At 44.9% G+C, this 72,089-nt stretch overlaps 2 protein-coding genes and 1 long non-coding RNA gene across 3 annotated transcripts; 1 reads left to right on the top strand and 2 right to left on the bottom strand.

Moving 5' to 3' along the window:
* Window positions 1-29,921: 29,921 nt before the first annotated feature.
* Window positions 29,922-38,351, bottom strand: LOC133887972 (uncharacterized). Its single transcript, XR_009903681.1, has 2 exons — window positions 37,919-38,351; window positions 29,922-35,825 (listed from the first exon to the last, which is right to left on the bottom strand). It is a non-coding gene; the product is annotated as an uncharacterized LOC133887972 (long non-coding RNA).
* Window positions 38,352-40,752: 2,401 nt separating this feature from the next.
* LOC133889225 (heavy metal-associated isoprenylated plant protein 27-like) lies at window positions 40,753-41,768 on the top strand. The gene is made up of 2 exons (XM_062329717.1): window positions 40,753-41,001; window positions 41,127-41,768. Exons 1-2 carry the CDS (start codon window positions 40,921-40,923, stop codon window positions 41,511-41,513), a joined length of 468 nt encoding a protein of 155 aa, XP_062185701.1. The 5' UTR covers window positions 40,753-40,920; the 3' UTR covers window positions 41,514-41,768.
* Window positions 41,769-43,551: 1,783 nt separating this feature from the next.
* On the bottom strand, window positions 43,552-56,999 carry LOC133888490 (uncharacterized). The gene is made up of 6 exons (XM_062328762.1): window positions 56,608-56,999; window positions 47,195-47,329; window positions 47,024-47,099; window positions 46,178-46,272; window positions 44,100-44,267; window positions 43,552-43,984 (listed from the first exon to the last, which is right to left on the bottom strand). Exons 1-6 carry the CDS (start codon window positions 56,915-56,917, stop codon window positions 43,824-43,826), a joined length of 945 nt encoding a protein of 314 aa, XP_062184746.1. The 5' UTR covers window positions 56,918-56,999; the 3' UTR covers window positions 43,552-43,823.
* Between the last annotated feature and the right edge of the window lie 15,090 nt (window positions 57,000-72,089).

The raw sequence follows: 72,089 nt of genomic DNA, 5'->3' as shown, positions 1-72,089 counted from the left end.
AAGTCCCTCAAGGATGTTGCTGGTTACAAGAATATTTATCTATCTTAGAGCCTGGGGCTCTTTGTTCTTCGGCCTGTGATCTTCTCTTCTCTGCTTATGAGCAATTGTTTCCTCTTTCGAAGCTTGTCTTTTTTCTCTCACACTTTTTTTCTCTTCGCTGTCGGCTGCTTTAAATACCCGCTGCCAGCAGCGTGCCCCAAACGGGAGGGGGAGCACGAGTTCCGAGACACCATAAATGGAAAGGGCGTCATCATTTCCTCTGGACGAAGTGACCGGGGTTGGAAAATGCGTCCCACGCCCGGTCGTCCGTCACCATAAATGCACTGGCAACGGGCGCCGTGGAGAGGGCCCACCGGGCAGCCGCAGAGCGGCCCGGCGTGCCCGCTCTGTCTTGTTCCCCTGCCACAGCAGCACGGCAGACGGAATGCCTCGGCCCTTACGACGTTATCTCGAGACGGGCCGGATGGCACGGGATGAGACCTGTGCATTCAATGACCACACGCCCTTTTGCCAGAACGTGGCAGGAACTGACACTGAGCGCGGCGGGAGCAGTTGGAGGTGACAGGCCATGCACGCTCTTTAAAATGTGGCCTTGGGCCTTTGACTGGCTGACACCTCATCGGTAGGCCCCTCGGGGGCCACTGTCAGGGGGCTCTCTGGGTCGTCGGGGAACCGAGTGCTCGGGGGGTCACTGTTCATTTCCCCGAGCACTCTCTCCCGAGAATGCCCTTTCTTGTCCTCGGGGAACCGAGTGCTCAGGGGGTACTGTTCACCTCCCCGAGCGCTCTCTCCCAGGCACACTTGTATGGCTCCTCGGGGACTGAGTGCTCGGGGGCTGCTGCACGCAACCCCGGGCACTCTCTCCCGGAACTTCCTTCGGTGGGTCCTCGGGATACTTGGGTGTCCAGGGGGCCACCGCTAGCGGTCCCAGGCACGTTTCTCCCGGTACTTAGCTTTCCTGGTCGTCGGGGGACTTGGGTGCTCGGAGGTCGCCGCACACCTTCCCGAGCACTTTCTTCCCGGCACTTAGACTTCGTGGATCATCGGGGAACTGGGATACTCCGGGACCACCGACTGTGGCCCCGAGCGCCCTCTCTCGGGACTTGATCTTTTTCACCTTGCGGGGGAGATTTCACGGGATGGCGCCATGTGGCGGATTGCTGGCCTGGTCTCGGGATTCGGGGACCCCCGGTTCCTGATACACCGACAGCAGCCCCCGGGCCCATGGGCAGGCAATGGCCTAGAGACTGCGGATGGGCCCTTCGTCGTCAACGAGGCCGAAGCCGGTATTGATGCCACGTGGTGAGCTTTTAGACGGTGGTCCTTCCGGTCCGGGCCTTTGGTACGACCCAACGGGGAGCCGAACGGACCCGCGTCCAACCGACTCCCGAGGCGTGTGATAACGGGACGGGCGGCACGTGATAACGAGGCAGGTGGCACGCATGGCAACCGCGCAAATCGAGGAAAATATGTCTGGCAACTGCTGACACCGCATGACCTATGGGAGATTCGCCTAGCGGTTGCGTTAGCCGAGGAAACCGTCCCGCTGAGCACGCCACGGCAGGCGACGTTTGAATTTCCCTGGGGTATAAAAGGAGGGGAGCGAACCGCCCCCTCTTAACGAGGCGGCCGGCGAGGAGGTCACAAGCGATCCGGCGCAGACCGGTGGCCCGGGCGTCGCAGGCGGCGAGCCGCATGCCAGCGGTGGGGCTGCTGCGGGCAGCAGCCGCCAAGCCGGGGAAGGAGGCGCCGACGACAGTGGGGCGACAATAGCGCCGGGGGACAGAGGGAAGCACCCCCGGACTTTCGTTCCTACGCCGGCGTCCCCGCCGTCGCTGTCGCCTGGCGAGGAGGGAGGCCGGGGCGGTCAGTCGTCCAGCGCGGGGCCGTCGGCGGGGGCGGCATCTGCGGTTCTAGAACCATACTTTGATCTTCTTGGGCCCCAGAGACTGCACGGCGGCCCCGTAGAGCCCCCTGCGAAAGAGGAGGAGGGAGGACTCCGGGCCAACGCCATCGGGCTCGGGGTACAGGATCCCGGCATCAAGGTGGTAATACCAAGGACCCAAATCTGCGTAAGTTCCCCCCCCCCCCTTTTTGTGAGCATACCTCGCCCGGAGCAGCTTTGGAGACTAACCTTCATTTTTCTTCTGCTGGCCGCCAGCGGGCGCCGCCGGAGACCAAGGACGGCCGGAGTCACCGAGGCAGGCTCCAGCCCCCGAGCCTAGCGTGCCTGAGCCAAGCACACCGGTCGAGCCGAAGCCGCCGAGCGCGCCGGCCGAGACGGAAACACAGGCGCCACCCAGCCCCGAGCGGGTGGCAGCGGCCGTGCCCGAGCAGCCGGTGCTGGCTGAGTCCGCCCAGAGCGCGTCAAGCGTGGGGCAGTCGACCTTGTCATGGGCGGTGCCTGCATGGCAATTTTTGGGGACCCCGAGCCCCTCGAAAGAGGCTCGCAGGGGACCCAGCGCTCAGTCGTCGCCCAGCCAGCCCGCCAACCCCCTCCCTGTCGTGCTGGGAAGCGCCCGGGAGGTGATCGGGCGGCTGGAGGCGGTCGTGGCCGGGGAGATGACGCAGCTTGAGGCGAACCGCGCCGCCCTTGCTGCGGAGAGGGAGCGGCTTGTCGCGGGCTGCCGCCTTTTTGAGGCCCATGTCACCGTGGCGCGCACCGCTAACGAGGGCGAGCGGCGCGCTCTGGAGGAGGAGCGGAAGGCCCTAGAGGGCACCCGAGCGGAGGCCGCGTGGGAACAGGAAGAAGTGGCCCCCCTGGCCGAGGCATCGCAGCAGCAGGCTGCGGAGGCCCTCGCCAGGGAGAGGCAGGCGCAGGCGAGGGAGGAGGCGGTCCTACCCCGCGAGAGGGCAACGGAAGCCTCCCAGGCTAAATTGGCCTGCCTGAAAGGCGAGGCTGACCAGGTCCGCGCCGAACTCCAACACCGGGAGGAGGAGCTCCAAAGCCGGGAGGAGGGCGTCGCGATCATGGAGACCGACGTCAGAATCACGACGGCGGACCTGGAAGCCCGGGAGGAACTGCTGATCCTCCGGGAGACGGAGGCTGCAGAGGCGATGCTGGCCTCGGCCGCTCAGGAGGAGCGGGCCGCCAAGTGGGAGTCCGAGCTGACCACCCGCGAGCAGGCCCTCTCCGCCCTTGCAGAGCGGGTGAAGCAGGCTGAAGCCCAGGCGTCCGGCGCGGCCGGGGGACAGAGCCTTGAGGAATGGCTGCGTAGCGCGACGGAGGAGCTCGAGGTCGCCAAGACCGAACAGGCCGGCATGAAGTGGATGATGGAAGACATCCTCCGGCAGACGCAGAGGTCCGTGAGGGTGGCTGGGCTCGGGCGAGTCCACGTGGAGGTGAAGGGGACGGGCCTCGGCCGGGTTGCCCTCGGCTTTCAGAGGATCAGCCAGCGCCTCGAGGCGCTGCCCCAAGCCGTCCAGGAGCTCGCCGCCCGGGAAGGTCGTGGTTTGGCCCAGGCAGTGGCCGAACATGTCCTGGCCTGCTACTGAAGCCGGGACCCGAACTTCCCGCTGGAACCAGCTCGGGAAGGGGTGGTCGAAGCCGAAGAGGAGGCCGCCCGGGAGGCAGTTCGGGGCGCCACCGCCAAGGTGGCGGCCTGCTTTGCGCGAGAGGCGCAGCCGACTCCAGACCCGGGGAGTAGCGGCGAGGGCTCCGACTTAGAGTAGGCTTTTGTAGTTTTCCTTTTCTTTGTCTTGATGTAAATATGGGAGTGATCCCTCAGAATAGCTGTCCTTTTTGTGAATATAATGGAAGCCTTTCTTTGGGGTCCCAACTCCAGTATTCTTCTGAGTGCTTGATGAAGTTTCTGCTGTTTTCACTTGATACTCCGAGGAGTACTCAGTCGGCCCGAGCCCGACCTTTCCTTCCCTGAGAAAGAAATTGCCCCGACCACTCGTCGCCCGAGCGGTGAGGCCTTCTCGGCGCGTTCAGCCCCCGATCCCTCGCGAGTCCACAACGGCTAAGTCAAAAGACAAAGGCACGAACTTCCTTGCTCGGGAGATAGATCGATCCAGCACGGAGCACGCCACGACCAGTGAACACTTTCCCGCTCTGCGACCACTCAAACAAGTAGGCTGGAGACACGTATGGGCAGGAATGCGACCAAGAGTCCCCACGGTTTGGTGGTGCCCGGGCTAAGACCGACCGGACCGAGCACCGACAGCCCGCCCCCAGGGTCTAGGCTCCCGACCGCTCGAGCAACTCGAGCCGTGAGAAAACCCGAGAACCCCAGAGGCTCGGTAGTGCCCGGGGCCTTTTAAGCAGACCGAACACCACGACCACCATGAAAGATTTCGGTCAGACATTGCCGTACGTACGGTACACCTTCCCACTGTCTGTTCTGTCGTTCTAGCAAAAAGTGGACACGTGGCAGGGTTTTGTGCGCGAGGAGACCATCTCGCCGAACAGATTAGAATACGAGGGCCCCCGAGAACGACTCGGGAACAATATACTACTGAATGTAAATTTGTCTGAATTTAACCACTCACCGGACAGCTGTCAGCCTTCCGACCAACCGATCCAGGAGGGGCATGCGCTCCGGGCTCGGGGTGCCCAAGAAGCATGGTTCCCACGGCTGGGGCGCCCGAGCAGTGGGGGCGCAAGGTGGCCCGGATCAGGTGATCCCGACCACTCATACCTGAGCAGTAGGACCACCCGAGGACCCTTATGGCCGAGCAGTGACCTGGGCACCGAGGCCCTCGCGGTCGAGCTGCTTTGGCTTTTGATTGTCGATCTGTGACTTGAGAAAAATAGAGAAATTCTTTGCTTGGTGTGCTCTGTTAGTGTGGTACTTATTATGGACTGCTCTCGTTTTTGACCCGAGACCTCTTGAATGCCTAGACCGGCGGATAAGAGCAGGCAGAGGCATAACCCAGAGGTCCTATGGTTCGGTGGCGCCCGGGTGTGACAGACCAGACTGAGCACCGACAGCCCACCACTGGGGCCCAGGCTCCGGACTACTCGAGCGGCTCGAGCAATAGGATTACCCGAGAACCCCAGGGGATCGGTAGTGCCCGGGAGACTGTCACGACACCGAACACCACAGCCTACCACAACAGACGTAAGTCAGCGGCAACTGCCCGCGCGGATTCCGATCGGGATTCTTTTATCAACAGGGAAAAAGAGAGAGCGAATTTTTCTCGCATAATCGAGCATCTCACCAGACAGATTAAACATATGGAATCCAGAAAAAATGAAATTTGACATAAGGATTGCACATTGATATACATATTGTATTGACAATTTTTTTACAAGGTTGGGTGACTTACCCAGTTAGTGGTATCCCCCGGTCAACTTGGGCGGGGGGAAGCCCCCGGCCTGGTTGACCTGAGCCTACAAACATGACCATCTACGGGAAGAACTTGCACAGGTGCTCGATGTTCCACGGGTTGGGGAGCGGTTGCCCATCTTCTGCAGCCAACCAGAATGAGCCTTCTCGCGGGACACCGATCACGGTAAAGGGGCCTTCCCACATAGGGAACAGTTTATTCCTTCCTTCGCGTGATTGGACGCGTCGGAGAACTACATCCCCCACCTTGAGAGACCGGGCCCGGACGTGATGCTGATGGTAGCGCCGCAAGCTTTGCTGGTAATGGGCTGCCCGGACGGCTGTACGCCGCCGGCGCTCTCCCAAATAGTCGACATCGTCGCGCCTTTGCTGCTCCTGTTCGCCGTCAGAGTAGGAATGCACCCGAGGGGAGCCTAGAGTGAGCTCGGAGGGGAGGACCGCCTCAGCACCATACACAAGGAAGAAAGGAGTCTCCCCGGTAGCGCGACTTGGCGTGGTTCGGTTGACCCATAGCACGGCAAGCAGCTCGTCGATTCACCAGTTCCCATGCTTTGCGAGCACGTTGTAGGTCCGGGTTTTGAGCCCCTTCAGTATCTCCGTGTTGGCGCGCTCGACCTGCCTATTGCTCCAAGGATGAGCGACAGAGGCGAAGCAGAGCTTGATGCTGAGGTCTTCGCAGTAGTCCCCGTACAGGGCATTTGTGAACTGAGTGCCATTGTCGGTGATGATCCGGTTCGGGACACCAAAGCGACTGGTGATACCGCGGATAAACTGGAGCGCCGTGTTCTTGGTCACCTTGACGACTGGAACCGCCTCCGGCCACTTGGTGAATTTGTCGATGGCGACGTAGAGGTACTCATAGCCCCCGATTGCTCGGGGGAATGGACCCAAAATGTCCAGCCCCCAGACCGCGAAAGGCCATGACAGGGGGATGGTTTGAAGAGCCTGAGCTGGCTGGTGAATCTGTTTTGCGTGGAACTGGCATGCTCTGCAGCGCCGAACCAGCTCGAAAGCATCCTGGAGGGTTGTAGGCCAGTAGAAACCTTGCCGGAAGGCCTTCCCGACCAACGTGTGGAACGATGCATGGCCATCGCACTCGCCCTCGTGGATCTCAGCGAGAAGCTCACCGCCTTCTGCCCGAGTGATGCATTTCAGGAGGATGCCACCTGCGCTACTCCGGTAGGGATCCCCATCTACTATGGCATAGCATTTGGACTGCCGAGCAACTCTTTCAGCAGAAGCCTCATCCCCGGGGAGGAATTTTTCCTTCAAGTACCCTCGGATCTCGTCCATCCACGAGGCATCTTGAGAACAATCAGCAAGCGCAGCGCACTCGCCGGACAGCGGCACCCTGTTGGGGCTTCCCACTAAGGGCGCCGCCGGGGTCCCCTGAATTGAGCTCGAGGTTTCCCCTTCATCCTGTTCGACAGGCAGGACGGAAGGCCGTGTGAGTCTTTCTTCAAAGACTCCAGTAGGGACGCGCGCACGGGAGGAAGCCAGACGGGAGAGGTCGTCGGCCAGAGCGTTGTCTCGGCGAGGGATGTACCGTAGCTCCAGGCCGTCGAAGCGCTTCTCCAGCTTCCTGACTGCCGCTACGTACACCGCCATTTGAGGATCTATGCACTAGTACTCTTTCGATACCTGGACCACCAGCTGGGAGTCTCCTTTGACCAGGAGGCGACGGATCCCGAGGCCCGCCGTGGCTCGAAGGCCGGCAATGAGGCCCTCATATTCCGTCATGTTGTTGGATGCGCGGAACTGCAGCTGCACGACGTACCGGAGTTCTTCACCCGTTGGGGAGGTGAGAACCACTCCGGCCCCCGCACCTTTCAGCGTGAGAGAACCGTCGAAATGCATAATCCAGTACCCGGGCGCATCATGCCCGGGATATGTGGAGATTTCTTCTTGGACGACCTTAGGGACGGGCGTCCACTCTGCCACGAAGTCAAAGAGCGCCTGGCTTTTGATCGCCTGGCGGCTGACAAAGTGCAGGTCGAACTCCGCCAGTTCCACCGCCCACTTGACTACACGCCCGGTGCCTTCTCGGTTCCGGAGGATGGGCCCCAGTGGGTACGTGGTAACCACCGAGACCTTGTGCGCCTGGAAGTAGTGGTGCGGCTTCCGAGAAGCGATGAGCACGGCGTAGAGCAGCTTCTGAGCCTGAGGGTGCCTTGTCTTGGCCTCCCGGAGGACTTCACTGACGAAGTACACTGGTCGCTGTACCCGGCAGGCCCGGATTGCGGCTTCACCCGAGGGCCTGCTACAGCCTCCAGGTTCGGCGACGTGGTCGGGGCTGACCGGGTGTTCGAGCTCTACTCCCTGGTCGGGAGGAGCCAAGTACTCGGGCTCGACCCCCTGCTCGGGGGGAGCCAAGTGCTCGAGCTCGACCTCCTGCTCGGGGGGAGCCGCGAGGACGGGGGAGTGCTCGGGGGTGACTGGGAGCTGGGACCCAGCACCTGACCCCGTGCACTCATCGCGCTCCACCACCAGCACCATGCTCACGACCTGAGGAGTGGCCGACACATAGAGTAGCAGTGGCTCGCCTTCGGACGGAGCCACCTGCACGGGTGGTGAGGTGAGATACTTCTTCAGATCGCGGAAGGCCTGCTCGGCCTCCGGCGTCCAGTCGAAACGACCGGTCTTCTTCAGAAGCTTGAAGAGGGGGAGTCCTCGCTCCCCAAGTTTGGAGATGAAGCGCCCGAGGGCCGCCATGCAGCCGGCGAGACGCTGAACCTCCTTGAGTCGAGCCGGGGGTCGCATCTGCTCGATGGCCCGGATCTTCTCTGGATTGGCCTCGATCCCTCAGCTGGAAACCAAGAAACCGAGGAGCTTGCCCGCAGGTACCCCAAAGACGCATTTCTCAGGGTTGAGCTTCAGGCGGGTAGTGCGGAGACTATTGAAAGTCTCGGCAAGATCTTCGAGCAGGGTGGCACGGTCTCGGGACTTGACCACAAGATCGTTGATGTAGGCCTCGACGTTGCGGCCAACCTGCGAATCAAGGGTGATGCGGATAGCACGCTGGAAGGAAGACCCAGCGTTGCGCAAACCAAAAGGCGTCGACACATAGCAATAAGTCCCCACCGGAGTGGTAAAAGCAGTTTTTTCTTCATCCTCTACGGTCATGCGAATCTGGTGATAACCAGAGTTTGCATCTAAAAAACACAGAAGATCACATCCCGCGGTTGCATCTACAATTTGATCTATGCGGGGCAAAGGAAAAGGATCTTTGGGCAAGCCTTGTTTAGATCGGTATAGTCCACGCACATGCGGAGCTTGCCGTTGGCTTTCGGGACGATAACTGGGTTTGCCAGCCACTCGGGATGGAGGACCTCTGGGTAAATCCGGCGTCAAGGAGCTTGCTGACTTACTCCCGGATGAACTCCTGGTGCTCGGGCGCCTGCCGCCGGACCTTCTACTTCACCGGGCGTGCATCCGGGCGCACAACCAGGTGGTGCTCGATCACCTCCCTAGGGATCCCGGGCATATCGGACGGCTGCCATGCAAACACGTTGACGTTAGCCCGGAGGAAGGCGATGAGCACGCTTTCCAATTTGCCACCCAAGTCACCGCCGATTCGGATGACCTGGGAGGCGCATTCGCCCACCACCACCTCCTTCGTAGGAACGGAGGCGTCAGCAGCGAGCCAGGGTTTGGATGTAGAGGGTCCCGGGCCCCCTGGATGACCTTCGACCTCGGCTCGGGCTGAGACCAAGGCCGAGTATAACTGCTCGGCGCAGGAGACAACGCTGCTGGTCTCGGCGGACACGGAGATGGGGCCCGCTGGGCCTGGCATCTTGACCGTGAGGTACACGTAGTGCGTAACCACCATGAACCGAGCGAGCGCCGGGCACCCGAGGATGGCGTTGTAGGGGAGGGGGAGCTCCACGACGTCGAAGATAACGTTCTCCGTCCAGAAGTTATCCCGGCTCTCGAATGTCACGGGCAACTCGACCTGCCCGAGGGGTAGGGAGTGCCCGGGCGTCACCCCGTAAAACGGGAGCGACGGCTTTAGGCGCCTAGAGGGCACCTGCAGCTTTTCGAAAGCCTCCTTGGAGAGGAGGTTAAGGCCTGCTCCCCCGTCGATCAGCACCCTGCTGACCTTCACGTTGCAAATGGTGGGGGACACTACCAGGTGTAGTCGCCCCACGCCTGCAGTACTGGCGGGGTGGTCGGCCAAGCTGAATGTGATCGGTGCGCCCGACCACTTCAGAGGCCTCGTGGCCTCTTCACTCGGGGTCGCCGAGCACACCTCACGTCGCATGGTTTTGACACTGCGGCGGGAGGAGGGTGTGTACGCGCCTCCGTCGATGAAGGCGACGGTGTGCTCAGGCTCCTGGAAGCCGAGTTCTATGTTGTAGGGGGCAGCTTCATCGTCGCCACCCCCGCGGAGCTCGTCGCGGTCCCTTTGGCACTGCTCGACGAGGCCCTTGACCGTGCGGCATTTCTTGAGGTCATGCCATCTGGTCTGGTGGATCGAGCACCACTTCACTGGCTTGGGCCCCACAGGAGCGGGGGCCTTTGCCGGAGCGGGAGCCCTGGAGGGAGCCGGAGCCCTTGCGGGAGCCAGAGCCCTAGGAGGGGCTCGGGTCGGGGCTCTCGCGGGCGCAGGCCGTCTGTCGACAGCCGCCCGGCGTGCTTGCCAGCGGTCGGGCTCCTGGGCCGGCCCACGGGCGGGGCCCTGGGCTGGCTCGACAGGGACGGCCTCGCGCCTCCTTCTCTTTTTCTTTTCCCTCCTGTCGGAGCGGGAAGGACCTGGTTGATCGGCAGCGGGGTGCTCAGGGCGTGGAACGTGCCAAGCCCGAGCTTCCGCCGCCTTAGCACACTTGTCGGCCAGCGTGAAAAGTTCCGCGGTGGTCTCAACCTCGTGCGTGCCTAGCTTCTCGAGCATCCGCTCGTCGCGGACGCCCTGCCGGAAAGCGACAATGACAGCGTGGGGGGTTATCCACGGGATGGTGTTGCAGACCTGGCTGAAGCGCTGAATAAAGTGCCGCAACGTCTCCCCCTCCTGCTGCTTGACGGCATGGAGGTCGCACTCTAGGCCGGGGCGCGTGAATGTGCACTGAAAATTAGCCACGAACTGGTGACAAAGATCATCCCAGGAGCTGATAGATCCTAGGGGTAAGTTCATAAGCCAAGAGCAGGTAGAGCCCCTCAAGGCAACATGAAAGTAGTTAGCCATCACCTTTTCGCTGCCACCAGCCGCCTGGACAGCGGTGGTGTATATCTGGAGGAACTCGACGGGGTCGATGGACCCGTCGTACTTCTCTGGCAGCTCGGGGCGGAACTTGGTGGGCCATTTGACCCGACGGAGCTCACTGGCGAAGGCACGGCACCCGGTGCCGTACCCGGCGGCGCGGGCAGCACCCTTGGGCGGTGAACGCCGGCGAGCCTGGGAGCCCCGGCGATCATGGGCCGGCAAGGAGGAAGCCTGGTCCTCAGCTTCAGCCTCCTGCCGAGTCTCCCACGGGCGCTCGAGAGTGACGCGCGCGTCTTCGATGCCCCTCCGCTCATTGAGGTGTAAGCGAAGGTCCTGGGTTCCGGAAGCAGCCAGGGGGGCAGCGCTCCGCCTGGAGGCCCCCCGGCCAGTGCGAACGCCACCCGACGATGGGCCGGTTCCAGCGGCGCCACGCTGGGTGGTGGCGCGGGAACTCTCGGTCAGCACCTGGCGGCGGGCAGTGCCGACAAGGGCAACGACTTCCTGGAGCCAACGGCCCTCCAGGGTTTCCCCCGCCGCCTGGACTGGCGGATGCCTGAGGAGAGTGTGCGCTGCAAGCAGTGCGCTCCCGGGGCTGGCCTCGTCGAAAGCGAGCCTACGCCAGAGTGGCGCCCGGCGCTGTCCAGACGCGGACCTGGCAGCAGGAGTTTCGGCCACCGGCTGGGGGTCGGATGGTGCACCGGCGACGGCGGCGGTGACCCTGCTGGGCCCAGCGCCCTGGTCCCCTTGAGAGGGGAACGTCGCGCGTGCAGATCGCGGCTGCTGCTGAGACGCAGCAGCGACTGGGACCTCCTGTGCGAGGGGCTGCATTTCCCCGTTGGAGCTGGAGCCGGCACGCTGGAGGCGATGACCGCCGGCCATTTTTTCTGCAGAAGGAAACAAACAAACAAATCCAGGGATGCTTCCCCCCTACCTGGCGTGCCAGCTGTCGGAGGGTGAACTCCTGTCGCAGGGATCCTGGGGGACCCCTTTTTAGAGATTCGACCGGGGGATGATCCTGAATATGTTCGCCGGAGAAATAAATGGGTATGAATGCGATGGCCGGTGGTGTGGAGTGATCTAATGCGGAACGGAGTAAATGCGCTGGTGTGGAAAGGAGTAAATGCGCTGGTGTTTAGACAGGTTCGGGCCGCACGAGGGCGTAACACCCTACTCCTGTATGGATACTATATATGCCCTGAGAAAGTCCCTCAAGGATGTTGCTGGTTATAAGAATGTTTATCTACTTAGAGCCTGGGGCTCTTTGTTCTTCGGCCTGTGATCTTCTCTTCTCTGCTTATGAGCAATAGTTTCCTCTTTCGAAGCTTGTCTTTTTTCTCTCACACTTTTTTTCTCTTCGCTGCCGGCTGCTTTAAAAACCCGCCGCCAGCAGTGTGCCCCCGAACGGGAGGGGGAGCATGAGTTCCGAGACACCATAAATGGAAAGGGCGTCATCATTTCCTCTGGGCGAAGTGACCGAGGGTGGAAAATGCGTCCCACGCTCGGTCGTCCGTCACCATAAATGCACTGGCAACGGGCGCCGTGGAGAGGGCCCACCGGGCAGCCGCAGAGCGGCCCGGCATGCCCGTCCTGTCTTGTTCCCCTGCCATAGCAGCGAGGCAGACGGAATGCCTCGACCCTTACGACGTTATCCCGAGACGGGCCGGATGGCACGGGATGGGACCCGTGCATTCAATGACCCCACGCCCTTCTGCCAGAACGTGGCAGGAACTGACACCGAGCGCGGCGGGAGCAGTTCGAGGTGACAGGCCACACACGCTCTTTAAATGCGGCCTTGGGCCTTTGACTAGCTGACACCTCATCGGTGGGCCCCTCGGGGGCCACTGTCAGGGGGCTCTCTGGGTCGTCGGGGAACCGAGTGCTCGGGGGTCACTGTTCACCTCCCCAAGCACTCTCTCCCGAGAATGCCCTTTCTTGTCCTCGGGGAACCGAGTGCTCGGCGGTACTGTTCACCTCCCCGAGCGCTCTCTCCCGGGCACACTTGTACGGCTCCTCGGGGGACCGAGTGCTCGGGGGCTGCTGCACGCAACCCTGAGCACTCTCTCCCGGAACTTCCTTCAGTGGGTCCTCGGGATACTTGGGTGCCCAGGGGGCCACCGCTAGCGGCCCCGGGCACGTTTCTCCCGGTACTTAGCTTTCCTGGTCGTCGGGGGACTTGGGTGCTCGGAGGTCACCGCACACCTTCCCGAGCACTTTCTTCCCGGCACTTAGACTTCGTGGATCATCGGGGAACTGAGATACTCAGGGACCACCAACTGTGGCCCCGAGCGCCCTCTCCCGAGACTTGATCTTTTTCACCTTGCGGGGGAGATTCCGCGGGATGGCGCCATGTGGCGGATTGCTGGCCTGGCCTCGGGATTCGGGGACCCCCGGTTCCTGATACACTGACAACATGCTAATGTCTTTTGGAGCATCTTAATGACCTACTAGTGTCTTTTGGAGCATTTGTATGAGATATTGGGTCCATCTGCTAGTGTCTGATGACTAAGAACACTCAAACTTGTGATATTGGGTCCTTATGATGGTATATGTCATCTGACTTGTTCTGAATCAACTTGTGATTCATGCTTATTGTTGGTGTCTTGCATATTGAAAATTGTGAACCAGTGATGTTGTGATGCTATGGTGATGTAGTGATGATATGGTGTTTGCAATGAATCTGGTTGTTTTATTTGATACATGTCTCATATGTGTTTGCATTCCCATGGGTAATGTACATGGACCAAAGTAGGAGAAAAATCAAGCTGGTTATTAGATCTTGTGATTCATGCTATCAGTACGACAACTTGTACAGGTTGCTGCTGATTATGATGCTGTTTTGTACAGGTTTGAGTGTTCTGTGTATAGGTATGACTATTATGTGTGTTCCTGCTGATTTATATTCAACAATCTTGACAGATTATGCTTGCTACCATAGATTCTGTTCTTGCTGTAGTGAAAAGTTGAAGCTCATAGATGGAGTTCAGAGAGGCAAGTTCATTCATTTTGAGGAACTCCTGTTGTGAATGAACAAATGCTTTGACTAGTTTCTTGTTGTGCGTACAGTTGAAAGCAGGCAGAGAGGAGGCCACAAAGAGGTTTGAACACACAATTAGACAAACAGCTCATATTGGACTCGCGTTCCATGAATTTGCCAAAGGTCAGGATTAAAATCTGTTGCACATTTATAAATGTGATGTGTGTTCCCTCATGATGTTTCAGATAGTTGATGAGGACATCAATCATTTGGATACGTGTAACACTACTCCTCAAAACATTTAAGGATCGTGCATAACAAATAAATCACCAGGTGAACCCGTTCCTTGTTTTTCAAGCTTTCTTGATAAAAGATGGGATACTACTAAATTCTTGTGATGTTTTGTTACTTAGGGATATAGGAGAAGCACTACAAGCTCACCTGGATGTCACCTCTCGAAGGCCAAGTATACTCGGACTACAAGTCGATCTCAGCCTTTTAAATTCAGTTCGGAGTCTCAGGATAACACGTCAATAAAACAAACATAAGTTTCTTATATGGAGTCTAATTAAGATGTTATTTGACTTGCTGTAAAGCTTATGATGAGTCATTTTCAATGTATCTGATGATACACAAGCGGTCTCACACTTAAATTCCTTAGAAATTAATCAGAGTCGATAAAATAAGGTGATGCATCATCGTTTGGGTCATGTCAGGCCTTATAAGTGTGTTAGGTCCAAGTCCAGTTTGTGTACGCCCCTCCCCACGGCCGCACAACTCTAGGTCTATCTTCTCATGTCTTTTCTATATATATACAGTAGTCTTCATAGTTTAGAGTGGAGTTTTGCTTAAATTATTCTGTTTTAGATAGTTCACCACTTGTTCGATTTGTGAAATCTCAACTCGTGTTTTTTATTGGTAATTAGCAATATTCAGATTACATCTACCATGTTCTTCCCTGTGTTCTCAATTCACTTGTAGGAAAAGCCTTCTTTGCGAGGTTAATCGTGTTCGGCATGGTTGATAACTACGAGTAATGGTGTAGTGGTTACGAGTATTCTCAATCCGTTCTAGTCGGATCTTTGAATGATCAACGTCGAAACTCCACTAAATTGACTTATCACATTGCCTTTCGAAAGATTGAGCAATACTTCCATCAATAGTGGTTGGCACTTGGCGAGTTTTAGGATGTTTTTTCCTGACCTATTTTGATATTGGTTCTTGTATACTTGATGTTTGGAAATGATCTAGTTGTTAGATTCAGTCTACATCATTTCTTGCTGCGCGAGTATGTATAACCATCTTCTTTCTTTGACCAATTGACCTAGCTACTGGAATCTCTCAAGAGTTATCATGAAAAATGATAAACTGCTGGAACATGTTACTGTTTCCTGGAACTTTCTCAGAGTAATTTGTAACATCATTTTTTAAGTGCACTTGGGAGCTACTAGAATAACATGATTCAAATGGTTGTCAGTAGTTACAAAGAATTGCAACCCTGCATCATCTGCCCTTTACATTGTCAAACTCGCGCAATTTGAATAGATTTTTGGAGTTCCTGGAGGAGGCTTCTCATGATCCTGGGCTCTCCAGGTGGCTCCTTGTCCCTGATAGGATTGTTCTTGAGTGCTCAGAATGCATGGCGAGAGCCATCCGTGGCCGGAGAAACAATGCAGTCGATGTAGATCAGCGTCTGTGTCACGCCGTCCTCAATTGCAATGAACCCTAGTTTGATCCCACCCTCAACCTTGTCCACATGTGTTCTACACAAATAAATTGCCCATCAGGTGAAGAAAATTTGGAGCAAAAAATCATATCGGCAGCTCACTGAACTTGTCTTCCTTCAGAAGCACTGGATGCGGCAGGTTGCATCTTTTGCATACGGAGGTAACCTCACCACAGGAAGAGAGAGAGAGGGGTGATCTTATCTACATATATTCGTCCAACCAAACATACGCTTATACGAGGTCTTTCTATCCCATACAACTAACCAAATAGAAACATGTATCATCCTATATAACCAACCAAACATCTAAATTGTATCAGCCCATCTAGAATCATCCCATCCACCTGAACCATCCTATACAGGTATGAATTGATTCAAGCATCAAACACATCCTTAATTGTTACTACATTTCAAATGTTTTACTTAAATGTTGTTTTATACAAAAGAGTCATATTGCCATATTATTATCAAGCCTTCATATGTAGATTATATCCTCACAACTTACTGACTATGACATATGCTTACTCTTGCTATCACCAAATACTCAGTTGGAGAAGCTATTGAAGAGTTCACTGAGAATGTATCGTTCTAAGATGCTTTCTATGTCGGTTTTCCCCGTGGAGTCATCATGAAGGATTAGAGTCTATGTAGTTCCGTTGTAGTTTTATTTAGATCTTGGCTCTTGAAAATCACTTTTAACGTTTAATGACAATTAAATGTGATAATGTAATGATATTCATCTATGAACCCACTATGTCTCGAAATTGATTCCTAAGCTCAACACATAGATGATATTGGTCTTTTCCTTTGACATAGATGGTATCAAAGCCATATCAATCTACAAAGCGACCTTAGATAGCATGGGAAGCCATAAAAAGATAAAACCTGCAAAACCAAAAAACTATGCTCAAAGACCTCTCATCTTCCTCTCCTCCTTAATTGTTTACTCATCCCTCCCTATTCTAAAACCTACATATGGCATTAGATCTCAACGAAGTGCGTCACTCAAATAGATTGTGCCATGACATTCTACCAAGGATGCTTTGGTCTGTGTTCACTGATATGGGATACCAAAAGAAGCTACAATATGAGGGAACAACACAAGCCTACAGCACGGAGTGGAGTGTTACCATCTTCGTCTACGGAAGCCACGCTCACAAGGGAGAATTCAGAGTCACTCACACATACTCAACAGAGACAAGAAGGGCTAGCTTTGAAGAAGGCATATGTGATGCCGCACGCAAGCTCTTTATCGTGTGTGCTTAGACTATGAATCAACCATCAAGGACTCATTGTACTGCTATATCCCCATGCATCACCCCACAAGTCCGGAGACAGCCATATAATAATATTGCAATGAAGAAAACACCACACTCCAAATACAAGGTCAACTCACTGTTGCTTTTGATCGACTCCATGAGAACGCTATGTCCAATTTTAATGTTGTTCATCAATGCTTGGAAGATGCTAAAGAAGAGAATATGGGACTTTGATGTCACATGCGTGATGTTGTAAAACCAAGAATGGCGACTAGAGGGGGGTGAATAGGCGCCTTACCAATTTCTTACAAAACGGATGGCCCTCTCCTTTTTGTCACCCAACGCACCTTAAAAATCAATCACAAAAGAAAAACTAGGGAGAATCAAGTTACTATGGAAATCTCTAGAAAAATCCATAGCTCTCGTGGATATATATGAACCCTAGGTTTCATTGAAGCTCATCTCACGGGTCATCGTCACAAATGCTAGCAACTTGAGGAAACAATCATTTGAATCAAAGAAAAGATCACCGGTAGAAGAAACTTCCAAGTTGATAATCTAGAGGCAAAGAAATTCAAGACTCAATCGTATACATATGTATGTGAATTTTATACCTCTAGCAACATGAAGAACAACTTCCTAATGTGGAAAAATTTCAGCTCAACAACCGGAACAAAAAACATAACCGAAAAGAGAAAAACTCGCAACAGAGCAAGGGAGCTAATAGAAGGAGACTAGAAGGAGATGAATACAAGCAAAGCATCGGAAGAAAAAAAATCTCTTCATTTCTTGTGAAGGATAACCCTCTTTTTTTGCAGATTACAAGATATTTTTCTCACAAAAAGCTCTATGTTGCAAAGGCTAAACTCTCGTCTCCTCTCCTCTCCTTTAAAACTTATCTCTCAAGGCTCAAATGGTTGGCTCACCCTTCCCTCACAGTCGTACCCCTCTATTTATAGGCCTAGGGTGGTAACTTAGTTCTTAAGTTTTCTTATTCCCAAAATATTCATCCCTTCCAATAGCCTCCTACCTACCATCGAGGCATCTTGGTCCATTTTTTGCTCCATCCATCGAACGGTCGTGGCTCCTTCATGACTTAGCTTTACCTTGATGCAAGCTTTGCGATGATGCCACGTGCACTCCATACTTCTATAGTTTTGAGGCCAAAACACGAAACCACCTTGCACGCTTTTCAAATAATGACTCACCACCACTTGCTTACACCTTAAGAAAGCATCCTGATGTTGATGTGTGTACTCCGTCTTGCGATCTTGACCGCCGGTAAGTTCCTCTCGCTCTCGATTCCTCGGGTCGCCTTGTCACTTGCACTGGCATCCCTTTTGCTTGAATTTGTCAACACGTTATCTTTATCCACCTTCTCATGATTTGCTTAATCTCCATATGCACAGCTAGGACCACCCTTGACTCCGCCTAGTCTCCTTAATCGTCTGACACCAAGCACTCCACTTAGCCCCGATCATCTCACCGTCGGCCACCAAGTTGCATTCATCACCTGCACAACACATGACAAGCAAATACATATCTCCGAACCATCTCCAATCAATTCCAAAACTAAATCATCAACTTGAGACACATCCCAAAAAATTTGTGAACGTTAGATGATCCGGCATCCACATCTCCTGAACATCGAACTATCCGACATGTTCAACTCACCAGACCGGTTGTCTAAAATCCTCTCCACAAGGAATAGTCCAACGTACACAACTGCTTATCATTGAACCATCCCGTGTGTTCATCTCCACCATCTCCACCAGAAAGCCATTTTGCAATCTCTCTGCAACAAATGGTTCGATGTATTCTCCGGTGTTCACATCTTCCATCGTCGGACCATCTGACGCTTGTAAGTCCACTAGAGCCGATTTGTAACCTCTCTGCAAGAAATGCTCCAATGTTCACTATCTCATCGTCAGACCATCAGGTGTGTACTTTAATTTTTGCTTCTAAGTTAAAATACTCCGTCGTGTAGTCTTCCTAGGCTTTAGATCGTCCGACGTGTACAAAATCCCCAGCACCGATAGCATCCGGCTTGTATAATTTTTTTGACTCAAAGATAAAAATGACAACTACATTTTCTCTGCAACTTTGGTTACTCATGATCATAATTGTAGTACATAAACATGCTTATGCAATCCCACAAATTAACAAACCAAATCCACAACCTTGTCAAACACTCATCACACCAAGGTACATTTCAACTTGGTTTCTTAGATGCTACACCCACACCAGCCTCACCTACAAGCAAGAGATCGCGCTCTAAGCCTCTTTCTAATTCAAGATCAGACTAGCAGAACAATGACTCATAAGGAGAACTAGCAACCCCACATGTATTCCTGATTGGGAACCACCTATTAAGTTAGAAGAGCTTGATCAGTAGTATCGCTTTGGCCATTTTGGAGTTTTTGGTTTTTATGGATCTTATTGCTTGTGTGCCAGATATGAGTTGCAGGATTGCTTTTAGGTATCGTGTCTGCATCCACATCTTAGAAGTAGGGTATGAAGATATTAATTAATTAATATAAGAAGATTTTTTAAGTAAAATAAATCTCTATCAACCTAGACCTTCCTTAGAACCTTGTGCTATCCTCTTATCTATATCATGCCCTTGTCAGATGATCAACACCAGGAACAACCCTGGAAGCAGTGACAACCATTCAACATCCTCACCTCCTCCACCACCCCCGATGAAAATGAAGAAACTCACAGCTATGCAGACTCAGATCTTGCAAGGGATGACCCAAGCAATGGCCCAACATGCAACAAGCTTCACAGACTCAACCTTCATCACAACTAGTCCAAGTTGGAAGAGTTCACAAGAACTAAGCTACCCATGTTCTCCCACACCACTGAACCACTTGATGCTAATGATTGGCTGAAGACAATAAAAAATAAGCTATTGATCGCCTATGACATGACCATGAGAAAGTCTTGTATGATGCTCATAAACTCACTAAGCCTGCTGCTGACTGGTGGGATGCCTTCTGCAATGCACGTGAGGACCTTGAATCACTTGGGTGGAATTTAAGGGATATTTTCATCACCACCATGTACCTATTGGCACCATAACCATGATTAAGAAGGAGTTCCGCAACTTGAAGTAAGGCTCTATGTCAGTGAATGAGTATGTGAACAAGTTCACTCAACTGTCAAGGTATGCACTAAAGGATGTGGATACTGATGAGAAGAAGCGGGAACATTTCTTGGATGAGCTAGTCTATGGCATGCAAACCTCAGCTAAGCACCCATGTGTAGCAAACATGCCCTTGTGGAGATTGTAGCAGAACATCTTAGGTTATGTATGTGATTTTAGTGATTAATGACAACATAGTCAATGGGACTAACATATTTGTCAAGTATATATTTTAGTAGGTCTCATGGATGTAATGCATGAAGAAGCCACCACAGCTGGGACAAAGTTTGATTGAATTAGAGAAGTCCCAGGAGATTTGTCCTTACTGAATGGTCCGGTGTTCAGGGTGTTGAACTCACCGGAGTATTTTGTCCAAAGGCTAAGTGAAGGTTGATCGCTTCACCAAATAGTCCGGTGCCTTGCTGTTGAACTCACCAGAGCATTTGTGTAGCAGAGGCATTTTGGGGTAGAAAGAGATTCAACCCACCGAATTGTCTGGTATAGGTGCAAGAGAATATCGGGGCATTTTCTGCAAAGGCATTTCCAAATGCTGAAGAATGAAGAACAACAGACCAGATAGTCCTATGATCATATTGTGTACACCGGAGCCATATCACTGAAGCAATTCTTGCAGAGAAGATGTCAGCTATTGAAGTTTGAAGCTCAACCCACCAGATGTTTTAGTGTTAAGAAGAAGAGCACCATAGGCTTTCACCGGAGTGTTTCGCATAGAGAAGAAGTGGTGCAATCTAGCTCAAGACAACTCACTGAATACTCCAGTGATATAGTTGAAGAATACACCAGAGTATCTAGTGTTCAGGATGACTTTGAGTGGAATGCAGTGGCTAGTTTTTGATGGCGTACTCACCGGATTGTCTGGTGATTGTACTACTGCTGTCATCGGATAATCTAGTATTAACATCTTTTCTGAGTCATTGGGTTAACGGCTAGTGCGTAAGTTTGAGGCTATAAATACCCCTCCATAGTGATTTGAAAGTGTGGCTGTCCAAAGAAACCCATATACCCTTGAGAAGATATCCAAGCAACCAAAGTGCTTAAAGTGATCATCCAAGGCAATTAAACACAAGATTGAAGAGTGTTTAGTGCTTATAGGCCTAGAGTGAGTTGTAGCTAGGTGTTGCAGCTTAAAGAAGGGATCAAAGAGTGACCTTAGCTTGTACCAAGAGGTATGTCGGCGCCTTGGAGTCTTGGTGACTCGCCAACAACTTGCTCGACATGCCTGATGTCTAATTTCTGGATGTGTTCAGCTTGCGCACCGGATTTGCTTTTGCGTTCTCTGGCAATCCATAAGTCGTATGGATGTGCCATCTGCATCACTGCGTGTCCCATGAACTCTTCTATGTGACCCTAGGAGCCTTTCACCATTTATGCAACAACACAACCGGAACGTGGTTGCCAACCGTAGCATGTCACAGCCCCACCCATCTCATCTTTACTGATTGTTTTCATTGTTTTGCCACTACCTCGGATGACCCCTTCAAAAATCGACCATACCTTTGAGTTATCCTTTCCACGTTCTACACTATGCTTCCCTCGTTTCATTGAAACACCACTGAAACCCAACATCGATGTCAGTGAGCACGCGCTCGATTGCTGTCTTCGATGAAACTCAAGCCGCCACCACTACGTAGAGTCACCGACAGTATCCTTAACCCAGAAGAGCAACCTCCTGCCATTTGATCCATCATGGATGGTCAATACTAGACCTCAGTGCACCCCTTCTTTAATTCAAGATGATGCTTGCATAGCATGCCAAGTTAGCACCATATTATCCTCCTTAGTCTAGTCAGCGAAGTATAGTCAGCTCTATACTTCTTGAACCTTGTGCAATGATGATGTCAAGCCTAACACAATGATTGCACGGTAAAGCATTTTCCTATCGGAAAATAACTCTAGTAAACCAGTCTTTTCTTCTCAATCTAATCCGCCTTTCAAAAGCCTATCTTACTTCATCGTGATTCCGATTTAGTTGATTCTTGTGCCTAAATTCTTCTTAAATCATGATCTATCCATCCATGCCAGTTTTAGGTATCAATTCTCACATCTCTAAAGTAGTTATCCCTTATTAACATCTAGATCCCTGCAACATGAAGATATTATTTTGATTAGTAAATTTATGGTTGTCTCAACGACATATAGGTCCTGGCCAGATCTACATGTCATTGTACCACAAACATGACTTTATGATATTAAATAATATATAAATTTGTAGATCGCATATGATAATACTTCAAACAATCTTTTCTATTATTTCATATAAAGTCTTTTCTATCATTTCAAGTGAAACTCTAGTTCCTATTGTTTTATCTTTCTTCAAAAGAAGTCCAACCAATTCCGTTCTTCTTGTCTAGCTCAACCAAGATCCCAGTCCATCGTTTTGTTCCTGTTATTTTTACAATTTAGAGTTTATCTGGTGTTTATTCGATATTGCCTTTATTTGTCGATAGAATACAGGATTAGTTGATAACGCTTCGGATCTATTAGAGAAACTTCAAGACCATGGTTTCAACAACACTGAGCAATATTGGATAAAAGGCAAGTGTACTTCTGGATCATATTGCTCCTATATTTAAAATTATTCTGTTTTATAAAATTGCATGCAGTGTCAATTTGATGGGAAGTCACCTATGTTAGGATTTACCTAGATATTCCCTTATCATTCTTTGAAGCCTAAGTGGTTTATGGTTAGATGTCTTTCATGGGTAGAATTGCTTAGCCATACTATCGAGAATGTTGGGAAGTGTCTTATACTTGATTAATGAACTTATGCAACAATGATGGTTAATTGAATAATGGCATAGCAATATAGAATCTTAGGCCTCGAGCAAGAGGTGTTGATGACGATCGTAGTTATGTTGTTGGTTTAGTATTTTCTCAAGTAACCTAAGTAAGGACCAGTTCGTGGAGCGACAACCTAAAAAGTATTATACCAACCACGAGCTCTTATGGGGGGCCTGGCTTATTAATTAGTAGATTCTATGTGAGGAAGGCCTTTTAAGTCAGAATCATTTGGTTAGTAGTAAGGGATGTATAGTGGAAGGGAAGAGTAATTCTTTCTGGAGCTATAAGGCGCAAGAGGGGACTTCTGAGTGGTGTGACGGTGGTGAAACCTCAGGGGACATGCACACTCTGGAGGAAACTTTGTAACGACCTTGTAGTGATCTCCTGGCCACACACCTCGGAAGTGTGTAAGCATCTAGCTAACACGGGCATAATGGAGGATTTAGTCACTTGCTTGCAGGTGATGAAATCATGTCTTATGGGGAAAGCTAGTCAACCTCTGCAGGGTATAAAATCTGATATATATATATATATATATGTCGTGCTCACGGTCATGAGAGACTTGGATCCTTACATGATTAGTTGGTGGTGGAATAGTTTTGGTTATGGTGATAGAATGGTTTTGGCTATGGTTTGTGGTGTTGGATGGTACGTCTGGTGAAGGTTTTGATCAAGGTGTTGACCTTAATGGTGATATTGGTGGGAAGTTGGGTTAATCTTCACTTAATTTAATGCTTTTACATAACCATCTTTTATTACTCACATTTATGCAAATAAACCTATCTGTTAGCCTGTCATTGCTATAAGACTGCATATCGTTATTTTCCTGTACGCTTGCTGAGCGTGTCATGTGCTCACACTTGCTATTTTCCCTATGCCATATGACATGTGTGGTACTACTCGGTGAGTAAAGATCTTGAAGACTATCAAGACGAGATTCTGATGTTCTAGACGCGTGTCTCCAAGTCGGTTGTCTATAGTATTGTTGGGCACCAGTGCTTCTATTCTACTGCAGATATCTTTCTAGAATACAATATATGTTGATTGTTGTAAGAGTTTAATGTTTATTTCATTTAAAGTATTGCTTTTGTTACTTCACATATGACGTCCTTACGTGTGTTAAACATCCAGGTACACATAAGTCGCATCTGGTTTGTCCATTGAAATCGGGTCTGACAAAAAATCTCTTATGTCGAGTTTGCTCTCTCTACCTTATTTACGTTTCCGTATTTATATTCTTGCAATTTACTTTCCTAGATAGGTTACAATATCTTTTGAACGGTAGAGTAGACACATTAGATAAACCTAGAGCATATTTAGATAGAAATTTAGATAGGTTTATCTTGTGAAGTTTTTAGAGCCATTTGGTTTAGATTTTTAAGTGTCTTAATTCACCCCCCCCCCTCCCCTCTTAAGATGCCACCGATCCTCACATCATGACTACTCAGACTTTTAGCATTTGGTGAACAAGGCACTAGTGTTAGAAGACAAGTGTTGCATGCTTGGAGAAGACTGTAAAAAATGATGGCTTCACAAGGAAAGCTCTCAGGTGGCAACTCACATCCATGCATAGTGCCGCCATAGCAGGGACAACAACATCAGTCATCAACTCAGTTTAGACCTCAAACATAAGCACCATGTCTTGCATATCAGCAACCTTGCTCTAACAACAAAAACACACCAGCCCCAGCTAAGAACCCTAACCCTCAGGCTACAGCTAAATGCTCATGCTTCAACTGTTAGGAGATTGGATACTTTGCCAATCACTATCCTAAGAGGAGGCAGAATCAGACACCAGGACCATTTAACTTTAACACTCCAGTGGAGACTCCTGCTCCAGCCTAGAATCGTAACTAGTACCAGACACCTGCTGCACCCAACAGAACTCAGCATAATCATGTGAAGGGACGCGTGAACCACGTCACCACAGAAGATGTTCAGAATGCACTGGATGTTGTACTTAGTATGTTCCTCATCAATTCAGCCCCTGCGTCTATTTTGTTTGATTATGGAGTTTCACATTCATTTATTACATCCAAGTATGTAGTCATGTATAGTATGCCAGTAACAACCCTAAAATATAAGATTATAATTAGCTCACTTGGTGGAGAAATGAGACCTAGTCTCATCTACTGCAAAGTAAATCTTAAATTAAGGGGCGTAGACTTCCCAGCCAACTTGATCATCTTAAAATCAGTTGAGATAGATGTGATCCTTGGAATTGATTGGCTAGCAAAGTTCAAAGGAGTGATAGAATGTGCCAAAAACACAGTCACCTTAGTTAATGGAGAAAGAGTTAAGGTAGAGTTTATGGCATTCACACCGTCAGTAGAGGAATACAAGTTGAACCATATGGAAGATTTTGACAATGGATCAGATTCGTATAGTCTGTGAGTTTCTAGACGTGTTCTCAGACAAATTGTCAGAAGGAAGATGGAAGCCAGAGAATGTGCATAGACTATAAAGCACTCAATGATGTGACTATCAACAATAAATACCCTTACCTAGGATCGAGGATCTATTTGACTAACTCACGGGAAGTCATGTTTTCTCAAAGATAGACTTAAGTTCAAGTTATCACCAGCTAAAGATTCGAGCATTGGGACAAACTTTATCACCTGATATGGGATATATGAGTTTACAGTCATATTCTTTGGTTTGACTAATGTCCCGGCTTATTCCATATACCTCACTAATAAAGTTTTCATGGAGTATTAGATATGTTCACGTTAGCGTTTATCAATTACATACTGTTTTACTCTAAGAATGAAGAAGAACATGAGGATCACCTAAGAAAAGGTTTGGGAAAGCTTAGAGAACATCAACTTTATGCTAAGTTTAGCAAGTGTAAGTTTTGGGTAAAGGAAGTGTCATTTCTCGGACATATCTTATCTACGGCAAGAGTTGTAGTTGACTCGGGTAAGGTGAAAGATGTGTTGAATTAGAAATCACCTACAAGTATCACCGAGGTACGAAGTTTTCTTGGCTTAGCCGGATACTACTATTGCTTCATAGAAGGGTTCTCCAAGATAGCTAAACCGCTCATGGAGTTACTCAAGGAGAAGAAGTATGTATGGACTACCGCTTGTGAGGTAAGTTTTAAAGAGCTAAAGAAGAAGTTGACCACATCCCTAGTGCTAGTGTTACTAGATATTTAGAAGAATTTCGAATGTTGTGATGCATCTCGACGAGTATTTCAATGTGTTTTTATGCAAGAAGGACAAGTCATGGCATATGCTTCGAGACAGTTGAGAACTCACAAGAAAAACTACCCAACCTATGATCTGGAGTTAGCAGCTATGATGCATGCTCTGAAAATATGGAGGCATTACATCATTAGTAAAAGATATGAGATATATACAGATCATAAGAGCTTAAAGTATATATTCACACAAATGAATCTCAACTTGAGACAATGTAGATGATTAGAGCTAATCAAGGATAACGATGTGGGAATATATTATCATCCCGGAAAGGCAAACATTTTTGCAGATGCGTTACATCGGAAGGCATATTGTAACTTGGCCATGTTACAGGAAGCTCAACCAGCCTTATGTGAAGAATTCTGATGACTTAACCTAGAGTTTGTCACAGACATGGAAGCAATGTGCATGGAAGTGGAACCTACTTTGGACGAGAACATTTTAAAAGGTAAAGTAGAAGATGAGAATATCAAGGAGATCAAGCAAAATGTCAAAGTAGGCAAGGCCCTAAAATTCTCGAAGGACGAGAAAGGCATAGTATGGTTTGCAAGCAAATCTATGTACAATACCAGAAGCAACTTAAACAGATAATTCTAAAAGAAGCACATGAGTTAGCCTACTCAATCCATCTAGGCATACTAAGATGTATCAAGACCCGAAGAATCATTATTGGTGGCCTGGTATGAAGCGAGAAATTACCGAGTATGTGACAGTGTGTGATATATGCCAGCGTGTGAAGGCAGAAAATCCAAAACCAGCCATGCTTCAACCCTTGAAGATACCTAAATGAAAATGGAAAGAAATTTATATGGACTTTATAGTTGGTTTACCACATGCCCAGTCAGGCTATGATTCCATATAGGTCAGTGTGGATCGCCTCACTAAGGTAGAATACTTCATCTCGATTAAGACTACCTATACTGGAGGTAAGCTGGCGAAGACATATCAAGAATTGTATGTTTATATGGAGTTCTGAAGAGAATAGTGTCAAATAGAGGTACCCAATTTACCTTGAGGTTTTGGCAAAATCTACATGAGTGATGAGGGCATCGCTCCTTCAGATACGTGCAACACTAATACTCCTCAAGACATAAAATGGCAAATTACAAGAGTACATGCTCGACAATTAAATCATAAGGTGAACTCGTTCCTCATTGTTCATACTTTCTTGGTAGAGGCTGGGATGCTACTAACTTCTGTTTTGCTGCTTAGGAATATGGGAGAAGCACCACAACATCATATGGATGTCACCCCTCGAAGGTCAAGTCTAATCAGACTCCAAGTTGTTCTTAAGTTGGATTGTAAATTCGGTTCAGATTATACAGACAATACATCAATAAAACAGGCATAAATTTCACATATGAAATCCAATTAAGGTGTTATTGTACTGATGGAAAGATTATGACGAGCCCTTACATTGGGATAGTGATCATGATAATGACTCAATGAATATGATTATGATCCTAGTAACAATAATAAAAGATGTTGGTCTAATTTTTTAAGCAACATGGTGTAGGAATTTGAGCAACGGTTTGATGAGATCGGTATAGGATGTAACGGTTGGGTTGTGGTGGTCTTGCTCAAATCTAAGGACTGGTTCATGGAACGATCTTTCTAAGTAAATAGTACAACCACAAGTCTGGAATGGAACGGGCCTAACTGATTAATTTGTATACTCTCAGTATTGTGTAGACCATCCGGTTGCGTAAAACGAAAGGGTGTACTAATAGAATTCTATTGGCACAAGAGGGGGTTTCCGTGGATGAGGTGTATTCACACGGTGGTGAAACCTTAGCTAGTATGCATGTGCTGAGAGGGGCATTATAAAGGCTTTGTAGTGATCACTTGGTGCATACTTCAGAAGTATGTAAAATACTGACAAGTACCAACAAAAGAGTATGATCATGACTTGTGGGTAAATTGTACAACATCTGCATAGGGTAAAACTGGATATTCAGCCGTACTCACAGTTACGAGTGGCAAGGAAAACTTCACCTGATTAGAAATTAATGATTTGGTTAATCATAGTGGTGGGAACTATGATTAACGTATTATTCAACCTTGATGGTAGGAATCTAGATTGAAATGTTGAAATGTTGGTTAAGTCAAGAAGGCTACAATGTTGAGGTGGTTGTTTATTTACTATTATTCACTTAATTGTTACTATTTTTTAATTATCTTATGTAAATATTGTTTCCGGCAAAAGAGCCATATTGCCATATTATTGTCAATCCTTCATATGCATATTATTTCTTCATAACTTTCTGAGTACGATATGTGCTCACTCTTGCTATCATCAAATACTCAGTTGGAGAAGCTATTGAAGAGTTCGCTAAGGATAGATCATCCTAAGATGTTTTTTATGTCAGCTTGACTCGTGGAGTCGTCATGAAGGATTAGAGTCTTTGTAGTTTCACTGTAATTTTGTCTTGATCTTGGCCTTTGAAAGTCACTTTTGTAAGACATTTAATGACGATTAAGTATGATATTATAATGATATTTATCTATGAAATCATTATTATTGGAATTATTTCCTGGGCTCAATACATAGATGAGATTGGTCTTTTCCTTGGACCAATCCGATAAGGCGGTAAGGATGCCTCCAACTGTGGGTGGCAGAGGACATCCGATGGTGATGCCGTTAGCAGGAGAGGCAAGGATGCACGGTGGGGGTAACGACTGTGGAACCAGCAGTGGGAAGGCCTAGACATGGGCAGACTGGGGGAGTAAAGCTGTCTATGGCTAAAGAAAAGAGAGAAATGTATTGAGAAAAATAGGCCATAGGAGGAAGTGGTGTCTGAGCTATTGGATCTTCATCTAATGGTGGGTATTGATCGACTGGAAAGATGCTCATATTCAGTCGTATGACAGTTTAGCGCCTCCCTTTAGATAATTACTGATGCATTTAATTTAAAATTATACATTATCATATAAAAATGATAGACTCTAAACGAATGGTGGGGTGCCATATGTAAAACACAAAAATAATAGGAATATTTTCAAATCTGATTCCGGAGAGAACATTCTTCCAGACACTATTTTGTTTCCCATGAACCCATTTAGATTTTTTGACGCTTTTTACTTGCATCTTGCGGATTTTCATAAACCATTTCTCTCCTATTCAATTATTTTTCAGGCTACAAAGCAAGCCCAAGTGTCTCTCAGTGGTAGCTGCGAAAAGCTCCACGATCAGCAGCACTATTGCAACTATAGAAAGCAGATTACGTACTACTCTTTTTTTTCATAAATATTTATCGTTTTAACTCAGATTTGATAGAACTTAAAATTTTAACTGATACTAATTTTAAAAATATTTAGTTTCGAAACATGAAAATCACACATGTAGATTTATTTTAAAAATTAGTTTTATAATATTATATTTTTATTATATATTATAACTATATTCTAATATAAATAATAGTTAAAGTTACATATTAAAAATTGTGAAAAATAAAAAACAATAAGTACTTACCATAATAACTTGGGAGCGAAAAATATACACATAAGTACTTACCATAATAACAATGAGTAAAAAAGAACTACAGGACCATATAAGCACGTTATTTTCACATAAAAATTACCCTAATAACTTGGGAGGCAAAATGTATACATATGTTCCGCTTTACGAAACGCGCTGCCTCTCACTGCACCCTACACGGTCCACTGAATGCAGGTACTAATCCCTGATCACATGGGTAAGGGTGGTGACATGGGATGAGGAACGGCGCACGCCGTCATTTACGCGTGAGGTCAGATTCTTGTGTTAGTGATGAAGTTATCGTGACGTCAATATTAGAGGATTCGGATCCGGTGATATGGCCATGATGTATTGATGCACGTGATCGAGCGCTCGGGAAGTGACATGACCCGTGCGTGACACGCCTCTGACGGCAAAGAAACTGGAGCAAGGAAGCAGCAGCTGCTCTCTCGGCTCCGATGGCTGAAGATAGCTACTATTTTTAGTTGGGAGAATACATTTTTTAATAATATAATTAGTATAATTTATCATATCTTATAAAGAAGAGTATAAAGTAATTATTATTTTTTTAAAATAAGAGATGAAGAGCTAGTACTGGTAAATCACTTAGTATATCTCTTCTCTGTGAGTTATAGAGAATTATAAACAGCAAAACTCACGTAAATTTTAAGAAATATATTCTCTCAGCTAAGAGATAATAGTTATCTATAATCATTGGAGATACCCTTAGAGTATCTCTAATAGTTATAGTTAGCCGCTATTTTTTATTTCTCTTGTATACTTCTTAAAATTTATACGAGTTTTGTCGTATAAATTCACTATACCCCACAATACTCAGAGTTATCTCTTAATTTCTCTCTAACAAAAATTAGCCCCAAAATTCCACTTCACATCAGCAAAATAAAAACTAACAGGTAGCTCTTACCTCCACTCCACATATTTTTCTCTTTTTACATCTGTAATAATAAAAACTACCATTACCTATAACCAGTGAAGATATCCTCATAATCCGAAGACACGGGGTGGTAGACGCGCCCATCCCGCCTGCGTATCCGCAGCGGGGATGTAGAGTGAAGGAATGCCGCGTGGAGGGCTCTACCAATGAAGGCATTTACGAGGCTCCGCCACCACTTGTCAGCTTCTTTCATTGTCCCAAGGTGGGTCGGTGACTAAAGAAAACGACCACTCCGCGGCCGCGAACTGTAGCGAGTGTACCAGCACTTGTCGTCCAAGGTTCAACCAGGTGATTCAAGCTACTCCGTAATTTCAAAGCTTTTTAACGGTGCTCCTCATGGGCCACGACCCACACGAAAGTCAAAAAGGGTTCCAGATTATGAAAAGAGCAGTGCTCCTGCTTATAGTTTTTCGAAAAAAAAAGGGTTTCAAAAACGCTTTTTTCTCTAAAGTTCTCTTTGGATTGTTCATGGAGAGCAGCTGCAGCTACTTGAACCGAGCTAAAACATCATCCAAAAGCAATTTCAGTCAATTTGTGCATAGTCTCTGTTAAAGTTGAGTAAAGTAGAAGGCACTCCCTCTAGTAAGAAAAAATGAGTCGTTTTTTAGCATCCATGCAATCTACAACAGACACTACTGATCATGTTGCTTATATTTGTAAAATATAGAAAAAATATACCATTATACAACATTTCATGACAAATCTAACCATTTCCAAATGTTCAATAAGCAATTGATGATTAAATTTAGTACATGCAACTCATTCCATCATTTTCTTGTGATTGGAGAGAGTATACAAGCACACATTCTATTCATCGGAAACAAACCCGGGAAAAGACACTCTACAAATCATTGAAAAATAATTTAAAAGAAAAGGATGGCTAAAGTTCAAACTGATGGTACACGACAAAAAATAAAAAATATTTTTTTAAAATTAGACTAAATAATGCAAATATTAACTGAAAATTAACATGCACTTGAAACGTTGTTAGTAGAGAATACACGGAGGATGCTACTCACGCCGATCCTGGTCCTACATGTTGTATTCGTGTGCGTGGGAGTGAATACCTCAAGTATCACCACTAGTGCAGGACCTAGAATATCGATTAGAGGAGAATGAATAGGTGATTTCATAATTAATTACTTAGCGATTAAATAAAACTTACATAATTTAAACTAGAGATCACTAGAGCAATATGCAACTAGAACTATATCAAAATTTGTAATTATAGGGTGGCATGCAACAATTTATATTTTAAGAAGATAAATTGCTTAATGTAAATTGCATAAATATAAATAATACAAGAGATAACACCCAAATTTTATTTCATGGTATTAGTGATTTGTCGATCACCCCTAATCTATATTGAGGTGAGTTCAAGTTTCTAATCACTCTTCTATCAAGTATGCAATTCTCACCACGACAAAGGGTTCACACCGAGCAACTTGATCTTAAACCAAAATAAAATAATAAACTATTCAATACCTCAATTTCACTAGAGTAACACTTAACCGCTCCAGCGAGACGTGATCAAAACCTCTCACAATCACCACTATGGCTCCTTCATAAACTTCTTTGAAGGGCTCCATGATACAACTACCTTCAAGCCGTCTAGAAGATGACAACCTTTAAGAGTAATAAGTCAACGACGCTTGCTTGAAGAATCACTAGTATCACAAAACTCAACCGCTACAATGCAATGCACTAAATGCTCTCACACTCTCAAAATATACAACCACTAAGCTAAGAGACAGAGAGGAGAAAGTCAAGTGCTCAAGAGTTCAGAAAATGAAGTGCTAGCCTCTCCTTTGAACCAACAAAGGGGTCTATTTATAGCCTACAACTCAAAATATGGGTGTTGCCCAAAGTTTGAATACTCTGCATATTTGACGGTCAGATCGCTGCTAATCCAATGGCTACTAAAGGTGTAATGATGACTCTGACATCAGTGAATAAATGACCTGACAGTCAGACCACCACTGATCTCGGTCAGACTACGAGCCTCGAACAGAGCATCAAAACTCTTTGTTCTCTGGCGGTCAAACCGCCAACCAGAGTAGAGAGTCTAAAACTCTCTGTCCTTGGGAAACTTCTGCCTTATTTATACAATGGTCATACCTACCACATATGGCGGTCAAACCGCCACGATACAGAACACTCCAAAAAGTAGTTTTTTCGATTATTCTCAAACTAAATTCCTCATTCTAAATGAAATGTAAGTTTTAGCAATTATGATACTTTTGATATCTCAAGTAAACACACATCAACTCCTCTTAATGGTACGATACTTATCCTATCAATCCGGTCATTTTTCTTCTCTAATCACCATTGACCGGCAAAAAGAAAATATCCTACATTTTATACCTTTACCTTGAGCTAGCCATTTGCATATCTTTCACACATGCTTCTTCTAGCTTCGCAATATTGTGCTTTCGTGGCAACAAGCGACCGATTTACAAGCAAACCGACAAAAGATAACTACTCGACGAGTAGCACCTGGGAATCCCAGTCTAGAACTGTGGCGACAGATCTTCATTAGCAAATTGCACTAGGGAGGTACCTCATCAGGGCAGGGTCAGACGATGGCTTGTCCTTGGTCGTCGAGATCAAGAACGAGTAGCAGCAACAAGAAGAAGGAAAAGAGACATGACTACATGAACTAGGTAAAAAAAATAGATGCGATTGTGTTTTGATCGATTGGATGATTCTTTTCAATTGGCCATGACCCTCTCATATTTAAAGGATGGCAGATCTTAGCCGTACAAAATCAGAACTCCTAATTCAAACCGAACATGACTTATAGATATGATTTGACTTGTCTTCTGATCTCCAAACTTTCTATAACTAACATATCTTTTCTAGTTGACCACGTGAACTCCTATATATCTACCTGAATATTCTTTATTACAATTCGGTCTTCATGGTTCACTAGTCGCATACATTGTTTCAACCGGTTGCAAGTACTGTTCACTGGTCAGAGGTACTGTTTCTTTGGTCGGAGTTCTTGTTCATCTGGTCGGAGTTAATGTTCATCTGATCAGAAGTATTTTTTATGGTCGGAGGTACTATTCATGATCGTAGGTACTGCTAACTGGTTAGAGTACTGACCACTGGTCGGATGTACTGTTCATTGGTTGTAGGTACTGATCTCATTCCACTGCAATAGCCAATATAAAGACCAAATCTTTTCATCGACACATGCTCTCCTATTCTTTTGCTAAAGCTTGCTTACCAAAAAAGTTATTGAACAATAAAACGAGCATGAGGAATATATTATCTCTCCTCTTGCCTTTCTGGGGGCGATGATTAACCAAGCATCAATCGTGTTTTAGTTCACATATCTATCTCAAGTATCTGGGGATAGTTTTCACGATGAGGGCATCGATGGAGCAGGTAATGAATATAGATGATGTGGCTGCCAAGGGTTTTGATGATCATGTGTGAACCTATGATTTCGCGACCGTTTCCTAGATCCCGTCACCTTCAACTTTGCCTCCTGTGTAGTCTAGCAATAGATTCTTGAACACCATACTTAGTCTAAACTTGTGTGCTACCTCCAGGAACCTACACCTTCTTCATTCAATTAACCACACCAGGGCCATACTTTTGGTTAGTCATAGTAGCTGCTTTTTCACTTTCTTGCTTTGAACTGGACTGGAACACACGTATTTGACTACATCATTTACCGTTGAGCTGCTGGACCTTTTCTTTTTGCTAAGCCTGTCATCAATAATTTCTCTTCTATGCATTGCCTTTCCTTGTTGCATACTAATACTGGAGCCCAAACCAGATGTGTGTTTGGCTTGGTCACCTAAACTATGTCAGGACCCCGAACCCGGGTTCCCATGTGCCTCCTATATCAACCCTTGGATCAAGTAGCTGATACGCACAGAATTCAACAGAATGATATCAAATATATACTTCGAACAGAACAAGGTAAAATAAATACCTGAAAAGAGAAAAGATGGACTGGTGGACAAGAATCCATAGCAGACCAGCCAGGCAGAAGAGCCTACAGCACAGCGGAGTGAAACAACGAAGCAACCCAATGCCACAGGTATCTCGGGTGCGGACGTGACCTTAGACTTCTTCTCTTTAACTTCATTTGGGTTGAGGCTGATCTCCAACTCAACAATCTGAAAGCAACAAGACTGAGTACGGAAGGTACTCAACAAGTCATATACTACTTCAAGGGGTTGATAGATGCATAATGGACATTTTAAGGATAAGGCTTTATGACATAGTTTTGAGCATAAAGCAGATTTTATGCTAGTATCCAGTTATATTCTCCACTATTATCCTTTTTAAATAAATGTAACAAAGCTTTTGAAAATAGTTTGAAAAGTAATAATTGCAGGCATCTTCCATTGGTACTGAGTATCACATCAAGTCCCCAACATATGAGAAGGTAACCTGGTTGAAAGTTGTTGAAACGATTTTAAAAGTAACAATTGCAGGCATCTTCCGTTGGTACTGAGTATCACCTCAAGTCCCTAACGTACGAGAAGGTAACCTAGTAACAAAGCTGTTGAAACAGTTTTAAAACCAGAATCAGGGTAACAAGTTATATCTGGGGGTTTTCGGTCCTGGGAGGGGCTATACCTCACTTCGCAGTCCCTATTTCCACATCTGGTGTACCTCTAGTACCACATGGCTTCTGGCGGATTGAGCTAGGAACCTCATCACACGGACATCTAGTCCACACACTCACTCATCAAGACGCACGTACCCGGAGTCTACTCAAGCGTGACCATGCCTTCGCATGTCCATGACCGTGGACACGGCTATTTGAATAGATTTACACTCTGCAGAGGTTGTACACTGTACCCACGCGATATACTCAGCCTTCAATCATTGCAAGCGGAGGAGCGAATCATACCGAGACCCTCCAAACATATTTCCTACCAGGCTTTTCTACGAGACACCCCAAGTATCAGAGACCATGTTCAGAATACCAGATTGGCTATGCCGTCTCTCGAAATATTCATCAGAGGGTCAGATAGACACTTGGCTTCTTGTTGCTCCCTAGCCTCCTAGTATGATTCCCAACTCAGTCCGGTGAAGGAAGGTCAAGTCCTGCCCATACATAACGTATGGTTGCACGGGGTTGGCTAAGCATGACGGCGCAAGACTCGGCCCTTAAACGGCTGGGCTAGGCATCTTCATTGGCAATGAATACCATCAGGTAAGTCAAGCCCCCAAGAGCATCCTCCCCGGAGGACAACTCTACCTGCCCGCGCCAAAACAGTTTTCACTTATTTTTACACATCACCCTCCATATCCCACACGATGTCAAGGATTTCATAACCATCACGGAATTCACAACCATCAAGGATTCATAGTATATGAGTTGTCATTGATAATAGTAAATCTTATCTCCGAAGAGAGGTGTTTTAAAAGTGACGTCTCTGAGGAGACGTATTCAATCCTAAGCATGCTAGATATCATGGCATCGTCCGACGTTAATACAGATAACGACAGGTAATACTAGGGTGATATGTATTCTGGATGATAATATTCAAGACATGACATGTATTTGATAGGATTAACTATTACAAGTAATTTGTAAAAATGCAATACATATAGCACATACGATAATAAGTCTGATTTTAATTGATCATGTAGATTAGTTGAAAACATAGGTTCAATATGATCACGAAAATAGGACTTATCTTCCTGAAGGGTCAAGTCACGATTGGTCTTGTTGTTCGAGTTTCCCGAGTTCTTCTTCATTGGACCTCGCCTTCAGTTCCTTCCTCACGCCCTAGCTTAGAACCTTGACTTCGTGCCTACGCAGATTAATGACGAAAAACGCACAAAGACTAAGCAAATGAATACCAAAATAAAACCAAGAAATACCAAAGCAGAAGATGAACGACTGAGGGAAAATGACGAAACCTAAACCTAGCGGAAGACGATCGGTAACTCTAAGAAATGCAAAGTTAATACATAGAGAATAACGGGATCATCTAGCGAAGCTAGGCTAATTTATTTACCTAGTTATTTTATTAACCTAAGTGAAAGTCTAAACAAATATGATCAATTGGGTGAGCGTTTATTAGTTTAACTGCCGAAAGACGACAGTTAGAGTTTCTACGTGCAAATGAGTGCATGTGTACCGACATAAACGTATGTGTGATACTTACGTCTATATGTATATAAGCATATATACATAAAACTCTAGACGATTATATGTGCTTAAGTGTTGGATTAAACATTCTAATCTATATCACTAAATATGATTATTTAGTAATTAATCTTAATTACCTAGTATTGTTTAATTTCCAAACTACTTAAGCTATATACTATAGCTATGTTAAAAACATACATGTAATTCTTTGAATCTAATTAATTAATAATTATCAAAAGATTAATTAATTAATTAATTAATTAATTATTAATGTTTCAATTAATCTATCATATCTAATGACTAGTATTTATTTATTTAACAGCTACACTGTTTAACTTATTATATTAAATATACTAGGATTAATCCTATAGCTTAAAGCATGAAATAATGATCTACTTTAGCTAAAATAAAAACAATCTTTAGTTTATTCTAATTAACCAAAGGATTAATCTAAGATTAAGCTAGGTTATCACATGCGACTATATTACGATTATAACCTAAACATACTTATCAAATTATCTAACTTGATTTTATTTATCAAAAAGCGAAACCTAATTCTAGGTTAAATGCTGCCACAAGAAATAAACACCAAGTGAGAACTAAACGAACTCCAAAAATTACAAGATTTGGCATGGAGATAGATTATGATTTTAGAGGAATATTGGTGAAAGAATCGCCAAAATCAGAGTTGAAAGATTTTGCCATAAGTGAAAATCCTGGAAAAGGAAAGGGGCTACTGTTCTGTGGACTTAGTCCGCAAGGCTGTGAACCGAAGTGGCTTGTGAGAGGGGTCTATGGTGCACCAGACTTGCTGGACTCGGTCTACGGGTCTATGGACTGGGGTTTGGGCACAGATGGTGGTCCATGGTGGACCAAGGCTGTGGAACGAGCCGGTCCAGTGGGGTCCACTGTCGGTAGGAGGCCGAAGGGATAAGGCCGGTAGGCCTTTTGCGCGTGCGTGTGGAGCTCAGGGAAGGAGATTGATCGAGGGAGAGGGAGGCACCGGGGGAAGGAGGTGGCGGCACCAGAGGGAGCTGGAGAGAGAGGGAGAGGAGGGAGCCGAAGAGGGGTGAGCTGAGGCGGGATAGCGCGCACGACGGAAGGGAGTCCGGCCGGGGCAGCGGGATGGCCGATTGGGGAGAAGAGCTCGGCGGCAGGCTCGGACTCAGGCGGCGTGAGCCAGCGGCGCGGAACCAGCAGCGCGGGCCAGCGACAGCGCACGGGGGAGGCTTGGCGCGCGCAGGAGGCACAGGACCGGCGTGGCGGCCAGCGGCGCGGTGCGCATGGATGTCGCGCGAGCGGCACGGACGGTGCGTGGGCGGCACGGACGGCGCGCGCTGGGGCAGTGAAGGCGGCTCTGGGCGGCGGGGCCGGAGAGAGGTGGGCGGGCACGGCACGCACGACGGCTCGACGCGGCGTGGAGGCGCTTGCGGCTGAGCGCGTGAGCGGGCGGTGCGTGTGCGAGTGGCGCGGCGTGGCGAAGCACGCCGGCAGCGGGCACTGCGTGGCAGCAGCCGGTGGACTAAGCGGCCGGGCTGCGCGGCGCTCGCGGCTGCGTTCGTGGAGATGGCGCGCAAGCGGGAAGCGCGGCACGGCAGCATAGAGGGGCTGCGGCTCGGAGGACGCACGGCCGAGCTACTGTGCGAGCTGAGCGTGTGCGAGCGACAGCGCAGCGGCAGCTGCACGGGCCAAGCAGCGGCGTGACAAGCTGAGCTGAGCAGAGAGAGAGGGCGAGCAGAGCAGGGAGCTCACCATGGATGAATGGCGACGGCACGGTTGGGTCGGTGCGTCGAGCAGAGGAAGGTCGGCGACGCAAAGCACCATCGGGGCAGTCGGGACAGTGCGCGCGATGGCACGCACGGCGGCGCTGCGAAAGAGCTACGGGCTAGCTGTGTTGCTGCTGCTGCTGCGAGGTGCTCAGTGGAGCAGAGGACGGTGCGGCGCTGCAGTTGTGTTTGCATTGTGATTGTGTATGCATGTGTGTATGTATGCATGTGCGGATGAATGCTTGCAGGTGAAAGAAGTGAGGGAATAGGAGAAGTTGGCTTTTGCCTGCTCGGTGAGAAAGATCAGAGAGGGGGATGGTGCTGGCTGCTTTGGTCGGCGATAAGAGGAGTGGGCAGTGTGAACGGAGGAGGAAGGTGGCGGCGTTGAGCTGAGGGCCTGAGAGAGGGCTTTTGCACAGCTGCTGACTGCTGTGATGTGAAGATCAGGGAGAGAGAGATCTTTTAGAAAAGATCTGAGATAGGGTATAAATGACAGTTCAAATGAATGGAGTGAATTTGAACTGGATTTGTAAATGCATTTGTAAAGATTTAATTTGAAAAAATTGAATTGAATTGGATTGGTGTAATTCAAAATGAGTTTGAATTAGAAAAGGATTCATGATCATTCGAATAATGGTATTCGAATTTGAAATTGGATTGCATGATGATTCAAATGAATAACTTGAGTTTGAATCGATCGGTAGGCAATTCAATTTGGATTCGAATTGAAAGTTGTCATGACATTTGGAACGACTATTCGAATATGAAATTCAAACTTGAAACTTGATTTGAATCGAATGAATTTGCGAAGTGATTGAACTGGAGACCATTTGAGTATGGAATTGACGAAGATTTGATTGAAACTGGATTTCAATTATTTGGGATTAAATTCAATTAAGAGTGTTTGAATTTGGATCTGAATTAGAGATTGAACTTGACATTAATTCAAATAAGGGTGATTGAATTAGGAAAAAGGTTTGAACTGGAAACCTCAGTATTTGAGAGAGGTTTGAATTCAAAGGAATCGAATTCAAATTGAATTTCAATTGAAAAGAATCTAAGAAATAGATTTGAATTCAAGAGACATTCAATTTCGTGCCGATCAAAATTAATTAGGGATAATTCAATTGGGTAATTGAATTATAGATTTGAGTTGGATTGGAAAATCGATTTTCATGGATTGATTTGGATTAGGAAATTACCGAATGGAATTGAAATGAATTCGAGTTTGAGAGATGTTCAAATTGAATTGCCACACAAAGAACCATAAGAACAACTAAACCAACAAGGCATATGTTCAATTTATTGCAATGATTAATTTAGAAATTAATTTAGTGATCTTTGGAATACTTAGCCAAAATAATATATTTGAATACACACATACAAGTATATACATATTCAAATATATATTTCCTTAATTTTATACTAGTTTAATAATTATAAAAAAATTAATATGGAGAGAATTTTGCTATTTTCTAAAATACTAAAACTCAGGGTGTTACAAAGCATGTGCATGTTTATTAGTCACCTGTATAACTCTTTCAAGTGAATTCACATTTATCAGCTCCTTAAATACAATAGTGAGCTTTTCGTCTCTTGAAGGTAAATTTAAATTTTTACCCTTGTTATCATCTCTTTTAACACGATAAATTTGTTTGATCACTTTTCTCTTACTTTGATCTTTGGACCGATTTCCTTTATCAAAACTGTCAGAGATACTGTTCATCTAATCAGAGTTTCGGTTCATCTTATCGGAAATACTATTCGTGGCTAGAGATACTGATCACTGATTGGAGATATTGTTTATTAGTTATAGGTACTAATTTCATTTTACTACCATAACTGCTATATAAACTAAATCTTGTTATGAACCCATATCTATTTTTTAAGCCTCAAATATTAGGATACAAAGTGTAGTTAGTTCGGTTATAACACGAGTCCCATTATAACTCCAAGTATACCAGGCTAGTAATTCATATTTTTGATTAAATCCACAATCCCTCCCAACCACTCAACTACAGGCTCCTTCTCGTTACCCATTCATTTTTGATCGCCTGTTAGTTCTTCTCGAGTCGTAGGTCAATAAGTTTAATACTGCAGTCAACTATTTTAATTTTAGTTATAAATTATAATTTATAAATTGAATTTGGATACTTACAAATGATACTTACATAAAAATATAATTTTACTATATTTTATTAATATTTAAAATAAAATTATATTCTAAGAATCAACTTAACATCTAAAACAACACTTCTCGAATGAAAAGTAGGAGTAAGATCATCTCCAATTATATTCTCTTCATTTCGTTATTTTTTCGATTCTCTTTCTCGTTTCTATTTCCTTTATTTTTTTTTATTTTTAATAGTTTTTTTTAAAGAGAATCACGAAAGGAAAGAAGAGAAAATCTCATCCTGAAGAGAATAACCTAATAACTTTTTTTTTTGACAAAAATTATAAAAAACTATTAAAATATTAAAAGAAACGAAAATTCATTAACGACGAAAATTTCACCGGCGGAAATCCGTCTAAAGATGCGCACGCAGCTGCCCCTGAGCAACCGCGGCAGTGAGGTCACCCTCACACGGATGATTCACCACCTGGCGAGGCCGCATGCAGGCACACCCACGTGGCACTGCCTCACATAGAGTGTGGGCCCCATCACCATCAGAACCACCATTTCCTCCCATCATCCTTACCTGCACAGCGGCACCGTTGAACGTTCAGAAATATCTCCGCGGGTCAGCGCGCCCACCTGTCACGGCAGCACTGGATGTGGCCGGCTGGCCGCTGGCGAAGATGCCTATATCAGAAGCCTCCAACGCGCCTAGGTTTCCTCTCATCTCACACAGTCACACTGCAGTTTTAGCAGCTGGACACACAGAGCAGGGCCCATTTCTTGGTGGCCTCTTGGGTTTAGTTTTGTTCTTTCTCCAATCTGGTAGCCGATCTGCTGATTTGAAGGTTTCTAGCGCTTGAGAAGTTGCGATGGGCATTGTCGACGTCGTCTCCGAGTTTTGCTCCTTGCCGAGGACTCGCCGGCACATCAAGAAGAGGAAGCAGTTCCAGGTACTGATTGATGTGTGTTTCAGCTTGTATACTCTTCTTGTCTATCCTGCTGTCTCGATCTGTGCTGGGAAAAAAGTATGGATTAATTTTGATGGGAACTTGTGGGTTGTTTCTTGTTCAATCAGACGGTGGAGATGAAGGTGAGGATCGACTGCGAAGGTTGCGAGCGGAAGGTGAAGAAGGCCCTGGAAGACATGAAGGGCGTGAGCTCCGTGGAGGTGGCGGCGAAGCAGAACAAGGTGACTGTGACGGGGTACGTGGACACCGCCAAGGTGATGCGGCGCGTGGCGTACAAGACGGGCAAGCGGGTGGAGCCGTGGCCGTACGTGCCGTACGAGACGGTGGCGCACCCCTACGCCCCAGGCGCCTACGACAAGAAGGCGCCGGCCGGGTACGTGCGCAACGTCGTCGACGACCCCACCGCTGCGCCGCTGGCCCGTGCCTCCTCCACCGAGGTGAGGTACACCGCCGCCTTCAGCGACGAGAACCCCAACGCCTGCTCGGTCATGTAGCTAGCTGCTCGGGTCGGAGCTGGCCGGCCGTGCTTGGTGGCCGGTGTCATGCGGAGTGTGGCCAGGACCCGGAGGAGGCGTCTTTCGTTCTTGCCTCTTCGGAGTAGTTGTTACCTTGTTGGTGTTGGAGTTTTGTTTCCTTTTCTTGCATTGTTATGTTCTGATTTGATGTAAAAGATGTTGATTTGGTGAGGAAGAATCTTCAATAGTACTTAGTAGTAGTATTGTGTAAAGCTACAAAATCAGTGGTCCTCGCACGCAATTATTGATCCTTAGGCGAAAGAGACGTGCAAAACATCGAGCGCGTTTTTGCTATGGATTTGAACTAGGCCGCGCCGATGGCGTTGTTTATTTCAGGGCACTGATAACGTTTGGTATTGTGACGGCGATGGTGAATAAAAACGGTAGTTGCAGGCTTGTGATATGTTTCGTGAAAACTGATTTTTTTTTTTTAGATTATGGAAAAGAGTTCCATGTGATGCACACAGCGGCTAGTTTTGTTTGGTGGGTGACAGTCACGCTGAAACAAATTTAGAATCAAATAATGGAGGATGATGCTACACGATGGTATCAGGTCTCGTGTGCATAATTTCAACCTTGGAATGATTGGGTTTCAGGTTAGGTTTCGCAAAGCTTCAGCTTCGTTTCATCAAGCTTAGCTTCCAAACACTGTCGATGAGTTCGAGTTGGTTTTTACATTTGAACAGTTTCAAGAGAATGTCGCGGGCAGGATTCAACGTTTTCATCAAACTGATTTTCAGGAGAACGTTTGACATCAAGTAGGTTTCAAATACCGGTGCTCGCTCCGCGTGTTGTGCCCGTGCCCGAGATGGGGTAGAAATTCGAATGCGACGGGTGAGCCCCGAGGAGCATATGGTTAAGGGGTCGTTTGGTAGAGCTCTGATTCTGTGGTGAGAGTGATTCTGTAGTGAAAGTAGTGTGGAAGTGATTCTATTTGTAAAATCGTTTGGTATGTTAGTGATGGAAGTGATTCCTGAGATAATATTATGTTGAAATCGAGGAGAATCAGTCGAACATCAGGTGAAAGCTAGATTTTTCAGCTTCCACCTCGCTATACAAAACAGGAAGTAATTCCCGTGCAGAATCACTCCCCGACCAGCCCGTTTGGCAGCGCTGAGAGCAATTCCAGCGCGGAATCAGCTCCCCTGAGGCATACAGCCATATCCGATGAATCCGCTGGTAGATTCTTTTCCCTAAAAGGCTACTACACAAGATTGAGGTTAGATTCCCCTTCCTACATAGGTTTGCTAGATATCAAATTTCTCAATCACCAATATTACAACAGGAAATTGGAAATTTAGGAATTTACCAAAATTCAACAGCTTTAGAGGGACATTAGAGAGATAGGCTAGTCCAACGACAACCGACATTGGCTCACTGCGGTGGCAAAAGACCTGTGGTCAACGTGGGGCGTTGTGGACAAGTTAGCTAGTGGCAACTGACGTCAACAAATTTGGCGGCTCCAACCGTCGTCGCCCACCACAACTGAGGAACATGGCACCAAAAAAAAGGAGAGAAGAGAATACTAAGGGAGGTAACTAGAGGCAAAGATGTTGTGTAGATCCGATGGTGGTGGTGGTTGAGTCGGTTTGATAGAAAAAGAATGTGAAAAAGAGGGAATGAGGGAGGGTAATGTTGAAAAGACATAACTCATGTGAATGGTTAGATCTAGATCCAACCGTCCTAAAAATTGATTGAGATTAGAGATGCAAGTAAGATTAGAGATGAAGTAGTTCTAAATCACCTTTTAGTTAAAAAATTTCTTAATTTAATTGGTGTGAATAAATCTTTATTTTATTTTTTTAAGTTCTAGATCGACCCAATGATCAGAAAATACAAACTTGCACCCCTAACCGGGATAAATGCAATATCTTAAGGCAACTGAAAAGAAATGGACCCTTGACTAAATGTCTACACAAGATTGATGTTACTTGGACAATCTCAGATGAATCGGTCCACCTAGCCGTTCTGCTATTGCGGATATGGGTCAACTGCTGTTCTGGTAAAAACTGTAAACTGACCATCAATGCACAGCATAGACAAGATTTGCTGTGGCATTTAACCTTCAAAGTCGGAGCACATCGAAAGATAGCGAACTAGGAGAACGAAAGCTTACACAACCATGTTTTCAGGTAAGAACACACGGTTCCTCTGTTCATGCTTGATATGTCAGAAGAGCATTATTGCACACACTAAATTTTGGTAATTTTTTTAATATCTTTGGCGTCTAAAAAGGACATGTATTCCACTCCATTCGTTCAAAATGGTTGTCAAAATTCTAGTTCCCTTCTACTCCTGGGTTCTTGATGGTTTTCCAACTGCATCTTCCATGCGTTGGTACCACTCACCAATTTGAGTATTCTCGACCATATCTTTTCCTGCTCTCAAGTACCGGATAGGTCTCAGAACACCGAAGACTGCAAGATCTGCCAAGTTAGGCTTGGAGCCACCTGGACAAATAACGAAAAAGCAACCACACTGTTAGTGTTGGTTCAAACAGAAAATCAATTTATCTAATGTTTACCTTTTCCTAAGCTTATTTATTGCAAATGAATAAAAGGATACCAAGAAAATCTCTTCCATTCAGGGCTTCTATCCATGTGTTGGCAGCATCATACAAAGAAGAACGCTCATCAGTTATATTGTATTTCTTCTTTAGCTTCTTAGATACCATGTACATGGCCGCAGCACCAGCATACTTCACAGCAAACCTCTCTGTAAAACTGAAATTACCTGCATCATATAAGGTTTGGAGGACAACAGCATTGTTATATGTAAATAAGAAACAGAATCATGTCTCACATAAGACAAGTAAATTTGAGTAATCATCACATCAATTGATACAATATCATATATAATATAGTTATTTAGTCCAAATGCTAAACTGGGAGATAAATAAGAGAACCCCTACTGCACACATTTTTCTGGACTAGCATTTTTGGAAATGTTTTAGCCCTCTTGATAGGAAACAACCCTTTATGTACGAGGCAGCATTGACAGATTGTATTGGATAATGTGTTTACTTTCAAAATGCATTAGGCACAAATTGCACTCAAGTCAAAGTTCATCAATAATCAAAGGGACGTCCAAACACAAACGAGACTCTATGCTATTTGTTTGCAGGGTTCACAAGATCAAAATGTTTGTGTCAGGTATCGTGTACAGAACTTAAATTTTATTTGCAAGCAGCATGGATGCCTAATGTGATTCCAGACATACCTTACGAGTTCTCGTGAATTGAAAGTCAATTGTCACGACACAAAAATAAAAGAAGAAAAAAGATTAAAAAATAGAAATATACTATGCTGTCCTTGAATACTAAAGCTCACATGACTGCTAGTTAAAAATACTAAGTAATGCTATGTCATCTAAAAAATGGGTAGTAATTTCCAAAGAAATATTTTAGTTTCTTAGCTTCCAAATATTTCAAAATTTAAATTGACATTCTAGCAGATCTGTAGTGAACCATATGACAGGCCCCAGTAATTCTTTTAGATGCACAATGTTCCCAAGCAAAACATCCAAGTAAATAGCACGGTGCTTTGATGACAAACAATGAGAAAGAGATGATGTAAGTGTAACATCTATGCAGACTTATGGGGGTGAAGGGTCGCCAGCTATTTAGAAGCAGCCACCAAAGAGAACATTTCTCTTGCCACTCTATATGTGCGTGTTCATGGTGGTGCCATGGTTAACACACTTCTTCAAGTTTGCCACTCCAAAATTGGGTTTCATAGGGCAGGGCTAAACTACAGATGTAACAAAAGATAATGGTGCCCCTGCCCTTCATTTCTGTCAAGAATATAGGAAGATTTGAGAAACGTATGGGGGTGAAAGTGGAGAATGAAATATAAGTTCTGAATATTCCTTAATACGTTCCCTGTTCCATCCAACACAGAGCAACCCAGGAGAGGGCCTCTACTTTCAGGCAAGGGCATAATAGTCTTGTGTGGGGGCCCTACTCTGAATCTCTGATACTCTATTAAAGGCATATAAGTTTTAAGCACTCCATTAATAAGTTCTCACTGGTTGGTGGCTCTTATTTTTTTCCCCACAACTGCATCTCTTTTTTTTTTCTCAAACAAGCAGGAGGCTGTGTCTCCTTTCATTAAAGAAGAAGAGTAACTGCATCTCTTGTGATGAGCACAACCTGTTTAGTGAAATGCCATGTAGAAGATGGGTGACCATTTCTTTTGGCGAGGGAAAAAAGGGTGATGGCAAAGGAGCCTACTGAAGATAGTGTTGGGCTATTGGCACAAAAGCTGAAAATTGATGTGCTAGCCAAAATGAAGAGCAAGCATAATTCTACTATGATTTGAAGCAGATATGCTTTTCGTCATTGTTCATTATGGAATTCAGAATTTCATAACTTCCTATCAGCATGATTGCAAGCAGATATCACCCAAATACCACCACTCACTCTGACTATGTAATTGTAATTTTGTTCCTTATGTAATCCTTAATAACTAGAAGTGTGAGCTTAAACCTGAAGGTATTCAGTGATAGTGGGAAAAGTTCACTTCACGCAATTCAATTTTGCGGGAGATGAAAGATATTGAATGTATATCTCTAGAGTTTAAAGTATGAAAAGAAAGTAAATATAGCAGGTTACATAGAACAGAGTTGAGAATTTATTGGGTTACCATGTTTTGCAATGTAGTCAAAGGATTCTAGAGCTTCTGAAGTTGTCCGATATATGTTAGGAGACAAGATATGCACAAGGTGTTCATCAACCCACCTAGATCAGAGAAAAATTAGAAGAAAATGACAAATTCTAGTAGACAACCACATGATTTACGCATAATTATTAGTGGTGGGGCAAGCAGGATTCAGAAAACTGTTTCCGTAAGAATAGCTCGTGATTGGTATAGATAAGGTCAGTACAGGCAGCTGGGTTTGCACTAGTTTCTTGGAACATGGGTGCAAGCAGACTTCAAGGGAAAATATGTCATTTGCAAATATTTCAAAGAACTAGCAAAACGTTAAATTTAACGAGGACAATTTATTTTATTATTTGTTTTCTTTAATATTTTTTTGTTAACTCATTTTCATCTAAGTGACTCAATAAATCTTGCACCTGCCATTCCCAAAGACAAGTACAAATGAACCTGTGCATAAGGGAAAAGAACAATGTAAGGCCATGCTACCACTGCTAAAAATGAAATCACTTAAAACGTTATTCCTTCCAACTTCCAAAACAACGGGATGAACAGAAATTTTGCAATGAGGTAAGCTATAAATTACATAGTAACCAATGCAACAAGTAAAATGGACATCAGCAGGTCCTATCATACTAGAAACAAAATAGTTTCAGTGGAATATTTCAAAAGAAAATAATAAGTGTTTGTGTTTTCAAACAATGTGCATGCATAGAATTAAAATTAATAGCACTATAACACAAAAGCTAAATAATGAGAGAACCAAGAATAAGGGATCAAATCATGCATACTAATTGCACAGGCAATTAATGAAAGTAATAGAAAAGCTACCTTCGCCATTTTGCTTCCTCTTCATTAGTGAGTTCATCATCAGGATTGATCCTGCGCTTCAATATATTGATTATATCTGCCAATAAGAGATTACAACAAATGCAAAAAGAATTCAGAGTTTGCAACTATAACAATGTAAAGGAGACAAAGATCACGACCAGAAAGTGTAACCTGATGAATCAACAAGCTGTTCACCATCTACTGTCAAAATTGGGACCTTCTTGTAATCAGACCACTTGATTTCCTTTTTGCTCAATGGATTAACTTCCACAACTTTGTATGGTATATCATGATAGTCTAAAAAGGCTGAGATGAAGGCAATAAAACAAGGTTAGTGTCATGGCGGTGGGAACATCAATATTCAATAACAGAACAAGATATTGTTCTCAGGCAATCAACTTCTATAGTTCCTCGTTACCAATGTTGTTATGAAATGTGAGAACCGAGCAATAGCTCACTTGGTGGAGCCTCCAGCTGAGAGGCCGTTCACCCGGGCTTGAACCCATGTGCTCACAAAAATTGGGTACCTCTCAGAGAACTGGTTTCAACAAATTTCCTGGCCAGCCAGGGTTCGATATTCCCCTCCTTTAAGACGAAGCCATGGGGATGCCACCCGTGATGAGTTTTTTTATTGTTGTTATGAAATGTTAATACTAACGTTGTCATATACTCCCTTAGGTCATAATTACTTGACGCTTTCACCAAAATCCGATCAAACTTTTAAAACTTTGACAGTCAATAACTTCCAAAATATTTAGTTTGGAAACATAAAAACCATACGTGTAATTTGTCTTGAAAAATATTTTCATAATAGTGTTTTTTTATTAGATATTATAACTATATTCTAATAGAAAATAGTGGTCAAAATTGCACATCAAAGACCATGAAAAGTAAAAAAAAAAAAGTCATGTATTTTTTTAAAGGATGGGGTATGTATTCATTTCATCAGTAGTTGTGTTTAGATATCTAACTATTATTTGACTGCACTACATATATGTTAAAAGCTTTTGTAACAAGCTATGTCAGCCCATGGCCGACACAGCTTGTTATAAAACTAAAGACAAATTGTCATTCCGAAATTCAGAAGGGAGTAAACAATAATCATACTTCAAATGAAGTAGATGCAATGCGAGTGGTCGAACGCAATTGCGACCATGACTCCCTCAGGGAGCCCGCCACAAGGTCCGAGTAGGTCACATCTTGGGCTGTGTTCTTGGGCACCGAGAGATGGGTGGAGAGGAGAACTACTAGGACCACCGGCGTCGCCATGGCCACTTTACTAGAGAGATGGTGAGATTGGGACTTGGGACTTGGGAAAGAAGAGTAGAGAAACCAATTACAGGTTCCTTCATACGTGCACATGGCAGGCCGCAGAGTAGATGCCGTCGCCGTCGTCGTCGTCGCCCTTCATATGGGCACATGGCAGGTAGCAGCATGAGTGGCACACCGTAGTGGAAGAGGAGGCAACACCAGCGCACTCTCCGACCTCACATGTCTTCATCTTCCTTGGCTCCAATCAAGTAGATGCAATGCGAGTCGTCAAACGCAATTGCGACCACGACTCCCTCAGGGAGCCCGCCACGAGGTCCGAGTAGGTCACATCTCGGGCTATGTTTTTGGGCAGCGAGAGACGGGTGGAGAGGAGAACTGCTAGAACCACCGACGTCGCCATGGCCACTTTGCCAGAGAGGAGAGATTAGGACTTGGGACTTGGGAAAGAGGAGTAGAGAAACAAAGAAAGTGGAGTAGAACTCGATTATAGGTTCCTTGATTGGTCTTGGTTAAGTTCAAATACAATCTCTAATCTGACTCAACCTTTACACTTGTTGAGAAAACGGTGTGTGCGCACATGTCCCTATCAAAGTATTTCCAATATAAAATGGGAGAGTACAACTCTTTGCTACGTCCCCACATATTTGTGTAACAAGAACATCCCTATCCCTTGGACTATCTCAATCTAATGGCTCATATTCATGACGCACTTAAGCTATTGAATTGTAATCAAATGTCCCAAATTCAACTGGTTTTCATACCATCACTTAATACATTAAATATAGCACAAATTCCACTAATACAATCCCTGATTATAATGCCAATGGGTCAATCAAGATAAATATGACCCTTCTTATGGCCGCGCCCCTCTCCTAGAAATTGCGTGTCTTTCTACTCGCATCCCCTCCTTCATGGTGGCTATTGCTGTCACGTGCTCGCTTGTGCTCTTGGCTGCCAAATATACCTCTTTTTCCACAGAACAAATGCTATTTAGCAACATAAGTGGTGACATCACTATCCAACGTGAGCAGCATGCCAACATGGGAGTGCTTGGATATGAAGAGGATGGACAAAAAGAACATGGTGGCATGCATTGTTAGAGTAAATCCTTGTGTCTAGTTAGTTCAATCCTGTTTGCTATCGGTACTGGATTTGCTACAATACCAATGATGAAGTAAGCAGTGCCTCTGCTACATGGGTCTTGCTACAGTGCTAACAGCAAAAAGGATTAAACTAACTACACACAATGATTTTCTCTAACAATACTCCCCATAAGCCTTGTGTATTTGCTTAAGTTTGATCTGGACCATTCCAATCCTAGCTCTAACCTCTTGGAACCGAACTCTCCCTAATGCCTTTGTTAAGAGGTCTACGAGCTGGTCCTTGGTGCCAATGAAGTATGCACTAACACTCCTGTTGTCCAAGCACTCCCTGCCTGTGCCATTGGAGCCGTCGACTGCCCCCTTCTTCCGCAGTGCTGGCGCACAGCGACGGGCATTGGTGCTACCCAAGGACCCTTGGCCATGCTTCCGCACTCATGCGCGCGAGCCATTGCTCCTTGGTGAGTAACTTACCGCCGATGGCAGGGGATTCTTCCGGTTCGAGACGATCGTCCACCGCCTTTAGCCTCCCAGTCACTTCCTCCAGCATGAGCGTCAAGAGATCGAGAAGAGTCTCGATGGACAGAGCAATCTACAACAATCTCTTAGTGACTACTCGCAGATATTTTTCTACCACCTTCTGTCCTTCGATCGTGTCTCCGAGCGTGACAAGGTTGGTGATGAGACCAGAGACATATCGCGAAATCATCGATAGTCTCCCCATCATGGAATGAAATTGCCTCGAATTCCTTCCATAGCTGTTACACCGAGGCCTTGCGGACGCGATTGTCATCGACGCACATCGACGGGATGGCGTTCCAAAGTCTGCTTGGCGCTCGTTTTGACAGCGAGCATGCCAATCATCTCCTGGGGCACGACACAGAGGATGGCCTCTAGGGCCATGCGATCTTCCTGGAATGCCGCATCGCCTGACTCACTACATCCCAAAGGCCGCAAGCCTCCAGCATGACCTTCATGAGCAGGCTCCAGTCGACGTAGTTGCTTGACAGCGAGCATGCCAATCATCTCCTGGGGCACGACACGAAGGATGGCCTTCAAGGCCATGCGATCTTCCTGAAATGCCGCATCACCTGACTCACTGCATCCCAAAGGCCGCAAGCCTCCAGCACGACCTTCATGAGCAGGCTCCAGTCGACGTAGTTGCTTGACAGCGAGCATGCCAATCATCTCCTGGGGCACGACACGGAGGATGGCCTCCAGGGCCATGCGATCTTCCTGGAATGCCGCATCGCCTGACTCACTGCGTCCCAAAGGCCGCAAGCCTCCAGCATGACCTTCATGAGCAGGCTCCAGTCGACGTAATTGCTCCGGGTACGACGTGCCACCAACCTCCTTGACTACACGCTGGACGACCACATCGCGACCACCAACATCTTGGTGTCGCAATCGTCGTGGCAGCAGCGACGGGGAGTTGCAGCAGTTGAACTACCTCCGGAGACTCAAAGCCACACCACTTGTAGGAGTCGATGTGACAAGCCAAATAGCTTAAACATGTCATTAAGCATGATAAGCATCATTAGCTTCATGTTTAATTGTTTTGAACAATTATTAACATGTAATTTCAATTAAACATAAATTGTGAAAATTAGGGTTCAGTGGTGCTTTGTGAAGAAACTCACATATTTGCTATGCAACATAAGGTTGGAAACAATTTTAGAAATTAGTCCATGTTAAATGAAGAATATTAGTGATTTTTCCCAAATTTTTGGGAATGATTCATAAAATTGCCATTGATGGTCGCCCTCCGATCGTCGCCAGCGACCACACACCCCTCAGTCAGGTCCCCCGCGTCGTTCTAAGGCTCTTGCTACCCTCCCCGGCTGATCCCTGCCGCTCCTTCGCCGCCGGCGAGGTCTGGCCAGCCGCCAGCCTTGGCCACCCACGGCTCGGTCGATTTTGACCGAGTCAGTAGCCCCCGACCCCACTGCTCATGACTATGGCTAGCAGGTTCCCCGATGTAAAAAGGATTTAGACCTTTTAATATTCGGTAAAACCAGAAAATGTGAATTTGAATATTGGTTCAACTAGTAATTCGGCTGAAAGTTGTAAAATGCATAGAAAATAGAATATTGCTCCAAAAATAGTGAAACCAATTTTGTTGGATTTGTATGATTATAATCTACATGATAAAAATACTGGGAGCTATGAAATATGTATTTAAATTTCATGGGTTAATAAAATAGGTTTGATCTTCATTAATCCATAATTAATTATTGATAGCTCCAATTTTGTAAATCTTGTTAATTGATTCCCTGCTCATTACAAATAATCACCCTCATATTAAGTATGAATTAATTTTCTAATTAAGCCTAAGCTTTGTGTTAAGCTTAATTAATTCAAGAAATAATTAAATGCTCCGCATTAATCCAAATTAGGAAATCTTTGATGCTTTAAGCTCAGGTCATGATGCATTGCATCTCCACTGTTGACATACATTGTGGAGCATCTGTCACTGCGTGTCATTTATGCTCATCATTGCATACGTTCTTCATTAGTGAACAAAGAGGTTCGGAGCGTAACGCAAGCGCGATCGAGGACAACGCCAACCTTTTGCATTTCTGTGAGTTCTGTTTGAGAAGTATTGGACAAACCCCAGAGCAGCAAGGCAAGCATCTAAGCATACTGCACCCTTTGTTCAAATTAAATAAAGTCTAAAATTAATAAATTATGCTTTATGTACGCATGTGTTGAGTCCAGTGTCAGGTTGATATGAGTAGAACCTATGTTGATGTATTATCTCTACCTTGACTTATTGATGAATCTTTATCCTTGTAGCTTTGATGATATAGTTGGTGTCTAGTTTTAAGGATTATTCGAAATGCTTAGCAATGCTTAGGTCTTCGGTAAAAGTCGAGCGACGGTGCTACAGTTGTTCGTACGCCTAGGGCTTAATCACTGATCACAGATACAAAGATGAGGTTGAGATGGATGGTTAAAATGTGAGATTGAGGCAAGATGTGGACGGTGTTAGAGGTATCTTTTGCCCAGGAGGAGTCCTCTGGGTAGTTCGGGAGAGGAGCTCAGGTGCCATAGACCGCTTGCATCGTTTAATGACGTTCGTCGGTACAATTGGCTCTAGCACTTTCCGTACTCACCACATGTTGATCTAATGGTAAGGTAAGCCGATTATCATATGCCGTGCCTACACTTGACTTGCGGCTCTATGACGCGTAAGAGAAAAAGAAAAGGAGAAGCAAGGTGACGGGGAGTCGGAGGTGTCCGGAACACGCTCGGGATAACCCCGGTGCCATAGGGGCATTGCAAATGGGTGGTTCTGGGTATGAGAAAGGTTGACTCGAGTACCCCTTGTGTCTACTTTTGCGAGTAACACAAGCCGAATGGTATTCGAGTCGTGTGGATAAAGTTGTACCACCTGCAGGGTGTAAAAACATTTTGAAATATCGCGCTCTCGGTCATGAGCATGCTATTGTTTCATTTGTATCGGTCGTAGAGTTTACGAATGTGGGATAAGTTAATGGTATGATGGAAATGGTTGGTAGATTTTTGTTGATGAGATGGTTCTTTTCGCATATGTTTATGTTGGACCTTTTTACTCTATGTCCATGTTGGCTAAGTGTAGGTGCTCACACATGTGTCTAGGTTGTTTACCACATATGTTTTATTTAACCTTGTGACATACTCTTGCTAACAGCTCAATGCATAATCCTTGGAGTGGAGCTATATATGTGCTCTATATGGTTTAAGTCTTGCGAGTACCTTCGTACACATGTCTGCGCTTTCAGGTTCTGCTGGTGAGGGTGATGCATTGTTTGGCTATTTCGTGCCTGCCGATGCAGGTGGTGGGCAAGAGTAGTGCATACTACTCTGGTGAGGCATAATTTTTAGGGTGGAGCCTAAGGGCATATGACTCCAGTCTCCTTTTGTTGTTATTAAGGTTTTAATCTTCCGCTGCGTAGTTTCTTTTTATGTAAACGGTTGCAAATGATTGCATGCTTAAGAACTTGTAATCTAACTTTAATTACCCGCTCTTTCTTAAGCTATGTTGTGATGTACATGTTAGAAAGACATGTGTTCCGATCTTAGACACAAAACACGTATCGGGACTATCGGGATGGTATTCTGATTAATCATTGAGGTTGTGATTATGAATAATGATATTTCTGATGATTAATTAGAATACTGTTTGGACAGTTCCTCATAGTCGGCATCATCGGAATCGATCAACCCTGACTCTTGATACCAAATGTTGGAGTTGATCCTGTGAGAGGTGGGTTGTAAGGATACACACGAGCACACACTGGACACAGGAATTTCTCAGAAGAAATCTTTTCTTTTCCTTGAGAAACAAAACAGCTTTTGATATTTATTCAAACACCTAAAAGACTATAGCTGCTACAGCCTCTACTGCTTCTATTGGATTGAAGCTCTTATAATTGGTGTCAATCAAGGTTTCATTTACCGACCGGAGCTCGGTTACCGAGCTCCGGCGGTAACCGAAAATGCGCGATAACCGCGGTTACCGGTCAAAAATTCAAAAAAATTCGGAGAAAATTCATTCGGCAAATTTTAATTTTTTGCGAAAAAATCATGTTTTTGCCCTCTCGGTAACCGAGCGATTTGGGTCGGTTACCGAGCGGTTTGGGTCGGTTACCGAGCGATTTTCTCGCATTTTTGATTCAATCGGTTACCAAGCGGTTTGGGTCGGTAACCGCTCGGTTTTCTCGATTTATCAAGCGGTTTTATCGAATTTCAGCGCAGTTCAACAAAAAACCTAAAAAAGGGTTTCAATCTTGTAAAATCAATAACTAATTCATCCGAGCTTCAAATCAAGTGAAACAAATTTTGTTGGCTCCCTTGTAACATGATCTACATGATAAAAGTATTTATACTCATAAAAAAGTTCAAAATTTTCTGTGAGAAATTTTATTTGTTAAACCAAGGTAAATGCATAGTTTACTCTTTGCTAATCCAAAAATCATGAAACTAATTTTGTTAGTCTTCTTACATGATCCTATATCTTTTAAAAATATATGAACTCATGAATTAGTTATTGTAACATGCATGATTGTGTAAATGTGTTGCGACTAGATTAATTCATAACTGACCCATCACACCTTAAAAATTAGTGAAACCACTTTCATTAGCTTATTTATATTATGATTTACGTAGAAAAAATAATAGTAGACATGAAAAAATTAATTACAGTGATGTTTCTTAACATATTCACTTTATGCTTGTGAACTTTGTAAAAATCATAGAGAATTTAATAAAACTCTAAATAAAGTGAAATCAATTTTAAAGATTCTCTTAAAATACGTTTTATACAAGAAAAATATGTGTTTGCATGTTACACTTTTCCTTAACGTGAGTTAATAATTGAGCCGCGCGCTTCAATTTTTTTCAAACTTTCTCCCTGTAGAATATGATGCAAACGACATTATTTTTGAAAAAAAATTTCACAGAAGTTCTTAGAATTATGTCTAGTTTTTTTTAAGATTTTTTTTGAATTTTTTTTAAATTTTTTTATTTTTTCGAATTTTTTGAATTCAAATTTCGGTTACCGAGTGGTTTTTGAAATCGGACCGGACCGGGATGGTCGGTAACCGCGATTTTTGAGCGGTTACCGACGGTTTTTTGAACCCTGGTGTCAATAGGGGGTGTGCTGCCCTATTTGTTACAGTACCGCGATGTAAACAGTGACATCTGCTACAGTAGTCTGCTACAGTGCCAACAGTAAAAGGGATTAAACTAACTGCACACGAGGATTTACTCTAACATGCAGCATGATCACAGCTCCATTAGAGCTGGAGGTGATAGGGACAAACGACATTGAGGCAACACGGGGCGACATTGTTGTACAATGTGCAATTGTGAAAATACAGTAATCCTTTCTACCATAATTGTGCAATCCATTACCTATAAGTTAATCAGCACACCTTCTAATACAGTCCTAATTTAAAGCCCCAACTACTCTCTGCTATCTAATAGGGCATGCACCGTCCTCACCTGCAGCCATCTAGCACTCCTCCAGAAAGGTCAAGACTACTTCATTTGGTATTGCCAAAGCTATCAATAAGCGCAGGAAATATGGTATCTACACTGCTTGAGAACCTTGGTCAAGACTCCTGACTTAATTTGGATCAACAAATTTTGGAAGTAATTAAGCTTATTTACCATTCCCAGTCAGAAAAACTTATTTGCCATGCAACTTCAACATATACACTGTTAGTTCTAAATATTAACCATCCAGTATTGAATCGATTGGCATCTTACATATATGCTTAACAAAAACAAGGTCAAGAAATCGGAAACACAAGAACTGTTCAACCAACCATGAAAATTCTTGGAATTGATAATGACTATTGGCAATCTATTTCTTGGAATTGATAACTCACATTTGGATGTGTGGTTCTGCTGAACTAACAGAAGACATTTTAACAAGACAACAGTTTTGGGTTGATATTTCCTTGGCATTTGCTTGTCGTATCAAAAACACAAGGAGCTGAAAGATGGAATTCACTCTCATTGGCTATCTTTTCAGTGTTCATTTTTATTTTGTATTTGAAGCCATGAGAAGTCAGTACTTACATTAGAACGTGTGTATGTTGCAGAACATGGTGCCCTGAAATATAACTTTTGAAAAAAGAAAGCTTTGTTGGCCTATGGGGTGCATGCCTCATTTCTGTTTGTACTCTGGATGTGATGAAAGATAACACATATCCTGTGAGTTCTGTCAACAGAATGCATAGAGTTTTGAATGAATGATCCATTCTTGAATTTGCCAGATTAGGTTGATCTATTTTGTCTGTTTTATGCGTCAACACGAACAAAGCAAAGCACTCTGCATTTGACTACTTGATGCAATGTGCCTTTTATCTTCTAAAATTCTTCATATAGTTCTGCACAAAAGACTTCCTTGCCTTTTATTTGTGTACTTGATTTCGGCTCCAGATCAAGAGGCTAGAGTCGTAAAGTTGGCTCCACATTAAGTGGATGTCCCAATCACTGGACTTTAGTAGTAATTATAATGATAATATAATAATAATCTGAACAACAACATCAAAATCTATTTGATCCCAGAAGTCTCTACAGCGAAAATTGACCGGGACCACTGATTAAGTTTCAAATGTGACTTAGATCGGAAGGGAAGGAAAAAAACGTTTATAAACAGTTCTACTGCGGCATGTAAAACGCGAGCCTGGAGCACTGATCGGAGCAAGGTAGACTAACCTCTGACCTTGTTGCAGAAGGGGCACGCCTGGTACTGGTACAGCACCACGGTCTGCGACAACAGATCCGGCGGCGGCCGCTCCTTCGCCTTGGCCTCCACCGCCGCAACAGTAGCGAAAGTAAGGGAGAAGGATACCGCGCCGGCGACCCCGGCCGGCACCGCCCTCAAGGATGGAGACGGCGAACGAGGCGGCGGCACCGGGGCGCACAACCGCACGCCCGCAGCGGGGGAGGCCCCGCCTTGGAGAGCGCGCACGGAGAGGAGGAGCGAGCGGGAGGCGAGGGTTTGCGCCGCTCTCAGGGACCTCATCGTGGTGAATAGGTTCTAGGGTTTGAAGCGTGTAGCCTGGTCGCCGCCAGGAAAGGAATTGATCGGAGGGTTTTTTGTTTTAAGAGTTTTTTAGGAGCACCATATTGCTCCCATACCACTGTTTTTTCACGATTGCAAAAATACCACCAGTTTTGCTATGCTGCTCAAACTCGTCAATTCCATCGTGGAGGCCATTCCGGTTTAGTATTTGGGGTATATTCGGGTACCCGTGCTGATGAGGATATATATATTATGTATATTTTTAAAAGGATATACGAAAATTATCTGACCTTATCCGATACGAATTGAGGGTAGCCATCCGGGAGTAAAGTATAGTGATAGAATATAAGGAAGTATATGGTTTCAAATTAGGAAATTATCTCTTACTCAACAAAGAATGCTAGACATTTAGGAATTGCATAATCCGAGTCGAATACGCTTGAGGTATTCAAGTAGGATCATACCCTGGGTTTCCCCGAATATACAATGAAGGGAGTGGGGTACGTTCCAAGCATCAAGCAACTAAACCATCAATTCTCACATTGAGCCAATCGAAACACAAGCAAATTACATTTTTAGATCTTCGAATGTTGTGAATCCTTCGAGACTAACCGATTACAAGATCAATATCCATTGAAGATCTACAATAGAAACAATTCCCTAGTCGATCAGGGTCCTGTTTGTTTTAGCTTATTGCTGACTTCTGTTTCTCAGAAACCAAAAGATGAAACAAACAGGCTAGCTTATTATTGTCTTTTGAAAAACTGAAAAGCTAGCTTCTAATAAAATGAACTAAAAGCTGATAAGTTGACTGGGAATGACTTTTCTAACTTTTAGTATGCTAAGAACTTAAAAATTTCTCGTAAAAGCCAAAAGTCATAAGTAGCTTTTTCAGCAAAAGCCCGTAAATTTCAGCTGTGCTAAATAGGGCCAAGGTCTTGAGCCCTAGACACAGTCAAGTTAGTCTATTTCTTAGGGTTAGACACCTTATATTCCATCATTGTACTCTGTGATCTAAAAATAATCAAGACAAGGCAGGACGTATGGTTATTACCTAACTCAGGGGTCTGGACCTGTATAAACTATGTGTGTCTCTACGCGATATACATTGACGACTAGCAGGTATCCCTATTTTTTATATCATAAAATAACTTGCAATCGAGTATCAAATCCTTGACAGCTGACACTGTCAGTGGGGATACAAGCAACATAGTCGACATCACAAGATATCGTGCTACCTAATATGACAGATTCAAATTCTAGGTATCTCGGTGATTTCAGCCCTGAAATCTACGTCAGGCCGGAAGACTTACCGAAGATCAACTAATCTCTGAAGGCATTCTACGGTCAGTCGACTTTTTAATCAGACGGTCAAGGTGGTCTCCTAATATATTACATTGGAAAATTAGGCCAGCCGATCTCACTGTACATCCCTACTGCCAGTAACATGGGTTACTAAGGAATCGAGGGCTCCAACGAGAACATCTCGCAGGATGAGCCCCGATTTACTGAGTTCTATTGAGGGTTAGTTTTTGATAATGATTTCGGGGTGTATCGGTTAATGGGCACGTGAACGACGCTTACGGTATGGTGAACTCAAGAACACCAGGGGTTATCCTGGTTCAGGCCTTTCGAAGGATAACAGCCATACGCCATGTGTATTTTGTTATGAGTGTTTGTAAACTTGTTACAGATGAGTTCATCCTCGAATCCTAGACATGTTCTTCTCTGTCCTCTACAAACCGAGTCATCTCCTCTTTATATACAAGAGAAAGAGAACTTACAAGCGAACCCCTTTCAGTAGATCCATACCTAGCTAGATATTCTTTTCTCAGGCCATTATTACGCGGACCGTACGCACTGCACCTTATGCTGGTGGTACTGCAGGGCCATCCCATCCTCTTGGACGCCTCTACTTTTATTTTATCCCGGTAGCCCTACTTGTTCTCTCACTATGAGCCGCAAGCTTATCTGCCAAGCCGTTCTATCCTAGCCTTCTGTGAGCCTGCTTGTGAACTCGTCCACTTGATTGGTCATTCTACAGACCATGTCTCATCTGTCGCACAACGCCAAGTCGGTCTGCAAATCCCCACTCTGTAGCATTTAATGCTACGGAATGGGGCACACTGCCTATCTACGCTGGCCACGACTTTCGCTGAAGGAGGTGCCTCGGGAAGAAAAACACTTGAGTAGAAATCAATAAATACAATTAGACAGGTTAGGTATGAACGTCCCACGAGCAGCAAGGGTTGGTTGTGGGATCACGATATATCTCAAGAAGGCTGGTCGCGTAAGCCTCGCTCTGGTCGAGCGAGCCTTGATCTAGTTGCGCGATGGGCCAGGGTTTAGGAAATATCCCTTGTTGGTCACCATATCTCTAGTGAGGCCTGTTAGCCAGGACGCTCCCTTACTCAATACTCCGACAAGTTCGATGCGTCTTCCTTAGACTCATCCAAGGAGAGGAGGAGTGTCACGTGGTCAATACCCTCAAAGTTGAAGATAAAGGAAATGGGGACAACCCTGATGCCCCCACTAATCCGACCACAAAGGAAGTCCCGCCTACTTCTACCAGAAGGAAAAACATTGTAGCCGGAGGGGCTGGCCACCCGGTCATCCCGGCTCTCCCAATCGACCCCCTCGCAGCTATGGGTTACACCGTGAGTCAAGGTGTCACGACCCCGTTGACCCCTCGAAACCTTTTTGGCACATTCACCAATACTCAACATACGTCCTGAACAACACGATTGCTGGAACATGCCAAGATCTTACTCAACTCTGCCCCTCTAGGAGGATTGAATGATGAGGACATCACTCCTCCAAATATATGCAACACTTCTTCTCAAGACATACAAGAACAAATTACAAGAGCATATACATGACAATTAAACTACCAGGTGAACTCGTTCCTTATTGTTCATGCTTTATTTGTAAAGGATGAGATGCTACTAAATTATTGTGATATTTTGTTGCTTAGGAACATGGGAGAAGCACCACATCCTCATCTAGACGTCATTGCTCGAAGTCCAAGTCCAATTTTGGTTCGGAGTTACAGAACAACATGTCAGTAAAACATACATAACTTTCACATACGTAGTCCAATTAAGGTGTTCTTGGATTTGATGGAAAGATTATGATGAGGCATTTTCGATGAATTTTGTCTCATTTTTAGCTTACTTATAGATTAATCAGAGTTGATGAAATAATATGGTGTTTCATCATTGTGGGCCTTGTCGGGTCTTGTAAGCGTGTCGGTATAAGAGTCCAGGTTGTGTAGGCACCCACGGCTACTCAACCCTAGGTTGAATTCCTCACATCCCCCCTATATATACAGTAGCCATCGTAGTTTACACTTAGATTTTTTTAAGATTATTCTGTTTGAGACAATATCGCCATATATCGGTTTGTGAAACCTCAACTTTGACTTCTTCATTGGTAATTAGTAATATTCAGATTGCATCTACCGTGTTCTTACTTGTATTTTTGATTCACTTAAAAAAAAGCCTTCTTGGTAAGGCCAACCGTGTTCGGCACGGTTGATAACCACAGAGTAGTGGTGTAGTGGTTGCGAAGGTTCTCGATTTGTTCTGGTCGGATGCTTTAGATCATTAACGTTGAAACTCCACAAAATCGACTTATCATATCACCTTTCGGAAGATCGGACAAAACTCCCATCATTGAATGACCCAGCCAATGCCAACTAGTTCCAGGAGATGGTGGATCCATCTACGGAGCCTAGCATGTAGCCTAGAGCTCTGCTCATGAAAAATAGCACTCCTCGGGTTAGTCAACCACCCGCATCAACTCCAGAAGTTGTCCCAGAGTGTGCACCCGAGAGAACCCCTATCTAGCAGGACCCTCCACGTCGAGCCTCTACCAAAAATTCGAGAGACAACGCATGTTATGAAGCTCACATAAGGATAGAAGGACATGGAGAACCCTCGCACAGGCCTTATTAGGCTCACGATGTCCAGACTTGCTTGGAATTTGGAGGATGGGATGATTATAGTCGGAGAAATCCTATGGTTGCGGGTTATCAGGCTTTCACTCATCAGCCCTGATATGTGTGCTGGTCGTGTAGATTCTGACTCGGTTCAATAGAGAAATATAATGGAACTACTAACCCCATGAAATTTCTCTCAATGTACTCCACAACCATCCTGGCCGCTGGAGGGGACAGACATATCATGACTAATTACCTCCCTATAGCTTTGGAAGGATCAGCCTACTCATGGCTAACAAATTTGCCTCCCGAGTTGATTGACTTGTGGGAACAACTCTGCAACACCTTACGCACCAATTTTCTTGGTGATGACGAGTAGTATGAAACTACCATATATGATTGTCCTATATGTATACGGACCCTTTTGTGGATTCTCGGAGCATACGTTCGTATCTAGGAAAGGAATCCCTATACATATGAAAACTGCCCGTAGTTGTCGGGATATCCCTTAAACAAGGAAGTCTATCCCTAAGTTTAAGAATGACGTAATTCTACTAAAAAAGGAGTCTGAAGTCTACACGGCAACCCTCATATATATACAAATCTAGGAGACCATGCGGAGGACAAGTCAAGTCACAACAAGCGAACACATAAGCAACCAATGCTCCATGAGCCTTATGCCTTCTATAATCGTGGTCTACATCAACACCTCACTGAGACTATGTACGAGGAGCCTTTGACTATGTTTAGATCCTATCTAGACTAGCCAAGACCCCCTTGTAATCTATCTTGAAAATCAATACAAAAACACATAACGTATGGCTATTATCCTTCGAGAGGCCTGAGCCTCTGTCTTCTGGTGTATGATATGGCATTACAAAGTACCCCCTACTTTAATCACGTATTCATAAGATCGATGGTTTACTAATTGTTAATAGCTAGCGATGTCCGTGGGGATCATGACCAACGACATTGAATCTTCTCCACGAGACATGTTTCCGACTCCACTCAAGACTGCAACATGGATCGGCTTCTTGGACGAAGGGTTCTATGACAACTTTGCCCTCTCGCCTGATGAGGATCCGATGATAGATCGGGTGGATCTACGAGACAACTTCCCCAGTGATGAATCCAGTGATGGGGTAAGTCATTTTATGGATCAGTGTACTAGAGATTACGGCATTGAGCTTGAACCGCTTGATGACCAAGATGATCATGCAAGCGACATTCATTGTAAATTGGGATCTTCCTCCGCGGTTTCCGACAACATAGATTGTCGAAGAACCTACCTGGAGTATCCTCCGAAGATAAGTTCATGATGGATGGAGAGTCCTATTCTAGCGGAGCATACCCTCGAGATGTTTTCACCATCAGGGATGAAAGTGCCACCCCATCTAATTTGGATGATAACCCAACAAATCCACAAGATCCCGTTGATTTGGTCGGGGGAAATAACAATCAACCCTCGCCGACAACAACGTCTTATGGCCAGATCCAAAACCCTACCGAGAACACGGATCCTACCACTCCGTATCATCAGCAAGGTGCCTGCATTTCGGATCTGGGCTACTCAAAGGCTCCTAAGTCTCAAGTTGTGCTTCAACAACCTCCCACTACAGATCTGTTTTCTCCCGATGCCAAGAACTGGCTCAAGTTGATGGACAACCTCGCCAAGCAAGCTCGGCACAAACCAAGTCCTCTTATCAAGCAACAACTACTAATGGCTCTGCTCCGGGAAGGTCTTGCACCGCTCCTTCTTGTGAGGAGACGGATCCCGAAAGACGGAATCCTCGAAATCAAACAGACGATAAGTAGTATAGAACTACTATATCCGACACCGCAAGGGTTTCCGTTATTCTCAGGGTATATCTCTGTCTCCATGAAGGGAATACCTAGACGCATGAAAACTACCCGTAGATACTCAAGATATCTTATAAATAGGGAAGTTTATCTTCAAGATTAGGAAGGAAGGTCTCCAGAGGCCGTATGACACTCCCAATATATGCGGAATCAGGGAACGCTGCAGAGGAGAGAACGGATGTCACACCTAGTTTTAACATACAAAACCAAGTGCGGCGTATGTGTGCCCAGGAAGTTCAACACACATAAGGACATCACACGTGAAGTAACAAAAACAATACTTTTAACTTACAACTGTTTAACTCTTACATTAAAGACTTCACCTAAACAACCTATTAGCTAAACGACAGCAACTAAGTGACAGCAGTGGAACAGAAGCATTGGCAGCCACACGACTTCACAGGCATTGACTAGAAGACACGCTCCTAAAACACCAGGTCGTCATCTTGAAAATCTTCAAAGTCTTCCACTGAGCAACATATGTATTGTGGGAGATAGCAAGAGTGAGCACATGAACTACTGAACAAGTGTGGGAAAGATAATGATATGTAGACTTACAAGAAGAATATGCTAACACATGGTATATTTGCGTAAGTGCGAGTAAAGAAAACGATAATGTAATTCCAAGGCATTAGGCAGTTGTTAAGTGAATATAACCCAACAATCCGACAACTAACCATCCCATAAACCATAAACAACTAGTACCACCTGTATTATACCATAACCATCTAATCAAGTGAGGATCCCAAGTCTCCTATAACTGAGAGCACTGCTGTTATAACAGTTTTACACTCTACAGAGGTTGTCCAACTTTTAGCCATGAGTCGTGATACCCATGTTGTCGTGTTTGCAAAATACTTAACACATGCCAGTGGTGTGTCGCTAGTAGACCACTACGAAGCATGGCCCACCAATTAGGTCCTGGTACCCCAGAGAATGCCAACCAGGTGTCTAATTGATATGCTAAGTCTTACCAATATCGACCTCGTGTTTGAATGGTATTTTTTTGGGTTATCATTCCTCGAGGGCATACCGTACACCACATCCTGAACATCTTGAGCTTCTTCTGCGGTGACATGATTGACCTTCCCTTGAACGAAATTCTGATGTCCACAGTTGTTTTGGACAGGGGTCTGATTTCTATTATGCGCATGGGATTGAAACTGAGTGGACTTCGGGGTGTTGGTGTTCGACTGATTTAGATTCTTCTTAGGGCACCAATTCACATAGTGTCCTAGCTCTCCATAGTGAAAACATCCTTTGCCTGAGGCGGGAGTAGCGAGGCTATTCTTGACTTGAGGAGTAGATGGTGGATTTGAACAAGGTGTCTGATAGTTGGAGCGCTGAACAGGGGCTTGGGACTGAGGTATGTACTGATTATTGGTACGGAACATAGGACCTTGCGGGGGAGTTTGAGTTGCCACATGGGGACGTGTGTTACTTCCTTATCCTTGGAAAGACATCTTCCTCTTCTTTTCGTCTAGTTGATGACGCTTCTGTTCAACCACTAAAGTTTTGTTCACCATTGCTTGAAAATTAGGGAACTTTTGAGGAAGTAAGGCATATTGAATAGCATCGTTCAGACATTTCAGAAAGCGTTATTGCTTCTTCTTATATGTATCCACTTCATTTGGAGCATACCTAGATAACTGGGTAAACTTGGTCACATACTCCCTTACAGTCACTGGTCCTTACTTCATCTCATGAATTCCTTCTTCTTCAGACAGACATCTCCTGATGACACATGATGAGTGTGGAGATTGGATTTGAATTCCATCCAAGTGATAGCTACTAGATTATCATGTGCGGCACAATATGCTTTCCACCAGTCCAAAGCTTGATCGGCGAGTTGGTGCGAGCATAGAGTACCATCTCTCTGTCATTGCACTGTGCAACTTATAGCTTCCTTTCTATATCTTTCAGCCAATTATCTGCATCCATAGGCTCTACTGTATGATTGAAGACTGGGGTTGAGTTCTCTTGAATTCTCCAAGTCTTGATGGTTGATGGGGTTGATAAACATGATTTGGCTACTGTTGCTGCATCTGCACCATCATTTGAGCTAAAGCTTGTAAGATCTGAATTTGCATAGCCATCTGTTGTTCCAAGGTCATTGGAGGAGGCGGGGGTAGATTCTGGTTGTTGTTGTCCTCCTCATTGGTATCGCTGCTCCTTCTTGTGTTAACCATCTAATTAAGATTGGAAAGAGGGACATGAGTAGATAAGCAAGACTAGAAAAGGATTTAACTAAGGAAACCCAATTATATTATATTATAGATATTAAATATGCGATTGTGGATAAGGTGTTAAAGCATTCCACAGCACACACCGACACGCGAACAAAAGATCCAAATCACACACTTAGCACCATAACAATTCTCATACTATCATTATTATCCTTAACGATTATATAGACGCTTGACTCTAGTGAAACTAAGACGATGTACTAAAGACTCTACAACTGGGACTCCTCTCTAGTGCGGGATCCTGAGGGGAAAGAATTGACCGATCCTTCTTCTTGCACGGGGGTGAGTGGATAGACATGGCTTTTTCTTCACCTTATGCAGGTTCTCCTTTGTTGGTATCATGCTCATCCTCGAGAAGTGAGGTGATGAAGGTGAGGTGTTGACGAACATCTCCCAACTCCCATAGGGCACAATCTAATTCATCTTCCAAGGCCATAGTGAGCGCAACTTGTTCATGTAGCTTGGGCTTTCTCCGTAAGGGCGCTTCACGAACGGTTCATCACACCCACAAGTTCTTCGGAGTACGCATAAGGAGAGTCAACCATCTTGCTGTTGTATTGGTCTCGAACACGGGATATGGCTTGACATGCTGCATCTCGAACATCGGTAGTGAAGGTTGCTCTTGGGGTCATTGCTGAGTGTATGCCCACAACTCGACGAACATCCATTCCTTCATCTTCGCTTCGCTCGTAGTCGTAGATTGATATGGGGGCAGCTCGATCTTCTCAGAAAGAGCCGATGATAAAAGATGTGAAGTAGACGATGTCGCTAGCTGAACACTCGCACTAATGTATGAACCCTCAACTCTTCGGAATACGCCCAACACACACCTGTAGATGATCATCGTGAGACCACGGGTGACGATTGCCAAGTCCACAATTTCCAGTGAACAACAACTTGACCTTGGATTGCAGAACGATAAACAATGATTCTCTAATTTTCTCTCGGCTGTCCTCGCATGAACGTTGGTATGAAAGAATGAGCATAGCTATGTTTCAATCTTATGCATAAGATGTTCAGCCCTCTATGGGTCGTGGACTCTGCTATATATACTACCTAGGACTATGGAAACTGAATTGGACTTGTTACAACATAAAAAAGGAAACCTAAGCTAAGACCGACATATTATTTTGACAACTGAGACCGACTCGATACGAATTTGGCAATGGGGCTGGACCCATTGGAAAGCTTATCAAATAAGCTTTCCAGAGGGTATTTTCACATCCTAATCCAACTTCGTATGAGAGACTTACGATACTTTTAATCGACGTCTATTTGGGTGCAATAAACCGAGTCCGAGTCGGCTTCAATCTTTCCTATTTTGCTGCTCCTTGATTGATTCCGTGTAGAATTTGAAAGAAAAGTCTCCAATGCCTTTGGAAAGTCCATGTACAGCTGCATATGACCTTTAGACACCTTGTGATAACCTTTTTCTCCCACGTATCCCTCAGCTCTTCTTTATCTATGTGCCAACAAACAATGCAGCTCTTCTTCCTCTTGTGCATCGTATTGATCCAAATACCTAAGCACAAGTAAATTACAAGATTGGGGTAGCATAAAATTCTCCTTAAAAGTAATGATATGGTCATTAAGAAACAAGTTCATCTGATCTCGTATTTTCTTAGCACGTGCTCTTGTAATTGGTCCAGTTGGCAACTCGATGCGTATATCTTGATCATTAGGTGGCGGTGAAGAATGTGCCGTAAGGTTGTCCTCATCATCTCCCCCCTCTTGAAAAGGCATTGTCCTCGACGCTAGATCGTTACCACTGAAAAACGGTGATAAATCAGCAACATTGAATGTGGAGCTCACACCGTACTCATCCCCCGAAAGCTCAATCTTGTATGCATTGTCATTGATTCGTTGTAATACTTTAAATGGTCCATCACCTCTTTCCAGCAGCTTTGACTTGCGTTGTTCTGGAAAACGATCTTTGCGATAATGTAACCACACTAAATCGCTCAGTTCAAACAGTACCTTCTTCCTTTTCTTGTTTGCTTTCTCAGCATTGTACTTCGCCTTCTTCTTGATTTCTTCTTTTGTTTTCAAATGTAATTTCTTGACATAGTCAACTCTCTTTGATGCTGCCATATTTACTTGGTGTTGACTTGGAAGTGGTAGCAAATCAAGTGGCGTAATTAGTTTAAAACCATACACCACCTCAAAAGGTCACATATGAGCAGTGGAGTGCACAGCCCGGTTATAAATGAATTCCACGTGCGGCAAATAGTCCTCCCACTCTCTTAGATCCTTCTTGATTATGGTCCTTAAGTAGTGTTAAAAGTGTGTGGTTCACCACCTCCGTTTGACCTTCAGTTTGGGGATGACAAGTTGTGCTGAATAACAACTTCGTCTCCAACTTACCCCAAAGTGTCTTTCAGAAGTAGCTCATGAACTTCACATCGTGATCCGATACAATGCTACGTGGCACACCATGCATGCTCAGGATCTCCCTGAAAAACAAGTTAGCAATATGCAACGCATCGTCGCTCTTGTGGTACGGAATAAAAGTGTGCCATCTTCGAAAATCGATCCACGGCATCAAAAACAGAATCTCTCCTCCTCTTAGTTCTAGGCAATCCTAAAACAAAATCTATACTAATATCTTGCAATGGTGCATTGGGAACAAGTAGAGGAGTATATAACCCGTGTGGATTTAACTTCGATTTGGCCTTGTGGCAAGTAATACATTGTTGCACATGCCTTTCCACGTCACACCTCATCTTAGGCCAAAAAAATGATCACTCAGCATAGACAAGTAACGGTGCCTTAGTTAATCGTTTCTTAAGCTCATCAAAAGCAGTTTGCTGTGCTTCCCCCCAATGAAATTCAACATTCTTTTCAAAGGGGCAGCAATGGTGCTAAAATCTTTAACAAAGCGCCAATAAAAACCAGCGAGACCATGAAAGCTCCGAATTTGATTAACATTCATAGGTGTTGGCTAATTTTTAATAGCTTCAATTTTAGATTCATCTACTTCTACTCCCTGTGCTGAAACCACATATCCTAGAAATCACACGATCTTTGCAAAAAGTACATTTTTCGAAGTTACCAAACAACTTTGCATCTCGTAAGACTTCTAACACTTGGCGAATATGATCAATATGTTCAGGTTCAGTACGGCTGTAAATCAAAATATCATAAGAGTATACAACTACGAATTTACCAATGAAATGTCTTAAAACATGATTCATTAGTCGCATGAAAATATTAGGCGCATTGGTTAAACCAAACGGCATGACTAACCACTCATACAAACCAAAATTTGTTTTAAAGGCTATTTTCCACTCACCCCCTTCTTTCATCCTAATCTGATGGTAACCACTATGCATTTCAATTTTAGAGAAAATAACATCACCACTCAATTCGTCTAACATGTCATCTAAGCGAGGTGTAGAGTGACGATATCGAATAGTGATATTATTAATCGCTCTACAATCTATGCACATGCGCCATGTACCATCTTTCTTAGGAACCAATATAACAAGAACCGCACAAGGGCTTAAGCTTTTGTGAACATACCCTTTGGAGAGCAGCTCTTGCACTTGTTTCTGAATTTCAACCATTGCACATGATACGGCCGTGGATGTGGCAAATACTTCAAACCCAACTTATTGCACATGTCTTTGCTGGCCAAAATGTGACAACTACCTCAATCAATAATAACTTTGCACACCTTGCCGTTATCAAGCTTTGCCCAAGTCTGAAACAAATTGCACCGTTGTTCGAGTGACGGTGATGGCATCACACTAAGCACTTTGGGTGTGCAAACAATGGAATATTGTTTAGGGTTAAGAAACTCTGGATCACACTCACGTTGCTCTATCTCGTAAGTGTGCAAAACTGGTGTTGCATCAAATAACTCATCATCACTAGCAGAAACGTACCCATCATCTGTAATAAGCATAACCTTTGTATTTGGGCAATCTTTCTGAAAATGGCCAACTCCTTTGCACTTGTGGAAAACCAAGTCATGTGAACGCCTCGTTGACCCCATAGAAGAGGCTACGCTACCAGCAGGCATCGCTAGGCAACGTGTCGGTGGTGGAGTACTCTCAAGCTTCTTACTTGCTAAATTGCACATTGATGAATTGCTTTCAGATTGAGTACTCTTGTTTGGCTGACTTATGTTGTATGGCTGCCCCAGGCTTGCTGATAAACGTGAACAAGCAGCAAACTTTGCATCTTCACTAACTTGGCGCTCAGCTTCACGCGCTTGGTGCAGCAACTCAATCATATCATTGTACGGATGGTGATTGATATGCGCTTGATGGCATAATTCATACTAGCTAGGAATCTTACCATTGTCTGGTCTTCATTCTCGCGCACATCAGCATGTATCATAATGGTCTCCATCTCCTTATGATACTCATCAATTGATTTGAGACCCTATCGTAGCCTTGTCAACTTCTCAAACAGTAAGCATTTGTAGTGATGAGGAACAAAACTTGTACGCAAGTGTTGCTTCATTTGCTCCCATGTGATAATAGGCAACTCATGGCGCTCCATCTGCTTGTGAACAAACTGCTCCCACCAATGTATGGCATAATCATCCAATCCATTGGACGCAAGTAATAGCTTGTTCTCATTGGAATAGTTGTTCATCCGGAATAGCTTATCAATTTTCAGTTCCCATGTAAGGTAATCTTCTACATCTGTACCATCTGAAAAGACAGGAATAGCAAATTTGGACTTAGCAATAAAATCCTCGTCGATGTCCTGTCTATGATGATGCATGTTGTTGTTGTAGTTGCGGGGCTGTCGGTCATCGTAAGCGTTAACAGTGAAATCATCATCGATGGAGAGCTTAGCGTCGTTAGCCCAGCTATGTGCACCATGCATACGTGCAGTAGCATTATGTACGCCTATGTTGACACCTCCTCCTGGGCACCGTTAAAACACTGTTGCCTCGACCATGCCTGGAAGCAACAAGACCTGTCGTTGCATCTCGCTGTGCCGCCAAACGATGAGCTTGTCGCTGTCGTCGTTCCTCATCCATGTGAATAGCGCGCTCCTCCTCGGTCTCGGTGTGCTAAACAGCTTGAGGCCCGTGTACACTTTTGTCGTCAGCTCGTAGACCACCACACGCATGGAGACTTGCAAACATAGCGTGCAACTCTTCAAAGTTGTTGATTTCTGTACGCAGCTGTGTGACCTCCTCCCCGAGTGTGTTCAATCAAGTCTAAACTTGCTCGAGCTCATCAAGCGCACCATTGTCACCATCTTGGAGTTGCTTTTGCAGCATCTCACGCAGCCTAGTGTACTCAGACCATGAAACTGGTACACCATTGTCACCATCCTCCTCTTGTTCTGACATGGCAAAAGCTCACAAATACCGAGTGAAAATATATGTGGATATAAGTGGAACACTCAACGCTCACAACTAACTGTTCTGAAACTAGACAAGCTTACCATTCCTTAGTGAATTAAAGATAGTAAAAGTACACTCGTGACAATGAATGATCAAGAAGATCAACACACTCACAATGATAGTGGGACTATTGCAACCAAGGAATGAGCTAAGAAGGTGGCCAAACCAAGCTCGTATTGCAATAGTTCAAGGAGAGACACTAGCAATTGCACGAAATAACTGAGGGCACAAGATTGCTCAAAACAACAAAGTGCGCTAAACAAGAGCGGATAACTTGAAACTTAGAACTCCGAAATAAGAGGATTATTCATCATAACACCTTTTTCTTTGCCTCTTCCTTTTCTTCTATTTTTTCTCATTTTTTCTATTTTGTATTGGTTTTACTTCTTTTTTTTTGCACTCGGCTAAATACAAGATAAAATCCAAAATAGGAGTGTTGTATTGATAGAACTGATGCGCACTACTGAAAACAAGAGCAGTCCCTTGAGCAAATCAATTTGCTAGTCTCAAAAGGTTCAATGGTACGCAAAGGATATATTGGTTCTCAAAGAAATAGCAGCTAGGAAGGTCTCAAAATTTTGTGAGATTTTTGTTTGTTGTAGAGGATAGAAAAACAAAACTAATCTACGGGTAAATAGCTCTCATCGAGTAGCCTTGGAATCTGATACCACGATGATACAGGGGCGGCCGATCTTCTCGGGAAGAGCCGATGATAAAAGATGTGAAGTAGACGATGTCGCTAGCTGAACAGTCGCACCAATGTACGAACCCTCAACTCTTCAAAATACGCCCAACACACACCTGTAGATGATCTCCGAGACCACAAGACCACAAGTGATGATTGCCAAGTCTCCAATTCCCAGTGGAATGACAACTTGACCTTGGATTGCAGAACGATAAACAATGATTCTCTAATTTTCTCTCAGCTGTCCTCGCATGAACGTTGGTATGAAAGAACAAGCAATAGCTATGTTTCAATCTTATGCATAAAGTGTTCAGCCCTCTATGGGTCGTGGACTCTACTATATATACTACCTAGGACTATGAAAATCAAATTGGACTTGTTACAACATAAAAAAGAAAACCTAAGCTAAGATTGACGTATTATTTTGATGATTGAGACCGACTCGATATGAATTTGGCAATGGGGTTGGATCCGTTGGAAAGCTTATCAAATAAGCTTTCCAGAGGGTATTTACACATCCCAATCCGACTTCATATGAGAGACTTACGGTACTTTTAATCGACATTTATTTAGCTGCAATAAACTGAGTCCGAGTCGGCCTCAATCTTTCCTATTTTGCTGGTCCTTGATTGATTCCATGTAGAACTTGAAAGGAAAGTCTCCAATGCCTTTGGAAAGTCCATGCACATATTGTGATAACCTTTTTATTTCACACATCCCTCAACTCTTCTTTGTCTATGTGCCAACAAACAATGCAGCTCTTCTTTCTCGTGCATTGTATTGATCCAAATATCTAAGCAGAAGTAAATTACAAGATTGGAGTAGTATAAAATTCTCCTTAAAATTAATGATATGGTTATTAAGAAACAAGTTCACCTGATCTTGTATTTTCTTGGCATGTGCTCTTATAATTGGTCCAGTTGGCAACTCGATGCGTATATCTTGATCATTAGGTGGCGGTGAAGAATATGTCGTAAGGTTGTACTCATCATAGATGGTGACTAATACCTTCCATTCCACATATCCAGAGTATTGCTTCTTAATTCCCCTGTAGATCGGCTTCTGTATAT

The sequence above is a fragment of the Phragmites australis genome, chromosome 13 (assembly GCF_958298935.1).
Source record: "Phragmites australis chromosome 13, lpPhrAust1.1, whole genome shotgun sequence".
Taxonomy (NCBI): Eukaryota; Viridiplantae; Streptophyta; class Magnoliopsida; order Poales; family Poaceae; genus Phragmites; species Phragmites australis.
This window is presented reverse-complemented; position numbering and strand designations above follow the sequence as displayed.

Excerpts from the sequence above, each read along its gene's own strand:
- LOC133889225 (XM_062329717.1), top strand. The coding sequence starts at position 40,921 with ATGGGCATTGTCGACGTCGTCTCCGAGTTTTGCTCCTTGCCGAGGACT. Across the intron at positions 41,002-41,126 it reads AGAAGAGGAAGCAGTTCCAG|ACGGTGGAGATGAAGGTGAG; the intron begins GTACTGATTGAT and ends TTGTTCAATCAG.
- LOC133888490 (XM_062328762.1), bottom strand. The coding sequence starts at position 56,917 with ATGAGGTCCCTGAGAGCGGCGCAAACCCTCGCCTCCCGCTCGCTCCTC. Across the intron at positions 47,330-56,607 it reads CTTCTGCAACAAGGTCAGAG|CCTTTTTAGACTATCATGAT; the intron begins GTTAGTCTACCT and ends CCTTCATCTCAG. Across the intron at positions 43,985-44,099 it reads GAATGGAAGAGATTTTCTTG|GTGGCTCCAAGCCTAACTTG; the intron begins GTATCCTTTTAT and ends TTATTTGTCCAG.